This window comes from Schistocerca nitens, chromosome 9 (genome assembly GCF_023898315.1).
Source record: "Schistocerca nitens isolate TAMUIC-IGC-003100 chromosome 9, iqSchNite1.1, whole genome shotgun sequence".
NCBI lineage: Eukaryota > Metazoa > Arthropoda > Insecta > Orthoptera > Acrididae > Schistocerca > Schistocerca nitens.
This window is the reverse complement of record NC_064622.1, coordinates 400145577-400217665: the sequence shown is the minus strand read 5'-3', so window position 1 is coordinate 400217665 and position 72089 is coordinate 400145577. Positions and strand designations below refer to the sequence as shown.

The following is a 72089-nucleotide window of genomic DNA, read 5'->3' as shown; positions in this document are numbered from 1 at the left end:
AAGGCATGTAAAATAACCGAAGAAACACTGCCTGTGTCATACAAGGCATATTGTAGTAATGAACTTTAAATTCTCTTTGCTAGCTGCTTTGCTATATCTATCACATTTAACACTAAAATCGACAGAATTTGATCTCTTAATAATAGGACAAATTAACATTGAAGTGGACAGTGACATGGCATCCAATCAGAAATCACGTTCATGATTAGATAACTTAATACATAACAACGAAGAAACAGTTACAGTTGGAATACAGCGTAACGTCAATTATTGATCATTATTCTTCAATGAATATAAATTATAATAAAAAAATGGTTCATTGTTATGAAATAAGGCTTACACTATGCTGCCCTCTAAACTCAGAACTACAAAAACTGCACCAAAGATTGTCATTGCCCCAGCAGTTTACGTGAATAATCGAGGGTTACCATGGAAATGGCGTCCTGTTCCACTGTGGACGTTAGTGATGCTGTCAAAGACTGTGCTAGGTGGAGCTACATCAAATGTTACGGTTATGTGATGCCATAGAAATATGGCAATTTTTCTCTCTTATGATGTCAGTACCGTGGAAAATAACTCTACCATGGCGGAACCACACCAACATTTCAGTAATAGCAGCAGAACGAGGCAGGCATCGGATGATCAAAGATTATTGTGCACTGCGAAAGATATCGCAACGGTTGACAATTCGACCACGAAAACAGTGTTTGCATAGATATGTCGACGGTTGCCACGGAAATAGCATCTTATTCTCACTGCGACAATCTGTGGTGCTGTAATAGATATCATTGGAGGAATTTGACGCCTTTGTCAATATTAGCATAGTATACATAATTATGACAAAATTATACGTCATAAAAGGATAAAATTATAGGTTTATAATCAGCTTAAAATTATGTTTTCTAAAATCTGTTCACAAGAAATTGTCTGTGTCAGGTTTTACATAGTATAGGATCTAATATTGGCAACAGGTTGCTAATGAAAGTGTATGGTGATTGGTGGGAACCAGATGCCTGATACTGCTATGGCAAAGTACAAAGCGGACATCAAAAATAAGAGACGATTAGCATCCTTTGATGGAAAAATAGGGATAACAAAAAAATAAGAAAAGTGTGAAGTGACAGTTAACATGTTTGAGCCGTAGTTGTGTCCAGCTCTTCGAAAAGCGCGGCAGGCGGCGTGCTTTTGCTTCGCATCTAGTGTTTGTGGTGGCGCTTTTGGTTTGGCGCGCTTTTTGTATCGCTACCGCCCTCTGGCGGGAGGTGGTGCAAGTGTACGGTCGCGTGACGATCGTGGAGTACGTACTAGGCTGTGACTGAGAAAGGAGGTGGCGCGAGCGGGATCCTGTTGTTGGGGGTCGTCAACTGCTCGCCACGTGCTTTCGCCAACCTCTTGGCTGTCAGGGTCTGAGTCTGCCTTACCCGCATGTCCATGGGTTATGAAGCTTAGAAGCCGTGGTGCAGGAGATCAGCGCGTGGCACCATATGTCTTCCTATTGGCCATTGAAACTACTGGCAGCGGTTGGCTCTGATGAACATAAGGAATTGCAATGTATTCCCGGCACTGTGGTGGAGTGTGAGAAGTTGAGTACTGTTTTTATGTAACAGAGTCAGTATATATATATATATATATATATATATATATATATATATATATATATATATATAAAGGGTTTTTCAAGTTCTAGTGAAGTGTATGAGTTTCTTCACCAGTGGTTTGTTGGGGTCTTCCCACCACAGTTTTCGTTTGCCTCTCTGCGGGAATGTGGTAATTGCTTCTTGGTCGGGCCATTTCATTCACACCTTGATTGAGTGGTTTAGGGTTGGTGTCGTGTGCCTGTGTGGTTCAGAGTCTGTACAGGCACTGCCCTTGCTACATCTTCTGGTTTTGGGTGACTCAGCGAGATGGTGGCTTGTAATGCAAGTTTTGGGGCTGATCTGCTGTGGCCCTGTACACCACCAATAACTATTCTGACTATTGTGATCTGGGCCCTTTTAGACATGTCACTCCCTCACCAAGCTAACGAAAATTTTTTTGAGGAACTGCCTTTAATGTGAAGGTTTGTCTGCTGTCTTATTCACATTTATCTTGTAATAACTTACAGGTGTAATATAAGTTATTTAATTGGCAAGAGACAACTATTTTCACTTTAGTGCAAACCAGCTACTTAAAGGTTTCTTTAAGGAATTTTTCTCTTTATATATATATATATATATATATATATATATATATATATATATATATATATATATATATATGTTAAATTTAAAATCTTATTATTGGGTCGTTGTTAATGTCATACCTTGGAATATCCTTTACATGGAGAAAATTTGCCAGTTATTTAAAAGAGTTTTTTTAAATTGTTGTCTCTCTCTCTCTCTCTCTCTCTCTATATATATATATATATATATATATATATATATATATATATATGTCAAGTTTAAAATCTTATTATTGGAAAGTTGTTAATGTCATACCTTGAAATCAGAAGCAGAATATATTGTTGGTAACCATAGACAACTTAAAAAAGGTCACCTCTGAGGCATTACAAGTAAAGAATTAACAGCAAAAATTCAATAATGCTATAGAGCACATTAGGCAGGTTGTTCCAAGTGAGGCTGTGGGATGTGGAATCCTTGACAAAGCTGAATACTCATACTACAAACACAAAGACAGCTTCATACCAGATTTAAACAATGCCTTCTTTATGTATGGAAGCTAAAGAATTCTTCATTCGAAATGAATCACACAGAAAAATGGTTTAGAAAATAAATTTAGCTACCAAACTAATGGAGTACTCAAAGCAGTTTTGTCCTCAATTAAAGCCATAAAGGGTCAACATAGTCAGTTTAGTGCATTCTTGATCATGATAATACAAAAATTGATGATGATAGAGAAGTCTAAATACAGAATTTTGCAGTCAAAAAGATCATAAAGAAAAGAACCATTTCCTATTTTTCAGTTGTCTCATTATCACTGAATATATACATAAAGTCACTGGGGTATTTAGATTCCTTTTGTTAGCAGGATGTTGATGTCCAAATAGTGATAATGATATGAAGGTAAATGAAAGACAGAGTTCTGCACTTCACTTTGTTTACAAAATGGGTACTTAATAGATGAGATTAAATAATATTAAATCATGCCAACATAAGCTCATTCGTTATGCAAAACAAGAAACCAATCTCTGTGGCGGTTCCTAGATTATTTTTTTCGTACTGGCTTCACACTGTGATCCAAAGTTTACAGTCCTTTTCAAAAGCAGCTACCCCATGGACCCATTGATATTCTGACATACCACGCCACTCTGTTAGGCATCTGATTTTCAACAGTATCTTCCATTGGCTCTGCAATATTTATACACTACTGTAAAATATATGAAGGTAAGTAATCATAGAACTGAAAACCAATTAAAATCACTCATAAAGGAGAGGCTGCTGGATCTGGCAGATGCCTGACTGTTTCTAAACGACTGTTTCTAAGAGAAAACTTGTTCTGTATCGAACAGCAGTTTATTATGAGTAGCTGGAGCAATGAAATATTCCAAGTAGTTCTACAGATGAGAAGTCATTCAGGTTTCGAAAAAGTGTAGTCGGACAGATTCATGCAATATAATTGCATGTGCTTTGAAGGGTCATTTCGCGACAATAGCTGGTGTATAGAAAGTGAAGAATAATAGAAAAAATTCAAAAATACTGTAAATGTAGATGCAGATTTATGTGTGTTCAACACAACCTAACAAAACTATATTTGTTCTTACGCATAATGAATATAAGGTCCTGAATGCAAAAAAAGAAAAAAGTGATAAAAAGTCCTCACAGCCATTTGTGAATTGCTGGTTGAGCCGACATTTGAGCATTAAAACTATTTTTGTTTTTACCAGCATATGTTATTAATGCCTTTCATGCTGCCTTTGTTCTTACTAGCAAATGCTATTGATGTGATTTATACTTCCTAATTTTACACTATCCGAGATACATAAACTGAATGGGTACACAAGCAAATGAAATTACATTGAAGTGAACATTTCGAAAACATGGATAAGAGTGATTTGCTGTTGTACCTTTATGATACAGAGTGGCAATTATTGAATTATATCAAATACAACCATCATAACTTATGAACGGTTTGCATTAGGAGTTCACATTGCACGTTTGGCCGCGGGACATGATGGGAATTAATATATGCGTGTGTGGATTGATTTAGCGACGAAGCACGCTTTCATTTGGGTGGGTTCGTCAATAAGCAAAATTAGTGCATTTGAGGGGACCGAGAATCTCCATTTCGTGATCGAGAAATCTCTTCACCCTCAACAGGTGACTATGTGGTGTGAAATGTCTAGTCGCGGAATAATCGGTGCAGTATTCCTTGATGCCACAATGACTACCGAACTGTTTGTGAAGATTTTGGAAGATAATTTCGTTCAAAGGGATACGACTTTTCTTCTTTACAAGCTTTTCCACTAGCGCAATTTCTCGCCCGTCACTATGCGGCGAGCCTAACCTGGTCTTGAGGCATCCTCCACAAAAGTTACACAGCTTTCAAACTTGCCACACCACTAATACACTTGCTGCAACGATAAACACAAATCACCGTACTGCGCTGTCATTCTGCTATGAATTTCGATTGATTTGACATATTCAGTACACAAAAAACGCATCACAGATCATTGCCCAATCGTGGTGCGTGTTGACTACAGGGCGGGCATCTTGTTGTAGACGCTGCTGCCTTCTCCTGCATTGTAGCATCAATATGCCATCTGTCGGTCACTTTCTGTACCTCAAGGAACACTACAGTCACCTAACATACTATATGAGAATTCTTACTGCAAATCAGTCCAAATATAGCAAGAGTTTATAAAATCGTAGAGTTTAATAGTGTTTTCCCCAGTGTTTCAGGAAATCGCTTAACTTTAAGTTGAGCAGTAGTTGTTGGTGTAATTAGTACATAGTTTCTAGCATATTGCTTGCGCTCGCACCATGCGAGTCAAATGTTACATAGTGTATCAAGCTCTACAGTACATCAGGAAATCTCGAATCATTTCGAACGTGAGTATCGTTTGCTCAGCCGTAGGGGGAAGAACCCTTGTTGGAAACTGAGTGCAACAGGATGTAAAACTGTTGACAAATTGTACCTTGAGGCGGCTGACTTGAAGATGAATCGCAGGCCTGATCGAAACTGGAAGTCGGTAAGAAAAGAAATTGTGAGCAAGACGGCGTTCCGTCATTTATTATAACAACTTTGCCATGGGTCCTGTGATGTGGCGTCAGTTATGAAACCCCTCACGACAATTTGAGTTACTATGGTGATGATGATAAATATGAAAGTTGTAAACAGTCACTTCCACTGAGACCTCCTGACACAAACCTGTCATTGTAACGCAGCTGCACGGTGACAGATAAGCCACTATGTTCAGTGATACGCACCTGCAACAGGGTCTCCCTGGACAGCATGTAGAGTCCACCTATCTTGAGCTTGAGAGCCCTCGAGGAACCCAAGCTGAGCAGGAGGACCAGACGCCAGGAGCGGACGTCCGCCTCGGGCCAGCCGCCACTGAAGACTGACCGCGGCAACTGCTCACTCTGCAAACAAAGAAAACTGGTCTGCACTTCCCTATGGTGATGTCAAATTTGGCACAATAAGGATTGCAGTACTCAGCTATAAAACACTTTGATAATCTGGCCATTTTGAAATAAAATATTGTTTTCAAATGCAGCGTTTTCTCATTAATAGCTCGTTCTGTACCATAGAGGAATAGAGATAAGTGGTTAGTTATAAACCTTTAAACTGCATACATGCAGCTATATGATAGCTCCACGCTTCGTGGAGAGACTCGGTTTAAGAGGTGCGAAGGGAAACCTCTTCACCTTGTGTCCCGTCTGTGGCAAAATTAATTAGTGCTTCCAATGTTAGTCTTGACTGCGTAAGGCAATCTAATTTTCTTCCCTACTTGCAGATGGTTCTAAACCGATTCATATCGCCACGAATATCCTTTGCACAAGCACGGTTCCAGCCAATAATTCACTGCAGATAATCATAAGCAGAACACTGATACTTAAGGGAAACAGCCACTGTTAGTAAAATGCTAAAAAATTTGTGGATTCATAGTGGCAGACAACTCCGTTCGCCTATGATGATCATTATTACGTTAATTTTACCTCCGTTACAAATGATAAAGACAGGAGAAGTATGAAATACACTGATGTCCAAAACTAAAGCAACAAACACAAATTTTGCAAGGTTGCGTTTATTTTGCCACAAAATCGTGTAAACTATTGACAGTAAAGTAGAAACAATGTAAAGAACACAGGACGTAAACAGCTGCAACATGCACAACGGTAGACAAAAATTTTCTTCGTTTTTTTCCGGGTTACCAGATTTGAATGCACATTTCGACAACTGGTTGATGTGCTAAGCATGGGTTGTTATCGTGTCTGGCTGCAATACAGTCCTGACAACGACGGGGCGTGCTGTAAGTGATGTCATCAGTCTCCTGCTGATCCTATAACGCGCACTCTTGCTACACAGCTGCTCACAAGTGTTGAAGAGTGGTTGGTGGATGCTGACGTGATGCGACCCGTTTCCCAAGTGCATCCCAGACATGCCCTATGGGACTCAAATCGGGAGAGCGAGCAACCACAACATTCATGCAGTATCTTCCGTTTCCAAGAAAACATCAACCACACACGCTCTATGAGGTCGCGCATTATCGTCCATCAATACTAAGTCTGGCCCACAGTACCTCGCAACAACTGCACATTAAGTCTCAATATCTCGTCACAATACCTGGTAACCTCTACACCTTGCCGATTCACCCGTACAACTTCGTGAAGAGGTGTTTGCGTTGTTAACATAATCCCTGCCCACACCATTAGGAACTCTCATCGATATCGGTCTCTTTCCAAAATGTTTGGGTTCCGAAATCGAGTTCCACTTTCCCTACAGATGCGAATCCGTCGAGAATCGCGCTCCAGAGCAAATTGGGAGTGATCTGTGAAAAGAACATTGGCCCATTCTTCGGCCATCCAGGTGGCAAGTTGATGACTCCACTCTAGACGTTCCCTTCTGTGAAGACGCGTGAGAACCACACATATTGCAGCTTTCCGTCAATAAAGGCTACTCTGCCGAAACCTTCTGTACACCGTTTGCCTCGATGCAACACGCCCCGTGGACGCTGCGAGTTCATATGCCAGTTGTCGCACAACACTGAGGTGGTACCGTCGTGCCCTTTTTTACAGCCAAATAACGGTCCTCTCTTTCTGATGACAAACGTGGTCGGCTCTGCCCTGGTTCTCAAGGTGTAGCTTTGGTCTCCTTTAGTTACTGCCACATCCGAGAAACAACAGAACGATTCACATTAAGCCACTAGGTCACGTCAATTAGCGAGTGTTCTGCTCCCATTCTTCCTCTGGCCCTCCACAACAGAGTCTGGTAGGCCTCTCCCATGAGCCATACTGCACCGTCTGTGACTGCGTACACAGCGAATATGAATGTGAAACTACGCGGTTAACATTCCTCGTTTTGATAGGCACCCTGACTTCATCGTTCGCGTGGTTGTTCGTTGACCGGTCCTATGGACATCTGTAGACAGTTTGTATGATTATGTCGTGAATTAGGCACGGAAAGAGGAAACAGTGGTTTGTTTTAATTTTGGACACCAGTGCATTATTTCCAGTGTCAGTCTTGCTGCATAAGGCAATCGAATTTTCTTCGCTACTTGCAGCTGATTCTAAAACGGTTCACATCCCCACGATTATCCTTTACACAAGTTCGGTTGCAGCCAGCAATTCATTGCTCATAACCATAAGCAGAACACAGATACTTAAGGGATACAGCCATTGTTAGTAAAATGCTAAAAAAGTAGCGGTTTCATAGCTGCAGACAACTCGGTTCGCCTATGATGACTGTAATTACGTTAATTTCACCTCTGTTATAAATGATAAAGACAGGAGAATGTACGAAATATACTGCTGGGCGGCCTTACGACCCGTGTGGGTTGTCTTCCGGTAGACGCTGTGTCCCAGTCTGTTCCATCAGGCTTTTTCCGTACCAGAACATCCAAGAATGGTAGCTGTACCTTCACGCCTCCAGCTTTCATCACCCGTCACAAAGGGAAGGAGTACCAAATACATTGGTTCACAGAGCTCGTGTGATCTCCAACGAAGAAAGCTTAAAACCGGAACTAGACCACCTCAAGGATGTGTTCCAGAAGAACGGCTATAGTGACCGCCAAATTCGACGCGCCTTCAAGCAGAAGACCACACCACAGCCGACACCTGATGATGATCCACCGAAAGCGACAGCCTACATACCATACGCGGGCAACGTATCTGGAAAAATAGGCAGGATTGTAGGACGTCATAACAACAAATGCGTCTACCGCCCGCCGCCAAGGATCAAGTCCCTTGTAGGGACAGTAAAGGACGATTTAGGACTCCGGAAATCTGGAGTTTATTTCATACCGTGCGAGTGTGGGAAAGCATATGTGGGGAAAACCATTCGCACGATCGAGGAAAGGTGTACTGAACACAAACGGCACACCGATCTCCAACAGCCTATAAAATCTGCAATCGCAGAACATTGCCTCGAGACAAATCATCGTATGAAATACGAGAACACAGAAGTCCTGCATAACACATCCCGCTTTTGGGACTGTGTATACAAGGAAGCAATTGAAATCCGGCTGCAAGAGAACCTTATTAACAAGGACAACGGATTTCAACTCAGCCAAGCGTGGAATCCAGCAATAAAAGTTCTGCAGGAGCAGCGGAAACGGGGCACCACACCCGCCGAAGGCGGCATGCGTATTGACGCCCATCAATCATCTCGTCAGCGCAAGCTAGCCCCACCACCGCGGCCTGCACATCCCTCGGTCCATACACGGAGTCAGTCGAGGGGCGACAGGCATATACAGGGTGAGTCACCTAACATTACCGCTGGATATATTTCGTAAACCACATCAAATACTGACGAATCGATTCCACAGACCGAACGTGAGGAGACGGGCTAGTGAAATTGGTTAATACACACCATAAAAAAATGCACGGAAGTATGTTTTTTAACACAAACCTACGTATTTTTAAATGGAACCCCGTTAGTTTTGTTAGCACATCTGAACATATAAACAAATACGTAATCAGTGCCGTTTGTTGCATTGTAAAATGTTAATTACATCCGGAGATATTGTAACCTAAAGTTCACGCTTGAGTACCACTCCTCCGCTGTTCGATCGTGTGTTGGAGAGCACCGAATTACGTAGGGATCCAAAGGAAACGGTGATGGACCTTAGGTACAGAAGAGACTGGAACAGCACATTACGTCCACATGCTAACACCTTTTTATTGGTCTTTTTCACTGACGCACATGTACATTACCATGAGGGGTGAGGTACACGTACACACGTGGTTTCCGTTTCAATTACGGAGTGGAATAGAGTGTGTCCCGACATGTCAGGCCAATAGATGTTCAATGTGGTGGCCATCATTTGTTGCACACAATTGCAATCTATGGCGTAATGAATGTCGTACACGCCGCAGTACAACTGGTGTAATGTCGCCGCAGGCTGCCGCAATACGTTGTTTCATATCCTCTGGGGTTGTAGGCACATCACGGTACACATTCTCCTTTAACGTACCCCACAAAAAGAAGTCCAGAGGTGTAAGATCAGGAGAACGGGCTGGCCAATTTATGCATCCTCCACGTCCTATGAAACTCCCGTCGAACATCCTGTCAAGGGTCAGCCTAGTGTTAATTGCGGAATGTACAGGTGCACCATATGCTGATACCACATACGTCGAAGCGTTTCCAGTGGGACATTTTCGAGCAACGTTGGAAGATCATTCTGTAGAAACGCGATGTATGTTGCAGCTGTTTGGGCCCCTGCAATGAGGTGGTCGCCAATGATTCCGCACCATACATTTACAGTCCACGGTCGCTGTCGCTCTACCTGTCTGAGCCAGCGAGGATTGTCCACGGACCAGTAACGCATGTTCCGTAGATTCACTGCCCCGTGGTTTGTGAAACCCGCTTCATCGGTAAACAGGTAGAACTGGAACGCATTCTCTGTTAATGCCCATTGACAGAATTGCACTCGATGATTAAAGTCATAACCATGTAACTGCTGATGTAGTGACACATGAAACGGGTGAAAGCGGTGACGATGCAGTATGCGCATGACACTACTTTGACTCAGTCCACCAGCTCTCGCAATGTCCCGTGTACTCATGTGTGGGTTCATGGCAACAGCAGCTAACGCACCAACTGCACCCGCTTCTCCTGTGACGGGCCTGTTACGGACCCGTTTGCGTGCTATGACCATACCTGTTGCATACAGTTGGCGGTAGATGTTTTGCAATGTGCGGCACGTTGGATGCTCTCTGTCCGGATACCGTTCTGCATACACCCTGCAGGCTTCAGCTGCATTTCGTCGACACTCGCCATAGTTATCATCTCCGCCCTTTTCAGAGTTCGAATACACCATGGTTACAGTTCCTACAACACTACACTATCACAGACGTCTGGTAACACGGTGTACTACAGTTGGTCTGAGTGCGGAGACGAATGCAGAATAACAATAGCAGCAAGCGCTACATGCGGACACTGCGACAGCTAGACCAAACCACAACAGTGCACTACAGCCACACTCGTAAACACGGTCGTCATCGTAAACATGTCCCTGCAGATGCTGCTCGCCGACCGTGGCCCGTGTTTGTTACAACACGCAACTGACCGTCGGAGGTTTCAAGCGTCAACTTTAGGTTGCAATATCTCCGGATGTAATTAACATTTTACAATGCAACAAACGGCACTGATTACGTATTTGTTTATATGTTCAGATGTGCTAACAAAACTAACGTGGTTCCATTTAAAAAAACGTAGGTTTGTGTTAAAAAACATACTTCCGTGCACTTTTGTATGGTTTGTATTAAACAATTACACTAGCCACTCTCCTCACGTTCGGTCTGTGGAATCGATTCGTCAGTATTTGATGTGGTTCACGAAATATATCCAGCGGTAACGTTAGGTGACTCACCCTGTATATCACACCACCCGCCGGCCTAGGACGTCAGTCAACAGGAGTAACATGATGATGATGGCACGTTACGCCATCGAAAATTCGTTCTACAACGACCAGTCAACCCGGCTGCATGCCCGAGAGACCTTCAAGCATCTCATTCGCCGGGAAAATCTACGAACACACATGTTTTATCGTGACAGTCGTTACGCGCCGCTGTCAAAGGTAATCAATAGAAAAATTATAATGAGAGTCCACGTGGCAAGTAACTGAGGTCGAATGTGATAACCGTTGGTGTCATCTAACTGCAAACGGTGACGTCCGAACAAGGAGGACGGTGGTGATACGGCCATATTACGGACTTTTAGGACCGCTGAGTGACTGCTGTTCAGCGAGCCTATAAACTAAAAAAATAGGCGTTCTGCCAACTGATGACAAAAGTAGTAACCATTTTCTAACTGCCAGAACGTAGAAATCTAATAATGCCTTCATTCCTCAGATGCTTCCCATTCTGTCTAAAGGCAAACTGTTGCAAATGTCTATGTTTACTGTGTTGAGGCGCCTCTAGGAAGAAGAGGCTGTTCAGATTTTGATCGATTTCTAACAGCTGTCACCATTTTGCTGAATTCTCTCATGATGGTTGTCCCACAGATAAAATTTGACGTTACTATTCCGGAGGATGTAAGGAATCTTCTTCTTTGAGGGATAAATCGCAATCTAATGTTTTGCAGACATCGAACTAATACTAATATTAAAATGAAAGTCACCAGAGTGTCAGTTGTAACGATGGGATCAATACACCGCAGCAACAAATATTTGACTTTCACTTAAGGTAGTTGTATCCTATGTTGAGGCAAGCTGCCCCACAGTTATCTGGTCCTCGATGTCCTGGAAAATGGCACTGGGACTGTCATCCTAGCTGGTCTCACACACGTTCAGTCAAGGACAGATATGTGGATCTTTCTGGCCATGGAAGTACCTCAGCATCACTAGCAAAATTCACAGAGACATATGCTATGAATATTGTTCTGTTGAAAATTGTCACTACGATTCTGTTGCGTTAGAAGTAACATATGAGGAACCAGAAAGTCCGTGACGGACCTAAATTATAAAATGGTAGATTACAAAGTTATTACTCTTTCAATAAAAAAGTATCTACAAAAGCCTGCCAAGGATCTTCTGGAAAGTTAAATTTTCTAATTTGAATATCTTGTTAATTACAATAACATGTTGAGCAAAAATAGTGGAGAGCAGGGCACATTTACGCAGAGAAGATTTATAAGGAACCATTCTCGCGAGAGAGCTACTGACAGTGGCAGACTGGTACTGCCACCTTCTTAGGGCTCTCACAAACTTCACGGCACCAGATGACTGACAGTCTTGACGCGAAGAAGATATCTGTGTTTTTGTGCAAGGTGAGTAAATTTTGTTTCTCAGGGAGCGAGCATACGTTTCGGAATTGAGACTAGATAAATACGTGTTCGTTTACAGGAGTTAACTCTACAAGGTGCAATAGTGTAATTTGAAAGCCTGGAAATTTCTACTGTACTTTCAAAACTAGTTCAAACATGACGATGGGGCACGTTTACGCATTTATGTAGGGGCGTCTCCAGCACTAATTTGAAGGTAAGATGCTCCAGTCAAGGAAAATTTAAGGCGACAGCTGTTAGAAATAGAATCTGAAAAATGAATGGGAAGGAGAATAAAGAGTAGAAATTGCTAAAACAGCAAATGAATCTCAAGCAGAAGGAGTTAAATCTATGAGAGCAAGGACAATACAAAGGAAAAATGCGAATAGGCCTACTTCTGACGTGATCATTAGTGTTCCACCCAAAGGCAAGTTTTCATATGATAGCTCTGCATGAAAGGGGCGCCCGTACCCGAGAGCAAGAGGGACCACTCTTCCAAGAAAATGATTTAAATGTCGGTATTATGTATAATTTTAACAGGGTCTGAATTAGATTTTTTATGGCCACTAAAAAGTCATTATTCACCTTCCAAAATATTGAAAATACACCATACCCTCAGGTCTAGTAGTATGGCCCACAACAAAAACAAAAATACATTGAATCGAACAGGAATTTTTCCATGTACAAGACAGTTTTATTCTATAACCGCTGAGGTTTAAATTGCCGTTCAGTCTTTTGGCAATTTTTACAATTGTTTATAATAATGATCATATTAATAGCAAATAAAAATACTGAATAACAATATTCCTGAGGTTTCCCTAATTGGATGCAAAAGGCATCAAACTGATGTCGTTTTAAAGCTTGTAGAATGCTTTAAATTGTAGAATGTCACTGTCTGTAGATTGATTCCAGCTATGATTTAATAAATATTAAGTAAAACTTTTTTTCAAAAAACTTACTTCCCCTATTAAATTTACGGAATAATTTCTAAATTTCGATTTTTATATACGGTGAAAGGAAATCTTAAGAAACTCTTCACGTGAGTAGATCGTCAACCGCACAACCAAATGTTCATTGTGGTTTACTGGAGCACTATCACGTCTTTTCTTATAAATAGTTTTGAATTAATATGTGAGACGCCAATGCGGAAATGAGATTTTGTGCTTTAAAACAACCTAATAGTTTACTTCTTACTCTCCTCAAATCATCCCCCACGGCCTTCCCCTTAGGTAACACACAGGAACAAATTAAAATACTTGTTTAAAATTTAGAACATGTGACCCATACTCAGTTACGTACAATTAGCTTTTTTCATTGCAAACGTGCTTCCGTGGCCACCAACAGTAAGAGAAGGCGACAACTAGAAGGGGAGAAGGCTACCGTTTTATAGTGTGTGAGTTGTTTGTTTGCTGCGCGTACTCACGTTAATTTGAGTCGAAATTACTGTTTTAGGACATACTAACAGATCTTAAAAAATTAATAAGAATAGGGCGTTTCTTCAGCAGTGATGTCAGTGGATCCAACAACATCTACCACAAGGTTTATGCTGGCTGTCCAAGGACCACCTCATTCGTATAGAAAGAGTGTCTCGGAAGCACCAGCTTACGTGCTCAGTCAGGACACGCTGTATAGGCCCTGCCTCCTGGCAGGGTGTACTGATGGGGAGTCGTACTGACCTGATTGATGATCCTCTGGCCGAGCAGACAAAAGAGCGCCACCTGGTAAGCATAAAGCGTCGAACCCATCAACATCTTGAGCGTTTGCATCACCTCTCCGTCCTCCTGCAACAGCTGGAACAACACTCTTTAGATGTGCGTTGCTCTCGAAGAGATTCAGATTAACTTTTTAGTTATAGCCAGCGTACAGAATTTTCTTTTGTAATACCACATAAAACTATGTGCAATGACTCTTTAATGCTGCAACGGAAGTAATCACTCATAAACTGGATTCCTTCTTCTTGAAAGCAAGTTGTAACGTTTCGTTTTCTGGCAACAAAATATTTTCGAGGGGCTACTTCAGGTATGGTAGCTTACTTGAAAAGTTTCTCTGTTTGTTACGACTCTACATAAGTAAATTTATTAAACTCCGTTGCCTGTAAACGTTTAAATGTGTAACATTTCATAGTGCTTACAAATGGTTCAAATGGCTCTGTGCACTATGGGACTTAACATCTGTGGTCATCAGTCCCCTAGTAATTAGAACTACTTAAACCTAACTAACCTAAGGACATCACACAGATCCATGCCCGAGGCAGGATTCGAACCGGCGACCGTAGCAGCCGCACGGTTCCGGACTGCGTGCCTAGAACCGCTAGACCACCGCGGCCGGCATAGTGCTTACAACTGAAGCGTTTTCAGACATGCAATCCCCTCTTCTGTGTCGTGTTATCCACTATATTTAATTTCATGTTTTATTCTGTGTATAAATGAACTATGAAGTCTGTTGAAAATGTGAAGACATTTAACTTCACGTAATGATAAGCTGCGTGACAGCGCGCAACCAGATACTATTGCAAAAGAGCGTTGCGCTCTCTGGAAAATGGGGAACATTCACTTTTTGTAGTTTGTTCATGTAAAGATGGAGACACCTGCAATGAAGTGGAACTAATACATTCTGAGATTTTATGGAGATACTGAATACAATTGTCAGAATATGTTATTTGAGAGGACACCTTGATAAATTTGTAACTGACAGAATCACGACCGATTGTTGCCAAATTTTGAACTGCGATTGTGACTAATAAATGTCAGTAATTTGTTATACCTAATTTTAAGAATACATGGTATTAAGTTTCAGGCACGTCTCCAGAGTTTTTCTTTCAGTTGCCTGAATCTCAGTGTACATGTTTAAAGACTTATTTCTACGCAAGTTGTTGGAATGTGTGAAGGATGAAAGTTAAATAGGGACTGCAGCACGTTCGTTGGCTTTCGAGCAATTTGCCTGATTAAGCAATTTAGTTTCGTATGTACATCTAATTAATAACCCATTCATCCTCTACGCAGAGCGCCGCAGTCACACAATTGTAGGCTCCCAGCTACTTATAATCACAACACAACACGGAAGAGTGGACGCTTTTGATAATGTACTATGATTAGCGCATTTCAGCTCTGATACATTACAGCTTCAGCGAACATTTGAAATCACACACACCTTAAAAAGGTGTTCAGAAATTGGATTTCAATTGACATAACGAGGTTCCAGTCCTAATTTATTCAACTGAAGTGCTCAGACTCCTAGGACAATACTTTTATTCAGTCACAATTTTCCCACTGGTTAAAGACTTTTTAGAGTTCCAATTTCACTCACATACACAAAAAACATTTGCATCAGATTATATAAATTATTATTGTAGGAATACAATTCAGAGCAAAGTAAGTTCCAAGCATTCTTGAAAGTTCACTCTTGTTTCATGACGGCATACAGTTCTTACTTTTGAACGAAGACTGTTTCAAAGCACTCTCCGTCTTTTTATTCAGTATGTTAAATCATGTTGCACTAAAGTTAAATAATTAAAACATTCTTATTATAAACATATCTTATAAAGTACGTTAACTATGTGTGTTTATCATATTACACTTGTGAACTTAACGAGCTTCTCACGTAAGTCTAAGATAGATAATTAAAATGTGTTCTGCATAGAATCTGAATGCCTTGTAAAATATACAGAAATGTCGTTTCTGTTACTTCAGTGACGTTATTATTTCTTTAAAAAAATTATGATTTTTTGTCCTCCTATTATAATTTGTTTATCGCATGTATATGACTGACCTTTGACTTACGGCATATAAACAAAAATATTTAGGGGATAGGAGAATGTGAAGTTCTTACTTTAGGTCGGTGGATATGACTTGACACAGTAGCCACATGCAAATGTGAAACATGCGTTCTCATGCATTTAATTTTTCTTTGTATTTTAGATTACATTCCCACAGATTCTTAATAGTTGAAAAGATTTCCAACGGTCTAACGTCACGAGTGACTTATCAGAAATTCCGTTGTACAGGGAAAATTTTCTGCTTTTCCATGGAATTTATCAACTAAATGAACTTATGATTGCCAGACACAATAAAGCATCTGCCTAGTATGTTTTAAACTGTTCCTTTATTTTCAACAAATGTAGAATCCTTCTTGAAAGTAACACCGCGAAACTAAAGGATTCTTATTGTATATGACTGTGTCGTTGTTCTCGTCTTGAGTCGAAAATTTGGTTTGATGCCACTCTGTACCCTTTTCTATCCCAGGTAAGTTTCTACATCTCTGTAGAGTGACCGCAAGATGCATCCGATAGAACCAGCTTACTGTTGCAGTGAAGTCTTGGTCTTTTCTACAATCTCTACCCCCTCATCCCTCCCCCCCCCCTCCCCACACAAACACAAACTTTTCAGAATTATCAAACAGAACTCTCTCTCAATACCTCATGATGTGCCCTCCCAAAATGTTCCTTCTTTTAAAGATATAAATATGGGATCTAAAAAAATTTTATGTTAGTGATTATCAACAATTAAGCTCAAGATTTTGTATGAGGCACAAACAATGCCAACACTTAACGCCATTTGAGAATGTGTTCCGTGATTCAGGTAAACTTTTACCTTCTCTTTTGGCTAAGAGCGATACAGAAGTTTAATTTCTCGCTTCTCATTCAACACTGTGGGATGGAAAATTCTTAATTTGCTTTTTCACTTAGTCCTTAACAACTGATACTCTGTCAATAGTTTACATGGCTACCTCCATTATCTAATAGCGAGAACCTAATGACTTGCGTGTCCTAGATGAAAATAGCAGTGGCAGTCTCATATTTTTATGCAGTGGAGAGATCTCTAATGGAGTCTTACCAACCTAGTGCACCAAATGAAAATAGCTTAATAAAATACAGAGTGACACTGACACGCAAGCCGTTGACGTGGCATGTAATCTAAGTGCTCTCACAACGTGACATAGGAGACACATGACATTATCTCTTGACTCATATTTGTGTTTCCACGTCTTCGTAAATGTGTACAATACTTAGTGTTAGAACATTATAAAAATGTTTCTTTTGGACTGGTTTATTTTATATTACTTTATAGTTATCCATCTGTGGACGCTAATAACTACTCATACCTGTCCCCCAAGACTTTCTTCTATTCTCAGGCGATACAAGTATAAGAATGTTAAGCATAATCGGTTCTCTTATTGAAAAGGCAGTTAATGAAATATTTAAAAAAGTCAAACTTCCTGGCAGATTAAAACTGTGTGCCCGACCGAGACTCTAACTCGGTCGGGCATACAGTTTTAATCTGCCAGGAAGTTTCATATCAGCGCACACTCCGCTGCAGAGTGAAAATCTCATTCTTTAAAAAAGTCAATTGTTTCGAAACAAATGGATTGTCATCAAATTCTGACAAATGTCATTGCTAACAGTTCAGAACTTCTTACAGAACTCGACCAATTATAAAAATAGTCCATTTAAACAATTAAATACATATCAGAAGTAGAATATATAGCGTTTCTCGGCGTACAGATGGATAACAACCTTAATTGGTAACACATAGCGTAGAATTAACGAAGTACTTTAGTGCAGCTACACATTCAGTATACGTGATTATTGGTAAAGGTAATTTAAAAACGAGGATAGTTGTTCATTTTGCAAGTTTCCTTCGCTAATGAGTTAGAGAATCATTTTTTTCGGAACCTTAACTTCCAGCAATAGTGTTTTCGTTATACATAAGTCTGATTAAAGAATTATACCTGAAGTTACTCTTCAACATCCTGCAGGGATCAAACTAAACTTGATATTTTGACAACTGCTTCACAATACTTGTGCAACATTCGTTGTCTTGTCAATATTTCCCTTTTCCCTATAAATAGTGAAAAGCATGAATATACCAACCTCTATGAAGACTTTAAGAACTTAATATCTGTACAGAAGTGAGTCAGATGTGTCAGTAAATACTTTTTCAACAACCTGCCCAGCCGGCCGGTGTGGTTCTAGGCGCTTCAGTCTGGAACCGCGTGACCTCTACGGTCGCAGGTTCGAATCCTGCCTCGGACATGGATGTGTGTGATGTCCTTAGGTTAGTTAGGTTTAAGTAGTTCTAAGTTCTAGGGGACTGATGACCACAGATGTTAGGTCCCATAGAGCTCAGAGCCATTTTGAACAACCTGCCAGAACATATTAAATAAGTTATCTTGCTAGATAAAGTGATGGAATCTAAAATTGAATTAAAGAACTATGTGTTACACGACTCATTCTGCTAATAACAAACCAAGATTATGGGATACCTTAGTCAAACACAATTACCGATAACATCCTTAGCTTACTCACAACTGCGACCTTATCTCTTTTTTCGCCAATGGTCAATCTAATGGGAGTTTTAAAGGAAGGGATTCACGTGTGTTGGACTAACACGTTATACTAAAGTATTCAAGAAAAATTTAATACTATTCCAAAATATTCCGCAACCTATTGACACATTGTGATTCTTGAGTTTCTCCCGGCGTATTTGATAATCAAAATATCCACGGGTGTACTGCCGGTCTACAGTGTCCAACGGGCACAATATTTCGGCGATGATACATGTCGCCATCATCAGGTGAACTGACGGACTGAGCTCCTGTGAACGTGCCGGCACGGAGATCCGTACACTATGGCTGCTCAGGGGGAACTGGGTTCGGTCGCGGCGGCGGCCGATTTAAATACCCTCCGCCCGCGGCGCGCTCACTCCGCCGTCCGCGCTCCGCGCCACGGTCGCGCGGTGGAACAGATTGCGACGGCGTCTGAGATGACGTCGGTGTGATGGCTCTGTCCGCCGTGGTCGTCACAACTATACATTTGCTCGATTTACTCTTGATTAACCCAATCGCTGGTTCCCAAGCCTTGCTAAGATTATAGCCACAGTCACGGTTTATGAGGTCGTCATTGGTGCGAATTTCGATGGCCTCTCTAACAACGCTGTCCCAGTATCTCGACGTCTGTACCAGAATCCTCGTGCGTTCATACTCCATAGCGTGATTTTCCGACAAACAATGTTCAGTGACCGCCGACTTGCTCGGATACATCAGTCGAGTGTGCCTCTGGTGTTCACGGCATCGATCCTCGACGGTACGCATCGTCTGACCAATATACGACTTGCCACATTGACACGGAATCTGGTACACGCCGGCCATCCTCAAACCGAAATCATCTTTGGCGCTCCCCACCAGTGCACGAGTTTTATTCGGAGGACAAAACAGTTCCGACCCGGTGTTTCTTCAAAATGCGGGCGATTTTCCCCGAGAGTGCGCCTGTATATGGGATAAACGCAGTGCCTACCTCCTCCCTCGTGATTTCATCCATCTCCACAGGATGTGCTGTAGTGGGTGGGCGGAGAGCACGTTGAATCTGCCACTCTGAGTACCCATTTTTTCGAAATACAGTTCTCAGATGTTCCAATTCCGGGGGTAGACTCTCTGCGTCAGAGGTAGTGCGCGCCCTATGTACTAGAGATTTAAGCACCCCATTCCTCTGTGAAGGGTGGTGGCAGCTGTCTGCGTGCAAATACAGATCAGTGTGCGTTGTCTTCCGATACACCCCATGGCCATCACACCGACGTCATCTCAGACGCCGTCGCAATCTGTTCCACCGCGCGACCGTGGCGCGGGGCGCGGACGGCGGAGTGAGCGCGCCGCGGGCGGAGGGTATTTAAATCCGCCGCCGCCGCGACCGAACCCAGTTCCCCCTGAGCAGCCATAGCGTACGGATCTCCGTGCCGGCACGTTCACAGGAGCTCAGTCCGTCAGTTCACCTGATGATGGCGACATGTATGATCGCCGAAATATTGTGCCCGTTGGACACTGTAGACCGGCAGTACACCCGTGGATATTTTGATTATTGACACATTATTTGTTTATTTCAATGTAGAAGTTTTTGGTCATAAAATTTTTTAGCCTATAGATTCACTTTACATCATTTAGAACAAATGCCACATGATTCGAATATTTTTCTAAATGTAATTTGTGTAATATTTCACGGAAACTTATTGTTCATTAAACAGAAAACTATTATGTTCTAAAAATGTACTTAACTTTCTCGCAAATAATTCAGTATTTTGTAAAAGCTAAATACACACTGTCCTTTACACGTGGCACATTTTAGAATACCACAATTTTAAATTTTGCAGCTTTATAAAATAATGTTTAGCATTATTTAATGTTTTGATTAGAGATCGCAAGAAGACAAGTTTGTATAAAATTGTTAATAATACAAAAGCATATGTCATTATAATCATCAATTTGGACAATATAACTTCCAGAGCATTGGAGAAGTTCATGTTTTCATATATAGAACAGAAAACAGTTTTATTATAGACAACCTATCTGCAACTTACGAACATTTTTAACATTTAAAGTAGTAGTATGGCGATAGGAGGTTTATCCTGCATCCAGACGCTGCCATCTACTTCACACTCACCACTGCACTAGCGATGACCTGGAAGCAGATGGAGATCGTGTTGCAGATCAGAAGCACTGACGCCGCGCGACTTAACACTTCCTGCAGGATTCCTGTGCAACTGAAACAACAAAAACAAAGGAGAGGCGTTGATACAAGTTTCAGTGTGTGAACCAGTGTCAGTGGTCTGGTACGACGACGCTGAAGTGGCAGATTTATTCAGGATCTTGAATGCGTGATTTATAAAATAAGCTTGCGTAAAGCCTGTCAGACTGACTTCAGTTCCAAATAGTTTCGCCCGCCTCTGCAGCTGAGTGGTCACCGCAGCTGGCTGACATGCTTGAGACCTGGTTTCTATTCCTGGTACTGCCAGGGATTTTTCCTCGGTGGGAGGACTGGTATTGAATACACTCAGTCTCGTGAGGCTAGCGGAGGAGCTACGCCACAGATTACTAGCAGTTCCAAGGTAAAGAAACCGTGAGGCATAGCGCCTTCGCATCGCTCCTGTCACTTGTTAGGACGATATCGTTATAGGCATGAGTCATCGACAGATGTGTCACCAGCTGACATGGACTTCAGTTACAGAGCTGCACGTAGTTGTAGTTGTACTAGTAGGCGGCAGAGGTCAGCAGTTGACGGACAGTGCTAGCAGTCGTAGTCAAAACAATGTTGTAAAGTTATGTTTGATTAATATTTAATGTATTTGCATAATTATAATTGTTTTATATGTGTAGTAATTAGCAGTGTGAGTGTTGTATGAGTGAAGAAGAACAGAAGTAAATGAAAATTGTTTTGTTTATTCACGAAGTACCAGTTAAACTATACAGGGGATTTACTATAATTAAATGTGCAGTCAGTTTATGGTGCTAATAAATCGTAAGTAGAACACAAATTAATCGGTAGTTTCGGAAGGAGTAATTTTATAATTGATACTTTTCTAAATTTATTTATTTAGCAATTGCCATAGAAAGAAATGTTTTACTATGATTGGTCATTGAAATAAAGCGCGGGTTAGCGCGGGATAATACTGCAACCTGATTTGCTGTTTGTGATATCAGCCAATCAGAAAAATACAGGCCTTTGGTGTGATCTAGGGGGGTCGGCGCTGAGGGTTCGAACTAGTAACATCTCATTGAAAGCAGCTCCGACGAAAGTACTGTAAAATCGCGGAAAAATGCTAATTACGAGTTCGCGACGTAGTACAAAGTGTATTTAAGTGAATGGTATAGTGGAAGTCATGTGGAATTTCGGACGGAATATCAAAATTATTGCTTTGACTGTTAGTTAAAACCGCGTGTCGTGTTGTGCGATCTAAGACTGGAACAGGTATTACGTGTAGAGCAGAGTGCACAACATTTGAGCGAGCATTTTTCATAACTAAACGATCCGGTGAACTCTACTAACTTCGGTAACAGGTGTAAATACCATAAACTGGCTACGTGTGTGATTGTGGTGTGCGTGTGAACTTTACATTGTGTTGTCACTTAGTACGGACTTGGCAGTAGTAACTGTGATCTTTATTGTAAACATACACCTGAAAATTTACATTGCCAAGTTAAAACTTTTATTTCAGTAGCTAGCCACATCCCGTTTACCGGACAATTCTATGAATGTTGCGACCTGCAAAAGACAGTAGTGGTCTAGTATTTTCTACTACAGCTTTTAGCTAGACAAATTAACATTGCTGGACACTGGTAGGGCGGTAAAAAGTAACGTGCCGCGCCGCAACCCGACAACGATAGGGAGAGCCGTGTGCTAGCCCTCCATACTGTATCTAATGATGCCATTGGTAGACGATGATAATTTCCTCGGTAGGCCCTGAGTGGTCCGTCTAGGAATAGAATTGAACTTAGATGACTTCTGAAAGTGCCTCGATAAAGATCTTGATAACAGACAGGAATAAAGTATTTATTGCACAAAAGCGTGTAATCAGAATAATAGCTGGAGTCCACCCAATATCATCCTGTAGACATTTATTTAAGGATCTAGGGATATTCACAGTAGCTTCTCAGTATATATACTCTCTTATGAAATTTGTTATTAACAACAAAACCCAATTCAAAAGTAATAGCAGTGTGCATAACTACAAGGATGATCTTCACTATTCAAGATTAAATCTAACTTTGGCACAGAAAGGGGTGAATTATACTGCCACTAAAGTCTTTGGTCACTTACCAAATAGTATCAAAAGTCTGGCAGATAACCAACAAGTATTTAAGAAGAAATTAAAAGAATTTCTGAATGACAACTCCTTCTACTCCATAGAGGAATTTTTAGATATAAATTTAAAAAAAATATATTAAAAAAACACAAAAAAATAAAAAAAGTTGTTATATTAACTTAAGTATGTTGTTAAATTAACTTAATTATATCACGTATTGGAAAATTTGACTCGTTCCACATCATTACGAAATATCGTATTCATGATCCATGGAACTAGTATTAATCTAATCTAATCTAATCTAATCTAACCAGTGTAACATGTGTAGCCGCCAATCGCCCCATTCATGGTGCCGTACCGTGATTGACTATTGCACCAATGGTCTAGCAATAGTGTCTACGGACGACGGTTCAATCCCGCGTCCGGCCATCCTGATTTAGGTTTTCCGTGATTTCCCTAAATCACTCCAGGCAAATGCCGGGATGGTTCCTCTGAAAGGGCACGGCCGACTTCCTTCCTCATCCTTCCCTAATCCGATGAGACCGATGACCACGCTGTCTGGTCTCCTTCCCCAAAAACCAACCAATAGTGTCTACGATTAGTAACGTAAACGTCCTCGGTCCCGGGTTCGACCAGCGCCACTGCTTAAATTCTGAATAAATTCATCAGAAATGGCGGCTGAAGTCTTCCGGCATAGGAAGTCTCCCTCGTTCTATCAATAGCCTTGGCCAAGAGGGCGGACGAGCAGACGGAGTTTCGGGGCACTCTCTTGCCCTTCAGGTGATAAATTGCCCTACAAGGCCAAAGACTCAGCAATGATCAACGGCATGACGATGCAGAAGGCAATGGAAATCTCTGCAGTAAAGACACGTACTGTGTATCCACAGGACACGTTGCGTGTAATTGAAAAAGTGTCGTAATGATCTCCGCATTGGCGAAAGATTCCGGACTAGTCCCACATTCAGATCTCCGGAAGTGATCATGAGGAAAAGATTGAATAACCAACGAAAGGATGACGTTCTACTTAGGAGAATGTAAGGAGTTTAAATGTGATAGGTAAGCTAGAAAATGTAAAAAGGGAAATTCTAAGCCTCAGACCAGATATATTGTGGCTATGTGAAGTTAAACGGAAAGGAGACAAGGTTTTCTGGTCAGACGAACAAAGGGTAACATCATAAGGGGCAGAAAATGGTGAGACGGGAGCAGGATTTCTTATGAATACGAGGGTAGGACAGAGAGTGAACTAGAGTCCAGTGATAGACTTGTTATGATCAGGACCGACAGCAACCCTGTAAGGTGTACCCAAAAGCAGATATAGAATCAGAGCACAACTTAGTAATGATGAAGAGTAGGCTGAAGATTAAGAGACTGGTCAGGAAGAAAGAGTGTGCAGAGAAATGGGATACGGAAGCACTAAGGAATAGAGAGATTCGCTTGAAGGTCTCTGCAGCTATAGCTATAGTGAATATCTCAGTAGGCCTTTCAGTTGAAGAGGACATATCTAAAAAGGGAAATCACAGAATTTGGAAAGAAAACCATAGGTACTAGAAAGGTAACAGGCAATAAACCTTGGACTACAGGAGAAATACTTCAGTTTAACGACGAAAGAAGGAAGAACAAAAATGTTCATGGAATTTCAGGTATACAGAAACACAAGTCACCTAGAAATTAAGGAAACTAAGCAGAAATGGATACATGAAAAATGTTAAGAAATCAATAAAGAAATGATTGTCGGAAGGACTGTCTCAAGAGACAGAAAAGTCTAAACAACCTTCGGTGAAAGTAAAAGTAAGAATGGTAACATTAAGAGCGTAATGGGAATTCCACTTGAATGCAGAGGAGAGAGCGGATAGGTGGAAGGAAAACACTGAAGATCTTTATGAGGCGGAGGACTTGTTTAATGGCGTGATAGAAGAAGAAACAGGAGTAATGTGGAAAGAGATAGGGGATTTGGTTTTAGAACCAGAATTTAAGAGAGGTTTTGAAGACTTAAGATCAAATAAGGCAGAAGGGACAGACAACATTCCATCGGAATTTGTAAAATCTTTGGGTGAAGTGGCAACGAAACGACTATTCATGTTGGTGCGTAGACTGTGTGAGACTGGCGATACACCGTCAGACTTTCTTAGAAACATCATCCACATAGTTCCGAAGAATGCAAGTGCGAGCATTATCGCAGAATCAGCTTAAGAGCTCATGCTTCCAAGCTGATGAAAAGAATAATATGCGGAAGAATGGGAAAGAAAATGGAAGATAGATGATGATCATCAATTAGGCTTTAGTAAAGGTAAAGGCACCAGAGGGACAGTTCTGACATTGCAGCCTATAATGGAAGCAAGACTGAAGAAAAATCAAGATACGTTCATAGGTTTGTAGACCTGGAAAAATCTTTCGACACGGTCAAATGGTGCAAGAAGCTGGAACTTCTGAAAAAATTAGGGGTAAGCTACACGGAAAAATGGGTAATACGCAATATGTACGAGAACCAAGAGGAAACACTCAGACTGGAAGATCAAGAAGAAGAGCTCAGTTTAAAACGGTGTATGAGAGGGATGCAGTCTTTCGCTCCTACTGTTCAGTGAGTACATCGAAGAAACAATGAAGGAAATAAAGGAAAGATTCCAGAGTGAGATTAAGGTGAAAGGGTATCAATGATAAGATTTGCTGATGACATTGCTGTCCTCACTGAACATGAAGGAGAAGTACAGGATTTGTTGAGTGGAATGAACGGTCTAATGAGTACAGAATATACACTGAGAGAAAACCGAAGAAAGGCGAAAGTGACGAAAACTAGCAGAAATGAAAGCAGCGAGAAATTTAATATTAAAATTGATGGATGGAGCAAGGAGGATATAAAAAACAGAGCAGCACAGGCAAAGAGGGCTTTCCTGGCCAATGGAAATCTAATAGTATCAAACGTAGGCTTAGTTTGAGGAAGAAATTTCTGAGATTGTACGTTTGGAGCACAGTGTTGTATATTAGTGAAACTTAGACTGTGGGAAAACCTGAATAGAAGAGAATCGAAGCAATTTGGATGTGGTGCTACAGAAGAATGTTGAAAATTAGGTGGACTGATTAGGTAAGAAATGAGAAGGTCTCCGCAGAAAGGGCGAGGAAAACAGTATATGGAAAACATTGACAAGAAGAAGGGACAGGATGATACATCTATTAAGACATAAAAGAATAACTTTCATGATACTAGCGGGAAACTATAGAGGAAGAAAGAGACTAGAAAACATCCAGCAATTAATAGAGAACGTAGGTGGCAAGTGCTACTCTGAGATGAAAAGATTGGCGCAGGAGAAGGATTCGTGGCGGGTCGCATCAAACAATCAGAAGACTGATAACTGTAAAAAGGAATTCTAAGAGTAGTATTGAATTTTGTAACGGCTCATGGGTTGTCTGCATTTATAATAAAGTTGTAAACTGACTCCTGCATTCGTATATGGCCACGCAGGAAAATTTCCGTTTCTTTTACACTCGGCAACGAGAAGGCCACACCGAGCGAGGTGGCGCAGTGGTTAGACACTGGACTCGGATTCGGGAGGACGACGGTTCAATCCCGCGTCCGGCCATCCTGATTTAGGTTTTCCGTGATTTCCCTAAATCGCTCCAGGCAAATGCCGGGATGATTCCTCTGAAAGGGCACGGCCGACTTCCTTCCTCATCCTTCCCTAATCCGATGAGACCGATGACCTAGCTGTCTGGTCTCCTTCCCCAAACAACCCCCAACGAGAAGGCCATCTGTGATCCGGGGAGTAAACCACGTCACACAGCAAAATGAAAGTCCACAGACCATGTTTTCATAAACAATGGCCGCCATCTGAAGATAATAAATGAACAAAAGAGAGCAGCAAAGCATTTATAGCATTACCATCCATCTTTGACAAATTTTACTGTTTGTTAGAACTGATGATATACACTGTCAGACCAGATGTATCCGGACAAGTATACGTAATGCGAAATCGACCACTAGATCTCACGAAAACCTCACACACCAGCGTAGAAGGAGGCGGGCAGTCTAGTGTTGTCAGCAGATTAGCAGTAACAGCAGAATGGATCAGCCAGGGGTGCTCAGTGACTTCGAACGTCGACGGGTCATTGGAAGTAACCTAATTAATGTTTTCATCAGGGACATTTCAAAGCTCTGAAGGCTGCCCAAGTCGATTTTTGGTGATGTGACTGTGAAATGGAAACGAGAAGGGACAACCAGATTCAATCAAGACCACGTGACCTCTTACCCTTATGGACAGAGACTGTCGAGCATTACGGAGGGTGTTCGTCAATAGTAGCATGAAATCAGCCGAAGGAATCACCCGTGAGTTCCAAAGTCCTATGACTGTGCGTGGGGAGTAAAAAAAAATGGCGTACAATGGTCGAGCAACATCTCATAAACCGAAGATATATGTAGTAAAAGCGATGCCACTGGACAGTGGATGCTTGGAAACGAGTGACATGGAATTATGAATCAAATTGTGCCATGTGACAATCCAATCAAGGAGTTTGGGTTTGGCGAATGGACAGAGAGCGTTACCTGCCATTGGATGGAGTGCTACCAGTGAAGTGCGTAGGACGTGCTGTTGCACTGATGGGATGTTATTAGTAGCTATAGTGTGAACCCCTTATTGTCCTTAAGAAAACAACAAATGTGGAAGGATATGAACAGTAGCGGAACCGTTCAGAGACGATGGTTGTTTGAATCAAAGTGACAGTGCACCCTGTCATAAGGCAGCGCCCGTGATACTATAGTTGGTGGACAATAACATTCTTCAATTGGTCTGGCCTGCCCAGAGTCCCAACCTGAACCCAAAGGATGACACTTGCGATGAGTTAGAACATCCGCCAGACCCCTAGCATCGAACATCACTACCTTCTCTGGACTTAGACAGGAAGAATGGCCGGCCACTGCTCCACAGACATTCAGACACCTCATCGACAGTGTCCCCAGCTGAGTTCAGTCGTAAAGGCTAAGAGTAGACACATCCCATATTAATGTTCACTAACAGGCGTCCAGACACTTTTGATCAGATGATGTACATTCATGCCGGCCGCGGTGGTCTAGCGGTTCTAGGCGCTCAGTCCGGAACCGCGCGACTGCTTCGGTCGCAGGTTCGAATCCTGCCTCGGGCATGGGTGTGTGTGATGTCCTTAGGTTAGTTAGGTTTAAGTAGATCTAAGTTCTAGGGGACTGATGACCACAGATGTTAAGTCCCATAGTGCTCAGAGCCATTTTTTTGTACATTCAGTCTCAGTCAGTTCGTAACGAAAACAACCGACAGTAGATTTTCGAAAATGCCGGCTATAGAAAGCTTTGGAATGTATTCACTTAGAAGTTGGTGGAGTATACGTGCTCGTTAGAAATAAAAGCACAGCCCTCCTTCGATAAATTTTGAGAGCTGTTTCTGCTAGCTTTAAGGTTGCTAAATGCAGCACGCAGATGAACTCAGTGAAACAATATGACAATGTATCCGATATAATACCAGCGTGGTGGGCATCAATTAATAAAACAGTGTTACAACAAATCAGCCGAATTTCTAAGCGTATATGTATACAGGTATACATATCAAGATATTATGAATCCATAAAGGGAGGTGCAGGTAAGTTCCTGGCTATGAGGTAGCGAGACCTAGGGTTGTAGTTGTGGCCTGGAGCAGAGTTATCGACAGAGAGTCCACTCAATTCAGAGCAGCCAGTGAGTTTGCTTGTGCGCTGCCCCCCCCCCCCTCTCCCCCCGCCACGCTTTTCCCAGTTACGTCAGTAATTCCGTGGGCGCTAACAAGCTAATCGGGCGTCGACCAGAGTAAATGGCGCTATAGGACAATTGTAATTACCTAATTATTCTGAAATTATGTATGGAATATTAACTGAGTCGCCAGTTATGCTGTTATGTTGATGGGTCTCCCGTTGGGGCCAGAACAGGGGTCGGGGGGACTGTTATGCTGGCACCCACACACGTCGGTCTCTGTATCAGCTATTGTTGTTATGGTAAACTCATTGTTTGTTGATTTGCACAATATGCATATTTTGGCGTTTTGTTCTCTTTGATGCCATTCTTTTCACGGTAGTTTAATAGTCCTTTTCTTAGTTCTCATTTTTCGAGTACTCGAATGGCTGTGAACGAATTTTAAAGCAATTGCATCGCGGTTTCCAGTGATGGTTTGGACCGTTTATCGATGTCTTGTCCGTAAATGACATAAAATCATTGTACGCGTTCGTGTTCATTATCACCAGTCAGTGTAATTTTCCGCATTGATCGGTCTTGTATCTTTACTTTTCAAAAATGAACCTTAACATATTTCGGCCACTGCCATAATCAGAATCATATTAAAAATAAATAAATAAATAAATAAACTCAATTCACTGTCTCTTCTCGGTTCACATGTGCGCTCGTACTGTCAAAATTCTCTGTATCTAATCAATTCACGAAAGTGTATGTCCTGAACTGACGAGATATTGAGTTGCTGGTGCCTATGGCCGAAACCGGCTAAGGTGTATTTCTAAAAAACACTCAGGAGGGTACAACTCAGCAGGATGTTATCATCAGGAGAAACAAAACTGGTGTCCTACGGATCTGAGAGTGGAAATGGTTAGATATAGTGGGAGTTAGTGAGTTTCGGTGGCAGGAGGAACAGGACTTCGGGTCAGGTGAAAAAAGGGTTATAAATACAAAATCAAATAGGGGTAATGCAGGAGTAGGTTTAATAATGAATTAAAAAAAGGAACGCAGATAACCTATTATGAACAGTATGGTGAATGCATTATTGTAGCCAAGATAGACACGAAGCCCACACCCGCCACAGAAGTACAAGTTAATGTGCCATCTCCTTCGCAGGTGAGAAAATATTGAAGAAATGTATGAAGAGATAACGGAAATTATTTAGGTAGTTCAGGGAGGCGAAAATTTAATAGTTATGGGGGACTGAAATTCGAAAGTAGGGAAAGGGTGAGAAGGAAAAGTATGAGGTGAATATGGACTGGGGAAAAGGAATGACATTATGCACAGAGCATAATTTAATCACAGCTAACACTTTGTTTAAGAATCATGAGAGAAGGTTGTGTACGTGGAAGAGATCTGGAGACACAGAAATGTTTCAGATTAATTATGCAATGGTTAGAGAGAGATTTCGGAACCAGTTTTTAAATTGTAAGACATTTGCAGGGGCATATATGGACTTTGGCCACAATTTATTGGTTATAAATTATAGAATGAAACTGAACAAACCGCAAAAAGGTAGGAATTCAAGGAAATGGGAGCTGGATAAACTGAAAGAATCAGAGGTACTAGAGAGTTTCATAGGGAGCATTAGGGAACGATTGACAAGAACAGGTGAAAAGAATACAGTAGTAGAAAAATGGGTAGCTTTGAGAGATGAAAGAGTGAAAGCAGCAGAAGATCAAATATGGAAAAAGACGAGAATAGTAGAAATCGTTGGGTAACACGAGAGATATTGAATTTAACTGATGTAAGGAGAAAATACAAAACTGCAGTAAATGATGCAAGCGAAAGGGAATACAAACTTCTAAATAACAAGACTGACAGGAAGTGCAAAATGGCTAAGCAGGAATGGCTAGAGAGCAGAGATAAGGATTTAGAAGCATATATCATTATGGGATAGGTAGACGCCGCCTACAGGAAAATTAAAGAGACCTTTGTAGAAAAGAGAACCTCCTGTATCAAAGTCAAGAGCTTAGATGAAAAACCAGTGCTAAGCAAAGAAGGGAAAAATGGAAAGAGTATATAGAGGGTCTTTACAAGGGAGATGTACTTGAGGGCAATGTTATGGAAATGGAAGAGGACCTAGATGAAGGTGAGATGGAAGATGTCATACTGCGTAAAAAATTTAACAGGTCACTGAAAGACCTAAGCTGAAATAAGGTCCCGGGAGTAGACGACATTCCGATAGAACTACTGATAGCGTTGGAAGAGCCAGCCGTGAAAAAACTCTTCCATCCGGTGAGCATGGCCTATGAGGCAGGCGAAATACCCTCCGACTTCAAGCAGAATGTAATAATTCTAATCCCAAAGAAAGCAGGTGTTGACAGGTGTGAAAATTGCCGGACTGTCGGTTTAGTAAGTCACGGTTGCAAAATAATAACACGAACTCTTTAGAGACGAATGGAAAAACTGGTAGAAGCCGACCTCAAGGAAGAACAGCTTGGATACCGGAGAAATGTTGGAACATGCTTGGAAATACTGACCCTACGACTTGTTTAGAAGCTAGGTTGAGTAAAGGCAAACCTACGTTTCTAGCATTTGTAGACTTAGAGAAAGGACAACGTTGGATGGAATACTGTCTTTCAAACTCTAAAGATAGCAGGGATAAAACATAGGAAGCGAAAGGCTATCTACAATTTATATAAAAACCAAATAACTATTATAAGAGCTAAGCGGCATGAAAAGGAAGCAGTGGTTGAGAAGGAAGTGAGACAGGGTTGTATTATATCCCCGATGTTATTCAACCCGTAAATACGGGTAAAGGAAAGAAAAGAAAAATTTGGAGTAGAAATTAAAGTCCAGAGAGAAGAGATAAAAAATTTGAGGTTTGCCGATGAAACTGAAATTCTGTCAGTAACAGCAAAGGACTTGAAAGAGCAGTAGAGCAGTTGAGCAGTAGACCAGTATGGACAGTGTTTTGAAGGGAGGATATAAGATGAACGTCAACAAAAGCAAAAGGAGGATAATGGAATGTAGTTGAATTAAATCAGGTGATTCTGAGGTAATTATATTATGAAATCAGACACTTAAAGTAGTAGATGCATATTGATATTTGGGCAGAAAAATAGCTGATGATGGTCAAAGTAAAGAGGATATAAAATGTAGCAAGAAAAGCGTTTTGAAGAAGAGAAAGTTGTTAACATCGAGTACAGATTTAATTGTCTTTTATTTATTTACACGTCAAGTTCCGTAGGATAAAATGAGGAGTAAATCTCCAACGTCATGGAACGTGTCAGCACATGAAATAACAACATAAAAGTAATAACAGATAAAAATAAATGTTTATGAACCCGAAAAAAGTCAATCCGTGAGTTGAAGTAAACGAAATCAACAATACGACAATAATCAGCTTAATTTTTCAAGGAACACCTCGACAGAATAGAAAGAGTGACCCATGAGGAATCTCTCCAGTTTCAATTTGAAAGAGGGTGGATTACAGCTAAGATTTTTGAATTTGAGTGGTAGCTTATTGAAAATGGATGCAGCAGTATACTGCACACCTTTCTTCGCAAGAGTTAAGTAAGTCCGATCCAAATGTAGGTTTGATGTCTACCGAGTATTAACTGAGTGAAAGCTGCTTATTCTTGGGAATAAGCTAGTATTTTTCACAAGAAATGACAGTAAGGAATGTATACCCATACCCGTGAACAGTGGTCAACAAGAGATTCGTGAACTTACACCACTTATTGCCCGAAGGGCCCATTTCTGAGCGAAAATTATCCTTTTAGAATTGGAAGAGTTACCCCAAAATATAATATCATAAGACATAAGCTAGTGAAAATAAACAAAGCAGACTAATTTTCGTGTTGAACGGTCACTCACTTCAGGTACCGTTCGAATAGTGAAAATGTCAGTATTAAGTCTTTGAACAAGGTCCTGAACGTGTGCTTTCCATGACAGTTTACTATCTATCTGAACACTTAGAAACTTTAACTGTTGAGGTTCATTAATCATATGCCCATTCTGTGAAATTAAAACGTCAGATTTTGTTGAATTGTTTGTTAGAAATTGTAAAAACTGAGTCTGTGTGTGATTTAGCGTTAGTTTGTATTCTACAAACCATGAACTTAGGTCATGAACTGCACTACTTGAAAGCAAGCCAATGTGCCACATGACGTCTCTTACTACCAAGCTAGTGTCATCAGTAGACAGAAATATTTTAGAGTTACCTGTAATACTAGAGGGCATATTATTTTTGTAAATAAGGAACAGGAGTGGCCCCAACAATGATCCCTAGAGTACTCCCCACTTGAGTGTACCCCACTCAGACCCCACATCACATCCTTTCTCAACATTGTGAATAACGACATTTTGCTGTCTGTTGCTAAAGTAAGAGGTGAACCAATTGTGATCTACTCCCCGTGTTCCGTAATGGTTTAACTTCTGGAGCAATATTTTGTGATGAACATAATTAAACGCCTCAGTTAAATCAAAAAACATACCTAGCGTTCGAAATCTTTTGTTTAACCCATCCTACAGCTAACACAGAAAAGAGAATATAGCATTTTCAGTTGTTAAATGACTTCTAACGCAGAACTGTACATATGTGTGATATAAAATGATCAACTATCCTTACATACACAGCCTTGTCAGTAACTTTAGCAAACACTGATGGCATAGAAATAGGTCTAAAATTGTCTACATTATCCCTTTCTCCCTTTTTATAAAGCGGCTTTACTACTGAGTACTTTAATCTTTCAGGAAACTGACCATTCCTGGAGGAAAAATTACAAATATAGCCAAATACAAGGCTAACATGTGCTGCACAGTACTTTAATATTCTGCTAGGCTCTGCATCATATCCACGAGAGTCTTAGTCTTCAGTGATTTAATTATTGACTCAATCTCCACCTTGTCTGTATCACAGAGGAATATTTCAGACATCAATCTCGGGAAGGCATTTGCCAAGTAAATTATATTATTCCCTGTAGAAACGAAATTTTTATTCAATTCACCACCAATGCTCAGAAAATGATTGTTAAATACTGTAAATATATCTGATTTGTCAGTAGCAGAAATATTTTTACTACGAACTGACTTTATATCGTCGACGTTGTGCTGCTGACCAGACACTTCCTTCATAACTGCTCAAACGTTCAAATGTGTGTGAATTCTGAAGGGACCAAACGACTGAGGTCATCGGTCCCTAGACTTACAAGCTACTTAAACTAACTTATGCTAATAACGACACACACTCCTATGCCCGAGGGAGGACTCGAACCTCCGGCGGGTGGGGCCGCGCAATCCGTGACATGGCGCCCCAGACCGCGTGGCCACTGCGCGCGGCCCCTTCACAACTGACCATATGGTTTTAATTTTATCCTGTGAATTATCTATTCTATTTGCATACCACATATTCTGTGCCTTCCTAATAACATTTTAAGCACCTTACAATACTGTTTGTAATGGGCTACTGTGGCTTGATTGTGACAATTTCTAATATTTTGATACAATTCCCGCTTTGTTCTACATTATATCCTTATCCCACTGCTAGTACCCCGTTTAGAACGCTCTAATGGAAAACAACTCTCAAAGAGCATGAGGAATGTGTTGAAGAAACCATTATATCTGTCATCTATTTTATCGGCACTATAAACATCCTGCCACTCTTGTTCCTTGACAAGGATTAAAAAACTTTTCTAATGCTCCTGGATTAACTTTCCTACATAGTTTGTAATTGTATGTGACATTTGTTTGAGTACAAAAGCCTTTTATTGTTAAAATTTGTGCAACATGGCGTGAAAGGCTATTCACCCTTTTACTAACAGAATGCCTATCTAGTAATAAAGAATGAATAAAAATATTGTCTGTGGCTGTGCTACTGTTCCCATCCACCCTAGTGGGAAAAAACACAGTCTGCATCAGATCATATGAATTTAAGAGATCTACCAACATCCTTTTTCTTTCACCATCGTATACAAAGTTTATATTGAAGTCACCACACGTAACCAATTTTTGGTATTTCCTACGAAGTGAATCAAGAACCTCCTCTAGCTTGAGCAAAAATGCTCTGAAGTCAGAGTTAGGGGACCTATAGACAACAACAATTAAAAGTTTAGTTTCACTAAATGCAACTTCCCCTGCTCAATATTCAAATATCTGTTCAGTGCAGTGTCGTGATACGTCTATGGACTGAAATGGAATACTGTTTTTACGTACATAGCCACTCCCTCACCTCGCAAGGAACTCCTTGAAAAAGAAGTCCTTTTCTTAAAGTATTTGTATGGAGTGTATCCATGTATGGAAGTGAGGTGTGGCCGATAAACAGTTTAGACAAGAAGGGAATAGAAGCTTTTGAAATATGGTTCCACAGAACAATGCTGAAGATTAGATGGGTGGATCACGTAACTAATGAGGAGATACTGAATAGAATTGTGGAGAAAAGGATTTTATGACACAACCTGACAAGAAGAAGGGATCGTAGGTAGGACACATTCTGAGACGTCAAGGGATCACGAATTAAGTACTGGAGGGAAGCGTGGGAGGCAAAAATCGTAGAGGAAGACCAAGAGATGAATACAGTAAGCAGATTCAGAAGGATGTAGGTTGCAGTAGTTATTCGGAGATGGAAGAGGCTAGCACAGTATAGAGCAGCATGGAGAGCTGCATCTTCGGACTGACGACCACAACAATAGCAAACATATAATAGCGGTGAAGACGGACTACTACGTTCACGTTTATCATGCGTTCATCGTGTTTTTATGACTGACATTCTAAAGACTATTTTCCAGTAAGATTTCAAATTTCAGTAGCGTTCTACATCTAAATCTACATTCATATTTCACAAGCCTCCTTACAGTTGTAGCGTACCAGTGACATACGGTTTTTTTATTCCTCGCTAAAACTATGAACTCGGAAAATAAGCATTTCAGATTGTTTCTAAGTCATGGAAGAAGGGCGGTAAATGGAGGAAAGTCTTTTTATTAATGAGTTTTGGATAAATTTGTTCCACGTAGTGGGCAAAGAACTTCTGACCGACAGCTCAGCTTCGATTTCCGGGGAATGTAGTACCCTGAGAACGGATGTGTATTGCAGTGGAGGCACTGCACAGTAGTCCAAAAGGCGGGGAATCCACAACCCGCTGTTGTCGCAGAAATACAGGTACATTTTGTAGTCGTACTAGTTAGTCATTGCTTTATGTCCAAGTAGACTGACGTGTTTATATCTGCGTCAGGCTGTCAAGTAGTATCATGTGCTATTATATTGATATATGATATGATTTGGATATAATGCACTGTAGATAGCTAAACAGTAGCTGTAATCGATTTTGATCCTGCCATTCCTCCTATCGTGAATCTCATCAATACGATCGATAAGCACGTTACTCCAGATGGAAACAAACCAGTGTTAGAAGGCGGTACGACGAGTCATAATCTTTGTAAAATCGTATGGGTATCTCATTTGGTCCAAATGTCTTTCTATCACTAAGCGATTGTATTTACCTTTCTGTTCCGCGATCAATTATTCCTGTATCTGCCATTTCAACGTTTTTACGATGATTGAAAGGAGGGATGGCGTTACGGTCTTCCACACTGAAAAAATTTCGAAGGCCGAATGCACTATTTTGGCCTTCCCTCTGTTTTCTTCAGTTGCGGTACTCCGCTACGCTAGTAATCGCTTCGTTTACAAAACGAACTATAGTGAAAGTGAGATTATTTTGTTATCGACAGCTACATGACTATGCTACATTTCAAAATTAAGTGCCTAGCAGACAGTTTATCGAACTACCCTCAAACTATTTCTCTACTGGAATGAGAACGAGATTTTCACTCTGCAGCGGAGTGTGCGCTGATATGAAACTTCCTGGCAGATTAAAACTGTGTGCCCGATCGAGACTCGAACTCGTGACCTTTGCCTTTCGCGGGCAAGTGCTCCACCAACTCAGATACCGAAGCACGACTCATGCCCGGTCCCACAGCTTTACTTCTGCCAGTATCACGTCTCCTACCTTCCAAACTTTACAGAAGCTCTCCTGCGAACCTTGCAGAACTAGCACATTCCGCTGCAGAGTGAAAATCTCATTCTGGAAACATCCCCCAGGCTGTGGCTAAGCCGTGTCTCCGCAGTATCCTTTCTTTCATGAGTGCTAGTTCTGCAAGGTTCGCAGGAGAGCTTCTGTAAAGTTTGGAAGGTAGGAGACGAGATACTGGCAGAAGTACAGCTGTGAGACCGCTCGTGAGTCGTGCTTTGGTAGCTCAGTTGGTAGAGTACTTGCCCGCGAAAGGCAAAGGTCCCGAGTTCGAGTCTCGGTCGGGCACAGAGTTTTAATCTGCCAGGATGTTTTATTTCTCTACTGTTCCAGTCTCAGACAGCGAGCGGGAAAAAACTAACTCTTCAATATTTCCGTGCGACCTTTGATTTCTCCCTGTTTGGGTGGACATGAACAAAATATTTTCATATTTGGAGGAGAAATTTGGTGATTGAAGTGTCATGAAAAACCCATGCCACAATGAAAAATGGCTTTATTTTAATGATTGCCATCCCAACTCGTTGATCATTTCCGTGCCACCCTCTCCCCTATTGCGCGATAATACATAACAAACTGCTCTTCTTTCAACTTCTTTGATGTCCTCCATCGATGATCTAATGAGGATTCCACACCGCGCATCAGTACTGCAGAAGAGCACGGACAAGGGTAGTGTAAGTAGTCTCAGTAGACTTGTTGCATCTTCTAAGCGTTCTGGCAATAAAACGTAGTCTTCGGTACGCTTCCCGCACAACATTGTCTGTGTGATCGTTCCTGTTTAAGTTATTTGTAATTGTAATCTCTAAGTATTTAGTTCAATTGACTGCTTTCAGATTTGTATGATTTATCGTGTAACCGAAATTTAGTGGATTGCCACTTTTAGCACCATCCACATACAGTCTCGTTCTGTTCCTTCAAGAATTCCACAGTGCTGTAGACAATGGCGCTCAGGTTGATGCCGTGTTCCTTGACTCCAGGAAGGCGGTTGACACCGTCCCGCACTGCCCCTTAGTGAAAAAAATAGGACCTTACTGAGCATCGGACCATTAGGTAGAACACGTCGCTCCTAAAGGAACAAAATCAGCAGCTATAAACGTAATTTATGGAGCACCCCAAGAAAGTGTGACAGCACTGTTACTGTTTACAATGTATATAAATGATCTAATAGAGAGGGTCATAAGCGCTTTAAGACTGTACGGAGATGATACGGTTCTCTATAAGAAAGTAGCAACTCCAGAGGTCAGTATCGACTTGTAGAATAACCTGCAGAGGATTGGTGCAGGCTCTGGCAGCTGACCCTGAACGTAAATAAATGTAACGTATTGCGCATGCATAAGAAAGATAATGTACTACTGTACAACTACACCATTGATGACAAATTTCAGGAATCAGTATCTACAATAAAATCTCTGGGAGTAACTGTTCAGAGTGACCTTAAGTGGAATAACCACCTAAAACAAATAGTAGGAAGAGCATATACAAGACTGAGATTCATAGGAAGACTGTTACTGAAATGTAACACATCCACGAGCCCGCCCGGTTAGCCGAGCGGTCTAACGCACGGCTTTCCGGATTGCGAAGGAGTGCCTGGTCCCCAGCACGAATCCGCCCAGCGGACTTGTGTCGAGGTCCGGTGAGCCAGCCAATCTGTGGATGGTTTTTAGGCGGTTTTCCATCTGCCTCGGCGAATGCGGGCTGGTTTCCTTGATTCTGCCTCAGCTCTACTACGTCGGCGATTGCTGCGCAAACAAGTTCTCCACGTACACGTACACCATCATTACTCTACCACGCAAACATAAGGGGTTACACTCGTCTGGTGTGAGACGTTCCGACGTTCCCTGGGGGGGGGGGGGGGGGGGGGGTCCACGGTCCACCGGGGACTGAACCGCACAATAACGCTGGAAGAGTAGTTCGGTGTAGAGCGGTGGAGGAGTGAGGTGGACTGCCGTAGTCGTCGTGGGGTTGTGGACCACTGCGGCTGCGGCGGTGACGGTGCCTCTCCGTCGTTTCTAGGTCCCCGGTTAACATACAATACAATACAACACATCCACGAAGGAAGTCGCTTACAAGGTACCTGTTCGATGAATTCTTGAGTATTGTTCATCAGTGTGGAATCGTCACCAGGTAGGATTGATAAAAGAAGTAGAGAAGACCCAACGAAGAGTGGAGCGTTTCGTCACGAGTTAGTTTAGGAGGCGCGAGAGTGTTATAGAGACGCTCAACAAACTCCAATCGCAGACGTTACAAGAGCAGCTTTGTGCATTACGGAGAAGTTTACTGATGAAATTTCGAGAGAGCACTTTCGAAGAAGAGTTGGACGACGTAATTACTTTGTCTCACATACACCTCGCGAAACGATCACGATGAGAAAATTGTAGAAATTAGTTCTACTGCCGAGACTTGCCGACAATCATTCTTGTCACGCACTGTACGTGAGTGGAACAGGGAAGGGGGGGATCAGTTAGTGGTACCCATAGTATCCTCCGCCACACACCGTTAGGTGGCTTGTGGAGTATGATGTTGTAGATGTCTTCCAACGTTAAGAGCAATGCGCAACAGAAGTGACACATTGTGAGGAAAGAGTAACTGCACAACAGTTTCCAAATGGCTCAGTGACCGAGGAGTTGATTCTTACTATCGAAGAACTGAACCATTGGTAGACCGTTACGAAAATTGTTTACAGAGATGGTACCTGTGTTGAAAAGTAATGTCAAGTATCTTTCTATCGAGGAATTGAGCCATTGGTAGACCGTTCTGAAAGTTGTTTACAGAGATGGTGCCTGTGTTGAAAAGTAATGTCAAGCGTCTATGTCACTTTGAAGTGTACTGCAGCATTCGATAAAAGTTACTTGGCCTGCCATAATAGTGTACAACTTACTTCTTAAAGTGTTCTCCTAACAAACTGAGTCTGTATCTAGTGCCTAAAGGTACTTCTCATTGCAGAATCCAAATTATAAGCCTTACATGAGCATTGTAGTCGTGTAATACTGTGTATCACTTTGGAGTCACATGGCCACTTCAACTGTTTCTTAAAATCCGTACCGCTTACCCGATAATTATATGATGGTGCTGAACGTTGACCAACAGCTGTTGATACGTCTCGTCTATCGAACTGTCTGTATGAGGAGTTCTTCCCTACAGAGAGTCAGGATATGGCAGTTCCAACAACGACGGTAATTTCTTGGTAGACTGGAGCTTTGAGTCGCTGGTCTCGCACTCTGAGGCAGGTAAGAGCTGCAAGGGCGGCCCAGTTCCAGCGGTGAGGTTGTCGTTGAGGACCGCCAGCTCCGCGGAGACCTGCAGCATGAGTGCGATCAGCGAGACGTCCACGAGCACCGTGGTCTCAGACACGGCCCATCCAAAAGCGAACTGTAGGCAGTACAGGATCTCGTAGACCGGCGACGGTTGGGTGTCGAATGGCACCCACATAGGAATGGGCAGATCTCGCCTGACTGGTAAACCATCTTCAGACCTTGGAGCCGTTATGATCCTGATGATGGGAGCAACAAACCAGTACGCTGAGTTCACTCGGTAGGTCACCTGGAGAGGTAAAAAAGTAAGGCACATCAAGCAACGATTAAACAAAAAATACCAGAAATAGGAACGTTCCTATATCATTGATTTGCGTAATTCTGGATACCTTTCATTAACAAGTATTTGTAACATTTGCGTCAAAAAATGGCTACCTTCTATTCTGTAATGTACAATACAGTGCCAGCCTACTGTAGAAGACAGAGGGAAGATGGCGTTGGATGACATTGCACTTCCAGCATGGAACCTGGGTGATGTGGTTGTCAAGAGTCACGCAAGAGCTAGGCAGCGGTATATATATGTGACGCGTCGTGGCGTGGAAGAAAAGATGTCTTGGCAGGTCGCTGGAGGAAACTGGCACCACAACTACACAAACTATATATATATATATATATATATATATATATATATATATATATATATATATAGGTTAACTAAATTTATGGGGCACCGACTGGCCGGAAGAGAAGGCAGCAGACCTTGTGTCGCATGTTGCAGACCAGAGCTGGCAAATTAGTCGCGGAGGGGAGGTCACCAGGAGCAGACTATGTGCATTGTATCTCCTGCTTCTTACAGTATTTGTTGAATGTCTTGAACTAAAAGTATAATCGGTATCGGTGGCCTTGTTGATTAACAGAGCGGAAGTGGCTGTCGTTAATTACTGTCAGTCTTAATGTTTGTATCTGCATATTCGCTATATGTTATTCAGAGGTCTTGTTGAGGGTCGTTGAATGTGAATGTGATGACGACGCTACAGTATACACTGGTCAGCCAGAACGTCATGACCACCTACCCAATAGCTTGTATGTACACCCTTGCCAAGGATAACAGTGGCGACGCGTCGTGGCATGGAAGCAAAGATGTCTTGGCAGGTCGCTAGAGGAAACTGGCACCACATCTACACAAACAATTCGTCTAATTCCTGTCAATTCCGGGGAGGGGGAGCTTGAGCTCTGACACCACGTTCAATCACATCCCAGATGCGTTCGGTCGGGTTCAGATCCCGTGAGTTGGGGGGCCAGCACATCAATCCGCCACTGTTTTCCCCGAACCAATTCATCACGCTGTTGGCCTTGTGACGAGACGCATTATCTTGCTGAAAAAAGCAACTGCCGTCGGGAAACAAGATCGTCATGAAGGGGTTCATGTTGTCTGCAACCAGTGCACGATAGTGCTTGCCTTGCTCGAGCTCCGTTGCACCCGTGGATGCCATTGTGAACATTTCCTAGAGCATAATGTAGCCGCCACCAGCGAGTCTCCACCCGCGATACAGATGTCAAGGAGCTTTTCCCCTGGAAGACGACGGATCCGCACCCTCCCATCGGTATGATGAAGAAGGTATTGGAATTCATCGGACCATTCAACGCTCTTCCCCCGCGCCAACGTTCAGCGTCGATGGTCACTTGCCCATTTCACTTGTAGCTAGCTGCCAGTCTCGTGGTACACACACGTAGGACGTCGGCTGCGGAGGCCCTTCGTTAGGAGTGTTCGGTGCATTCTGTGATCAGACATACTTGTGCTCTGATGTTAGTTCCACCACAGTTCGCCGCCTTTCCTCTTTTAGCTGTCTGCCCAGCCTACGACGTGCGACATCTGTAATGAGGAATGGCCGCCCTACCCCACAACGTCTGGACGTGGTTCTACCATCATTTCTCCAAGTGTGGAAGACTTTCACCACAGCACTTCTCGAACACCCGACAAGTAGGGCAGTTTCCGAAATGCTCGTGCCGAATCTCCGTGCCATCAGAATCTGCTTTCGATCATAGATTGCGCTCCTTTCCAATGCTGCACACGGACAGCTCGATACTGCATGCACCGTGCGCGTGTCTGACTAGTTCCTCGCCAGGTGACTCTGCTATCGGCTGGACGGTTTTATATCGATAGTATGTCGGTCGTCACAATGTTTTGGCTGATCAGTGTTCAAAAATGGCTCTGAGCACTATGGGACTCAACATCTGAGGTCATCAGTCCCCTAGAACTTAGAATTACTTAAACCTAACTAACCTAAGGACATCACACGCACCCATGCCCGAGGCAGGATTCGAACCTGCGACCGTAGCGGTCGTGCGGTTCCAGACTGTAGCGCCTAAAACCGCTCGGTCACCCCTGCCGGCGCTGATCAGTGTGATTAGATAACTATACATCATCCCTTTTAAAATCGTTGTACGCTCTTTACTGTCTTATTCAATAGTTGAGGATCCCCTTCACAATTCACCATTGAAGTTATATCTCCGCCTCCAGATCGCACGAGCCCACGACCAGCACTTCCACTGCAGCGAAAGGGGCATCATCTGAAAGAAGCAGATCAGATCAACAACCGCGAGATGTGAAGGACTTGTGTGTCTTCAACGACGATCTCGTGTACAGTCTCTCTGGTACGAATAGAGACTGATACCGGTCTTGCCAAAACGGAGTACTGTATATATCTGTTAAACTCGTAGTACCGTAAGAAATATCAAGGGACTTCAAAAAGTAATTTATTCGTCATTACTAAGACAGGCCAAGTAACTTTTACTAAACGTTGCACTACACTTGAAAGTGACATAGATATGTGACGCTATTGTTTGAACATAGTCAGCAAGTCTTTGTTAACAATGGTAGAAACGCTCCACCAATCATTCAGTTCACCGACGATAGAAATCCTCTCCTTGGTCATGCAGCCATTCGAGAACCACTGTGTGAACATCCTCATCATTTCTACCCCAGATCCCGAAAGGATGGGAATCGCATGCTGCGAGACCGGGACTATCCGATCAGCCTCACCCAAGCCTGTGCGGCCTTAGTCAAACTGTTGGCACCATTTCACTCCGGCTCAACGCGACATTGCATCTAGTTCGTGTACCGCCAGAATATCATGGCGAATCTCTTTGAAGTTCACCTTTTCTCACTGCAAGAACCTTACTGTCCCATGTGCTTCAAACGTTTCCATTTGCCGCGACATCGCGGTCGGACACTGTGATGCATGTGCTATCCGTACCACAGCAAAATAGTCTCTGCAGGAAACCAGGAAAGACGTACAGTCCTCTCTGCTGACAGTGTGCCATTCTTTCGCACCAATGGTCTTAGCATGGGGCGACATATGTAACTTTCTTTGTGAAGTCCTTACGTGTCAGAGCGTTGGTCATGGGATGGTATCGGAGAAATTATAATTTTTTGTTCTTTAAAAATTGCTTATCCTAAACCGGTGCTTTTATGATAAATAAAAGTTTGGGATGACGCCGTGTAATAGCGGCACATATAGGTAATATATAATTTATATCTAGATTTATATCTTGTTTGCAATTAGAATAAATCTATCTGATTTACTGCCTACGTTTGTGTTTCATTTTCTACTCAACTTGGTTCTTGAAAGCATAGTAACACATAAAGCAGCATGTCTTCAGTGTGCCAAATAACACAGAAACTAAAAAGCGCTTAGTGTGGTCCGAAAATTCTCAATTTCGCCTCTTTTCTAATGATGCAAGGCGTCTAGTGCACTGGCGACCCAATGACACGCTCAACCCACAGTGAATGGAGTGTATAGTTCGGGTTGGAGGTCGTTTCGTGATATTATGAAGGTGTTTTTCGTACTAAGACCTAGAGTCCACTCACTCAAGCTACCGTGAACATACATCAGGGTGTTTATTTCAATATTTTCCGTGACAAAGTTTTGTTGTTTGTTTTACTTCTTCATGATGAGTCTGCTATTAAAACTCCCGCCTTCTAAGGTGACAATACCCATCTTCATAGGCTTGAACGAATATGTTCTTGGTTTGACAAACACTCAGGTACTCTCTCATACCTCTTCTCACCAGCTAAATAACCCAATCTTAAGGCCATAGAAAATGTCTCGTACTATTTGAACAACCGGTGACACCTGGCAATCAGCATCCCCGAAATTCGCTGGCTTTACGAGATCTGATCATCAATGAGTGGCTTCACCTGCTTAAAGAACTTGTTGACCTTCTTCCTCCCCTAATTAAAGCCTTTATCAAATTCAGAGGCAGCGGTACAGAGTATTGGTGTGAAAACTTCTTGGAGTGACTAAATTGCTTATTAACAGTGATCTACTATTATTGTTCCCCTTCCCTCTTTCCATTTTCCTCTTTTGCCAATCCTGCTCAAAATTTAGACAGGAACGTACCACAGAGCGGGGCTTACCTGCAGAAATCGATGCATTTTGACAGCGGTGGCGTGGTTACGGGCCCTGTGCCCTGCATGGTCAGCAAAGCGCTGACGGGACACCGCCAGCTGCCGCAACAGCTCCGTCACGCGGGTCCCGTCCAGCGAAAACGAGAACATCTGCACAGTAACACCAGGTGCGAGGCCGTTAACGAAGACAGTGAATTTCACTAACCCTCACACTCTTCCACATCTCACTACTGCTTTTGGTGGTGGAAAATATAATGGAAAATGAAACACATATTATTTATTTATCTCTGTAAACTCTCTGCCCATACATGAACTCGAGACACTGTAGCTTACGTTCCATATCCTGTTACCCACCTCTACAAGGAACATTTCAAAATATTAAAAAATTCCCCCTTACGGAACATCTACGGATTTCCATCTCTTTCGTTAAACTTGAGTTAACCACATAATCGTTTCCTCCTGACTTCCAATCATTGGAAGTTGACGTGTATCTACAGCCCCAGTCGTGCACTTATACACTTTCCACATCCTCTCCCAAAGAAACTTTAATCTGTTCCTATATCCGACCATGAAACCTTCCTGGAGTTACATCCATCCTCCCAGATTTATCAGAAACCCTATTCTCCTCTCATTGCGTGTACTGTTCTTCTTCTCATTCCTCCCATTCTTTCCAAAGACAACTCACTACTTTTCGCATTCCACGGCATCTGTAACTAACCCACATCAAATTTCACTTCAAAATTTATAAAATCCCACTTTTCATCCATCCTTATTATCTGGTAGTCCTCATAACAATCGCTTGCGTCCACAATAATCATAAACTGTGAAATGAGCGTATAACTTAAAAGTTTAGTTATTTTTCTTTTAATTACTTAGCTAAAACAGAGTAGGGGTTTGATAAAAAAATGTTATACAAATAAATAATAATAATGATGATGATTATAAAATATCCAACTTACCACATAACACCTTCACTTAGTATTCTTTCTTCTTTTTTTTTTCCTTTCTAGAAATACTTACCCCCAAGCTATGCATGGCACAATACTAACACCTCTTCCTCTTTCTGAGCTCAACATCTCACTCATTATGGAGGGATGCTGACTCAGTTTTTCAGGATAGCAAATGGGAAGTAGCGGTACAGAAAATGGCTCAGAGATCACCAGTGTATGTGTGTGTGTGTGTGTGTGTGTGTGTGTGTGTGTGTGTGTGTGTGTAGTGAGTGAAGCGTTATGAAACAATGTGGGCATAGTGAGTACAGTGACTGATAGTGAGATATGATTGAACAATGTGGCATTACATTACTTAATACGTTATTTGTAAAAAAAAAAAAAATTGTATACCAGAAGTAAATGTAATGATTGTCTCTAACTAGAAGTCTGTAAATATACGTGTATACGAATTAGCTTATTTTAAATTGATTTAAATTTCCAAATGCTTTGACATATCTTATATCCTTGTAAAAAGAGATCTGCAGATGAATAAAGCTACTACTACTACTACTACTACTACTAACATATAATCAAAAAATCGCTTTTCACTAAACTGAGAACAAACAAATCTATCTTCAGAAAATATTAAAAAATAACATATTGTCACTACAATCATCAACCTTAAACCAGCCAGCCGCTGTGGCTGAGCAGTTCTAGGCGCTTCACTCTGGAACCGCGTTTCTGCTACTGTCACAGGTTTGAATCCTGCCTCGGGCATGGATGTGTGTGATGTCCTTAGGTTAGTTAGGTTTAGGTAGTTCTAAGTCTAGGGGACTAATGACCTCAGATGTTAAGTCCCAGAGTCCTTAGAGCCACCAGCCTTAAACCAACGTGGCCACTGGCCACTCAATCTATTAAGCATCCAACATAAGGCCAACCCTAGACTGAAACAACTAAAACAAATAAATGTGCGCACGTCAGTCTTGCTTCCTTCCATTACTTCTCCACAATCACCCATTCTCTTCTCTGCAAATTCCATCTACATATCTCCTCCCAAAAAATTCTCGATATCCCTCCAAACTCTTCAACGTAATGCCATCCACCTCAATTTTTTCATCTGTCCCCACCTAAATCATTCAACGTTTCATCATACTGGGCTCCCTCTCCTCGGCCACAGCGAACACATGTACCCTACATATCTCGCAAACCAACAAAAACATTTGCCTCCCCACTTATTTCCAGTGATGATAAGCTGTCGTTCGTACACCAACGCATGGCTCTCATGCAATGCTCTCCCAATGCAACTTCAACAGACTCATTAGGCAACGGCCTTGCCAAGATGGTAACACTGGTTTCCGCTCGCTCACCAAAGTGAAGTGGGGCCAGGCTAGAGCTTGGATGGGTGACCGTCCAGAGAAAACTGGTAGTATTCAGGACACGTATGTCACCGAAATGGCGTCCAATTGAAAGACTTGCACCACGCCATGCTGCCACATCACATTTATTTATTTAACAGACTCATTCTGTCAGACGACGAAATCCTCCATGTCACTAAATTCTTTTGTTATGGGCCACACTTCCGCCCCTCCCTTCTCTTACCTTTTCGTCCCTCGCCATGACCTTTGTCCAGCCCTCTTACAAGACCCACGTACACTTATCCCACTTTTCACGCATTCCTTCCACAACCGCTGAAATTCAGCAAATCTTGTGAATTATGCCGACTCTTTAGCAAGTCAGCTACAGTTTACAATATAAATTATTCAAAAAATAAAAAATGAACTCCATCACCTACTTACCTGAAAATGAATGTGGCCGTCGGTTAAAGGAGAAGATGCAACGAAAGAATAAGGTGAATGAAGCTAAAAGAAATACAATAAGCTAATTGAAGACAACTTTTCGAAGACAGAATAATGTCACATTCAGAGGCAGCGATCATAATACTCCTTTTGCCATGAATATTTTCGGATATAGATCACAGATGCACTTTATTAAGATTGCCGATTTTGGAGTGTATATTATGAACATGAAAATTACGACACGATACTTTTTTATTGAGCAGTCGAAAAAATTAATCTGAGTCTGACGCTGAACCCGGGTACCACAATAAAGTGAATATGCAGTCAACGGCTGAAAATATGCTGCCTTACACGAAAAAAAAGGAGCACCCAAAAGATATGGTCGGACGTCACTGTAATTTTGTACACGCACACAGCATCTGTGGGTGTGTAAATGATGAGTTACTATTCTCTGAGACAGGTAGAACGGCGACCAGAGTGCAATAGTGTTATTCGTGTTTAGTGTTCTTACCTGGCCTTTTAGGGTATATGAGGGGTATGAAGAGGGTCAGATGTTGACTGAGTGCTGTGAGGGAAACAGAGATGCTGCGGACTCTTGCGAGACAGCTTCATCAGCGGTTTACAGAGTTCGAGAGGGGCGTCACTGTGGGAGGCTCAATTTGGCGGGATTATCGAATAGAGCAGTATCCAGATTTATGGGGCATTTGGATGTGACAGTGGCCCGCTCTTAGATTCTATTAGAACTTAAGGGCAGGCGTGGCATCAGTCAAGATTCTGGTCGACCACGTCTGACCACCACAAAGGAGGATCGCTTTATTGTGCACCAAGCACAACATGTCCCTTCATGTCTGCACCTACTATCCGATAACAAGAAATAGACTCCCTGCAACGTTTTGCATCCCATAGCAGTGGGCGAAGTCTAACAGCAGGCTAAGTAGAAACTTATCTTCCCATCCACAGGCTGCTGTCAACACCAAAATATAAACGACTGCGTTTGGAGTTGTGGCACGACAGAAACATGAACTACTGATATGCGGTGTCGCATTGCGTTCAGCGATGAATCGTGGTTCTGTAGCACCCAGGATGACCATCATCGGTGAGTGCATTGGCGACCTGTGAAGATGTCCCATTCTTCTAATGCTTCGGAGAGACAGTGGTGTTACTCCTGGCGTCACGGAGTCGGGAGCCATCATATATGATTAGTGGTCATGGCTGGTAGAGATTGAGTGAATTTTGATGGCACAGTGCTACACCACGAACACCTTGCGTTCTCAGGCCACAGTATTGTGGTGAATTTTTCAACACGACAACGCTCGTCCACACACGGCACATATTTCTATGATGTGTCTACGTGATGTTGATGTACTAACGCAACCTGCAAGATTCCTAGACCTCTCCCCAGTAGAAAATGTGTGGGACCACCTCGGACGTTCCAGTTGCCACTGGGGTATCAAGGACCAAGCAGCTTACTGTAGGACAGGATACAACTACAAGCGATATGCGTCTAGTGATATCTTGTTGAAAGGTTCACATAAAAGGTAGGGCTCAAACACTGGCTTTAACATATCAGGAATGTAAACGGCTTGTGCCCAGATTACCAGCTGTGCTTACGAGAAGTGTTCAAGTTGTGTACCCAATGAAACCCCGAACCATCCTACCAAGTGCTGGGCTCATATGACATGACGAATGCAGTATGTCAACGTCCATTCTCCTCCGAGTCTCCACACATGGATACATCCATTGAAATGCTGTACATAGAACGGAGACACGTCTGAAAAGACGACGTGGTGTCTTTCCCGTGTCCACAGTTGTCGCTGGACACACAGTTGTTGGCGCGCCCCTCTCTGCCGCCGTGTCAAGGGAAGACGCGACAATACTCGCCGAACTGACACTTCGTGGTGCTCTAGACGCACTGCCCAAGTGTATACCTGTGTCGCTGAAAACAAGCCTATTTTTCGACTCAACGTACAGGTACGTGACATGGCTGTGCGATCCCGCAAGACGGAGTAACAATAGACGGTGATGCAGCTAAGACAGCCCACCCCAAATACGAAGGTAGTTCGGTATGTCTGGTGCTTTTCAGTGAAAGAATGGAACGCTTTTGTTGTGCCTCCGTGGTTGGTAAGCCTGATTACTCCAAGGATCTTATAAAGAATTTCAACAATGTACAGCGTAAGTTTCATTGTTGACAGCTGTCTGAATTGGTCAGTGTGTCGACTGCGATTGAAAACGGAGAAAACTCAGTTTAGTGCCGTTATTAAACATTTTCATTTGAGGGGCTGGACTGGCGCACAGATCAAAATAGAATGGACAAAGTTCACGCGATCTCTGCACCATAATTGGAGATCATTTACTTCTGGATTAATGAATTTAAACATGGTCGGACAAAAACCGAAGACGAAGTGCATTCCCCATCCAATCGAGGTCACAACAAAGAAACCATAGACGAAATCTATGACATAGTAATGCAAGACCACCAAATAAAAATTCGTGAGGTTACTGATGCTGTAAGTATCTCAGCTGAGCGAGCAGATAATATCCTGCACGGAGAAGCGGCTATGAAGAAGTCATGTGCGAGGTGACTGCCGCAATTGCACACAGTGGACCAAAAGCGCATCCGGTGCAACATTTCACCACATTGTCTGATGATGTTTCATCGCAATCCGCAAGACTTTTTGCACCGATTAGTGATTGCTGGTGAAAAACACTAGTCAAAACAAAGGACAAAGGCTGGTGAAAGTGCACAGAAGAAGGCAAAGATTATATTGCAAGCTAGTAAGGTGGTGGGCATTGTTTTTTGGGATTCCTAATGAATAATCCTCACACATTACTTGGAAAAAGACAGGACCATAATTGGATCCTACCATGCTTCATCATCGGATCGTTTGACACTTGCATTGACTGAAAAAAAAACAAGGTTGGCACGAAAAAATGTACTCTTTCACTGGGATAATGCTCCATTCCACACTTCACCGCTACCCATGGTGAAAGTGCGTGAATTGAGTTCTGAATTGGCTCCTCATACACCCTATTCACCAGACGAGGCCCAAGTAACTTCTTCCTGTTCCCTAACTTGAAATTTTGGCTTGTTGGGAAGAAATTTTCATCAAATGAGGCAGTTATAGTTGCAGTCAACAAGTATTTTGTAGAGTTTGATATAACCTATTTTCCTGATGGAATGAAAAAGCTGGGGGATCACTGAAGCAAGTGTACATACCTCGACGGAGACTATGTCAAGAAGTGAGGTGACGTGTTTACGAAACAAACATTTTTTTTCTTACTTTTCTTTTTTTACCAGACTTATCAAATCACCCTCGTTTATCTAAATGAATAAACATACCGAGATGTAGTTTTAGCCAAGTTACAGCGGAGGATATGGCCAATTTCTTGACGTTATAAAGTAATTCTTATCGTTTATAGTAGCCGAATTACAACAACGGCTTTGTTTTTATCTAACGGAACTACATAATTTTTTCTGTGGAATATGAAAGAAGCTTGTAAGAGAACTCAACGACATAACATCTATGGGACTTGATCAAATAACATCCACGAAACAGCGCTGCAAAACACCGTCCCGCCGTCAGGAGAAGCGGTTCCACAAACAAACGTCTGCCTAATTATACGAAATGTAAGCAAATACGTTAGTCACACATGGTTCTTGTGTTTACCTGTGCACTTGAAGTCTACTGTCCTGTGTTTTGGAATCAGTCAAAACATTCTCGTAAAGCTACTGAGACATTCACACTGTATACAGACGAAAAAGTTAATATCACTTATATCAAATATCACCGAACTGTTACAGCAGCGGTGCGGTTGTATACTGAAGAGTGTCCAGATCGTGACAAACACTCACAATCTGTCTTTGATAGTGTTACAAAACAAGTTCTAGAAGCTGGGAGTGCCGAGAACGAAACACGCCAAGGAGAAAGAAGAGCAACTGATGAGAGAAAGCAAATTAACATTTTAGCAGCGGTAAAACACAATGCAGATGTCACCATGTCATTAAGAGGCAATCCGGAACTACGAGAGGGAGTGTTGTATGAACATTACACTCCATTGCATTTCATCGTCTTCATATTTCGCTACGTCTACAGTTTCCTGGCAACGACTTCCATAACTGGTTATAGTTATCCGAATATTATCTCCGAAAAGTACAATGAGATGCAGTACGTGTATAAAAATTTTGTTTAAGGAAGAAGCATCATTTACAAGCCATTGTGTACTGGTTGCCCTGCGGAGAACAACATTTACCCACATGGAACTACGGGCAGTGCAATGAATTAAGACATTTATGATTCTTGAACGACGTACCTAAAAATGTACATAAAACTCAGTTATGGTTCAACGTAATTGTATTTCAAAATAATATCGATTTATTATGTATATTATTGTTTTTCTATGTTAAAAATATTAATGGCTGTGAAACAGTCGAACGTTTTTATGTACTATTCTGGTCTTGACCTTGGAAGAGGATGGAAGTGAGAGACATTGCATGTGTATTACGTCGCAGTTTGGTTAAATATATGTGTTTATTTGCTCTTAAAACTTTTATTTATGTATTTTTGGCATCCCTGCATGTTAGGAAACTAAAATGTACTTTTTTTAGTATATCAGAACGCACAATACAGCGCTAGCCTATGAATCATTGTTGACAGCCATTTGCGCGGTCGCAACGTCTTGTTTGAAAATTACCAATATTAAAGAGCAAAGAACCGCGGCATTAGCTAACAAAACTTGAATTTTTACTATATTATTTAACTTCAATGTGATTTTGATTTACTTGCAAAGATAAATATTAATTTTAATTAAATTTCCGTGGTTGCCGCATAACGTCTATCTTTTATCTCAGCTACGTAAATTCACAAAAATTAACTTAATCCGAAATGATACCACACAATAATGTTTCTGGGCAAACCCATGCTATTAAAGCAGTCTTAATTTCAATGAAATTACAATGCAAAAAGAACCTGAGATGTTTTGTTAACATACTTATGTGTTTAATATTGCGGGAATTAAACCTTCAAATAATATTTCCATGAAAAGACTGTGTAATTTTGCCGCGATAAGTTTTGTTGCCACTTTAGTGTGTGTTGCGTCATTTGACGTGTATTTATACGAATATGTGCCTACAAATCATACAGTTTAATGAATTGCTCATGTACACACAATTAAAGCACGCCACATGTCGTACAGAATGGAACACAACAACATACATATTTAAAAAAAAACACAGTGGACAATTGAATCATCGTAATATGCACTGATTGTCAGTTAAAAAGTTCGCTGACTCAATAGATAAAATCATCGCTCTGGGTCTATCAAAGCCTCGTGCGTTTTTTTCAAGACCCGCGTAATTGGACACTATGTTATTGATGAGAACATAAATACACTCAAGTATATCGATGTGTAAGATATCATTGTGGTACCAACATGACGGCTGTCCCTCCCATTACGCACATGATGACAGATCCTCTTAAGAGCACATTTGGAGAGCAGTGGCACTACAGTTCAGGAAACACAAAATGGTCTGCACACTCACCGAGCGTAACACTTGTATAGTTTTATCTGTGGCGAAAATTTAAACAAGATTCGGAAACACCGACGACCCCCGAAGGCTTGAAATGCTGTGCTACCGTTAACTCCAAGTGAATTTCAACGTGCGGTATAGTTTCCCCAGAATCGCTTTATACCGTGTAGCAATGCTCGAGGTCAACATTCAAAACACTTAGTATGACAGCCGCGATAGTAAACACGAGAACCGTACATTAATTATATATTCGCTTATATTTGGTATGAAGCAGGCGCTTGTGCAATCTCGTCTCCTGACAGCGGGACAGTGTTTCTCGATGCTGCTATCTTGGTACTATTTGAAAAAGTTCCATAAATGTTATGTCATTAAAGTTCTCTTAAAAGCTTCTTTCAAATGCGACTGAAAAATTATAAAGCTGCAAAAAGGAAAGAAAGCCCTCGTCGTATGTTGACGACTATAAACGATAAACGTTAGTTCCGAACGTCAGATAATTCGAGATATTTTCCGCTGTAATTTGGCGAAAGCGACACATTTATTCAGTCTGGATACATTTAGGATGACCTGTCCGGGCGGCCTCATCCTGCATATCTGTCCTCACGCGCGCTGGTAGTGTGACTCCCTTGAGATTCTGCATGGGTTTGTGTATTGCCCTCCTGAGGCCATCGACTCCATATTCGCACTACAGTCGTAGGATCGCGATCAACCCGAGCAGCAACATCGACGAAGTATGAACTACAGACTCGACAGTCCACAATCCTGCCGCTATCGACCTCTGATACATGCGACCAGTCATTTCTCCTTCTTATACAACGCGTAACGCGATCTTCTCGCAAACACCCAACATTCAAATGCGATTTCTGATTGAGAAAACAGATGCTTTAATTTTCCTAATATAGGGTGTAGATCCTACATTTTTGTGCAGGTAAGCTGAAAAGTTAATGATTTGCATATCTAAGCATCTACTACACTTCATGTCGATGTGACGTCCTTTGCACTCCACTTCCTTGGCGCCGCATTTTCAATGATTATCAGTGTACATTCACGCGAAGTGTGAAACGGAAACTGACCCTGACATCTAATTACGAAACATCTACAAGGCGTAGTGCTGGGTTGTCTGACACGCCCAGCGGTTAGTTTCAACGGACTAACGGATCATTGTCAGCATCCGAAGCGATTTTAAGACATCTGTATGCGACCGTCTGACTTTCGTTCCGTTGTAATTGCCGATACTGCCGTTTTTATCTACGGCTGTCTTCGGCACTGTACAACTTTATTGATGAACTACGTGCCTCAAGGCACAATGCCTTGCCGCAGTGGTGACACCGGTTCCCGTCAGATCACCGAAGTGAAGCGCTGTCAGGCTTGGTTACCACTTGGTTACCACTGCAAAAGCAGGTGCAGTGGCAAAGGAAATTTGCGCAAGGCATTGAGTGACATACGAAGACGTTCAGGAAGAACTGTTGGTGTTCAGGACGAAAAGACTCTGGGAAGAAGAGTGACTTTGTAGAGGTGACCAGCAACTGCCATCAGTGGAGCCGAAGAGGGTGGTAGACAAAAAGGTAATTACAACGGAACAAAATGTCAGACAGTCGCATACTCAAATCTTAAAATCCATTCGGATGGTGACAGAAAACCTTCAGTCCATTGCAATTAATCTCTGGGCACCTCAGCTCCCAGAATGAAGTGGTGTGAGTTCATCTGCAACTTCTTAGCAGATAAAAATTGCGAACCGGTCTTGCACTCGAGCTTCCAGTCACTGAGGCGAGACGATACCTGGTAACACGCCCCAGGATTTGGCGCTGCTCTTCACACCTGACTTCCCTGTCAACGAGATACACCTCCCTCCCCCCCTGCCCCCTCGCCCCTCCCAGTGTACGGTGTGCCGTATTTTGGAACATTGCACCCACTTTCTACAGCTGGTGCCTCCCGTATATAAAAAGAGTAAAAGGACGAACCGTGAAATTTGCAGACCAATATTCATAACGTGTGTTGTTGCAGAACTTTGGAGCATGTTCTGAGTTATAATATAAGAAATTTCCTTGAGAGAGAAAGGTTTCTGTCCATTAATCATAGAAAGCATCACTCGCTCAGTCTGCCGTTTCCTCGCACGATGTCCTGCAACCATGGATGAAGGCCGACAGCACAACAGGCAGATTCCTAGATTTGTACGTCTGACATAGTGTCACTGATGACTGTTAACGAAGGTCCGAACATACGGAATGATTTATGGGCTCTCATATATGTGAGGGTTTCGAAGACTTTTTAAAGTAAGTTGTACGAGACGGTGAGTCTTCATCGGAGATAAAGAAAGAAGGGGTTCAAATGGCTCTGAGCAATATAGGACTTAACGTCTGAGGTCACCAGTCCCTTAGAACTTAGAACTACTTAAACCTAACTAACCTAAGGACATCACACACATCCATTCCCAAGGCAGGATTCGAACCTGCGACCGTGGCGGTCGCGCGGTTCCAGACTGAAGCGCCTAGAACGGCTCGGACACTCCGCCCAGGTCGGAGATAAAGGCATCGTCAGAAATTCCTGAGGGAAGTGTGACATAACGGCTCTTGTTCTGTACGTAGGAGAGCTATTCGGAAAGTAAGGTCAGTTCGGCCGCGAAATGGAAACCACAGTGAAAATCAGAAATGTTTTATTTGCCACAGTTCGCTACATCTTCCAGCTACTTCTATACGTGGTCATAGCTCCGACTTAGACATACACTCCTGGAAATTGAAATAAGAACACCGTGAATTCATTGTCCCAGGAAGGGGAAACTTTATTGACACATTCCTGGGGTCAGATACATCACATTATCACACTGACAGAACCACAGGCACATAGACACAGGCAACAGAGCATGCACAATGTCGGCACTAGTACAGTGTATATCCACCTTTCGCAGCAATGCAGGCTGCTATTCTCCCATGGAGACGATCGTAGAGATGCTGGATGTAGTCCTGTGGAACGGCTTGCCATGCCATTTCCACCTGGCGCCTCAGTTGGACCAGCGTTCGTGCTGGACGTGCAGACCGCGTGAGACGACGCTTCATCCAGTCCCAAACATGCTCAATGGGGGACAGATCCGGAGATCTTGCCGGCCAGGGTAGTTGACTTACACCTGCTAGAGCACGTTGGGTGGCACGGGATACATGCGGACGTGCATTGTCCTGTTGGAACAGCAAGTTCCCTTGCCGGTCTAGGAATGGTAGAACGATGGGTTCGATGACGGTTTGGATGTACCGTGCACTATTCAGTGTCCCCTCGACGATCACCAGTGGTGTACGGCCAGTGTAGGAGATCGCTCCCCACACCATGATGCCGGGTGTTGGCCCTGTGTGCCTCGGTCGTATGCAGTCCTGATTGTGGCGCTCACCTGCACGGCGCCAAACACGCATACGACCATCATTGGCACCAAGGCAGAAGCGACTCTCATCGCTGAAGACGACACGTCTCCATTCGTCCCTCCATTCACGCCTGTCGCGACACCACTGGAGGCGGGCTGCACGATGTTGGGGCGTGAGCGGAAGACGGCCTAACGGTGTGCGGGACCGTAGCCCAGCTTCATGGAGACGGTTGCGAATGGTCCTCGCCGATACCCCAGGAGCAACAGTGTCCCTAATTTGCTGGGAAGTGGCGGTGCGGTCCCATACGGCACTGCGTAGGATCCTACGGTCTTGGCGTGCATCCGTGCGTCGCTGCGGTCCGGTCCCAGGTCGACGGGCACGTGCACCTTACGCCGACCACTGGCGACAACATCGATGTACTGTGGAGACCTCACGCCCCACGTGTTGAGCAATTCGGCGGTACGTCCACCCGGCCTCCCGCATGCCCACTATACGCCCTCGCTCAAAGTCCGTCAACTGCACATACGGTTCACGTCCACGCTGTCGCGGCATGCTACCAGTGTTAAAGACTGCGATGGAGCTCCGTATGCCACGGCAAACTGGCTGACACTGACGGCGGCGGTGCACAAATGCTGCGCAGCTAGCGCCATTCGACGGCCAGCACCGCGGGTCCTGGTGTGTCCGCTGTGCCGTGCGTGTGATCATTGCTTGTACAGCCCTCTCGCAGTGTCCGGAGCAAGTATGGTGGGTCTGACACACCGGTGTCAATGGGTTCTTTTTTCCATTTCCAGGAGTGTATGTCGTAGCGTTGTACCAGCTTTCCAATATCCTTTTCATAGAAGTCTGCCGCCTGTTTTCTGCCAGATCTCTACCCTGATCTGCAGCTCATTGTCTGTGCCAAAACGCTGTCTTCATAACCAGCGATTTATGTGAGCAGAAATGAAAATCACATGGTGATCAACCACTTCCTATCGAAAACGCTGTAGGAGCGTCCTCTTTGTCCCAGCACTGTGTGACCGAGAACTGTCACGAAGAAGCAAATGCATGACAGTTACGTTGCGTGGACTCCATGAAATCAGGCGAAATCTGCCGCAGGCACTTGGCGGGAAACACGATTTTCTAGGCATTTTTACGTGACCACTATGCGCTCAGAAATGAAAAAAGCGACGGGCATACTAGAGGCACTGTCCAACACATCTCTGTAAAGTTTCATCAGATTTTTACTGTGGTTTCGATTTCTCGATTGATCTGATCTTACTTTATGAATAGCCGTCGTATACTAATGATCAGACGGACAGGGTGAGCAGAAGTCTGCATATGTTTGCTGATGGAGCTGAAGTACTAATAAAACACGAAGAGTAAACTAAAACAGCGCTATACTTCGCATTCTCCGTATTCTTTGGTCCGTTTAAATTTGTATTCTCCAGCAAATAAATGTCGATGTTTTGAACTATTTGGACGACACTTTACCTAACTTTTCAGCAGCGTGGTTTGGCTATTAACAAAATTTTACCGTCATTGCTAATTTATTTAGCTAACTGAGTCGTGATTCATTCAATCTTCTCTCCTCTATAGTTGTGTATATTCCGACTTTTTGTAATACAGCATTTCATAACTTCACTTTCTCTGTCCACTACTCAGCCAAGCGATGTGATGTCATGGTGTGTCTAGTGTGTAAACATGTCCTTCTAATGTTGCCAGATGTCACGATTTCAGCGGCACGTCCAGATTTTTGTAAGCATGTTGACCAGTCGCGCCAAATGTCCCGACGTTTGGGCAGTGTTAACAATTCGAAACATGGTGAGTATGCACTTCAGAAATGGTGAAGAAAGTTCCGAAATGAGATTCTGAATGCGTCGATGGTGGTAACGAAGCAAATCATAACCGGAGCTCTAGAACATTTTAGGGCTTATTACTGATTAGCCGGCCGAGGTGGCCGAGCGGTTCTAGACGCTTCAGTCCGGAACCGCGCGACTACTATGGTCGCAGGGTCAAATCCAGCCTGGGGCATGGATGTGTGTGATGTTCTTAGGTTAGTTAGGTTTAAGTAGTTCTAAGTTCTAGGGGACTGATGACCTCAGATGTTAAGTCCCATTGTACTCAGAGCCATTTGAACCATTTATTTTACTGATTTTTATCCATCTGTTCCGATAATTAGCAAATTTATTGTGCCAAATTCACCCGTGTTTGTTACGAACTAACAGGGGGATAGACACTCGAGGCAGAATTCGAGCCTACGGCCTTCTGTGCAGCGCCGCAGTCCATTAAAACATTCGCCACCAGAGGTCGGCGATTCCATGATTTTCTATTTATCCCGAATACATCCCCAACATTTTTGAGAGTGCACCGCCTTGTCACAATGTACAAGTTTTATTAGACATTAATATGGGGTACATCCACGGCCTGAAATTTGCTGGGGACGCTTTCAGCGAGGTGTCTGAATGACTGCGTGGGAATGACAGCCCATTCTTCCTCAAGAGCCGAAGCCTGAGAAGATATTGGTGCTGGACGGTGGGATGTGAAACGTTCTGACTCATCAAAAAGATGTTCCATCGGCTTCAGGTCAGGGCTATGGGCAAGCCAGTCCAATTCGGGAATATTATTGTCCACAAACCACTGCGTCACCGATGCTGCTTTATGACAAGGAGCGATGAAATTCTAATACAATCATCGTCCCCCAACTGTTCATGTACACAGTGCTGTTAAATGTGTTCATGTCCTTCCGCATTTACTACAAAATATATTAGCAATTGGGAGTATGGATAACCATCAGTTGCATAATGGAATGACGACAATGAAAATTTACGCCGGATCGGGAGTCGAATCCTGATTTCCCGCTTATCGCGAGTGGCTGCCTTACCATTAGGCTACCCACAAAATACTGAAGGGTCATGCAAAATCACTTGCGCACCTATACTGTTTTCGTACTAATAGCAATATTATCAGCAGCTTTATACACTGTCAGGCGCGAATGCCTTCTCCTCCTATAACAACGCGGTCTCTCTGTAAGTCGTTCAATGCTGCTGCAAGTGTGGCTGCTCGACGACTGACGCCGTCTTTCCATTTCAGATTTGTGAGGTGTACAACAGAGTAGTGGTACATCTTATCATGTGTCCACAATACCTCTGGTTCTTAGGACGAGGAATCATGGCAAAATAAATGAGTCAGAATCTGTGTCTGTATGGGTTAAAGGAGCACTTAATTGCATCAATATTAAAGTTATTTGAGATTACCTATATAGCACGACTCACGGCCAGACTTAAATTTTCATATTTTCGCAACCATTTGTCGACAACCTGTCCTCGTGCATCCATTATGTATATTCCCGCACAGGTGAGTCATTTTACATGAAAGTCGCGTGTCCGGTGTTCGTGGATAAATACTATATTGTAGTGCCTGCATTATTCTGAATTACGATGCGATATTCCTTCGGACATGCATGCATGTCCACTGCGACGACTACAGCCGTTATGAAACACATCAAATGTATTCGGAACTCACCATCTGCAGCATCGTCGATAGAATCGACTGTGGGCCTTTGGTGCAGAGCAGAGTGGAGGGTCTGAAGCAGAGGCTCAGGCGGTTCTGTGACCGTGAAGGCTGCAGATTCCTTGACTTGCGCCATCGGGTGGTGAGATTCCGGGTTTCGCTTAATAGGTCAGGAGTCCACGACACACAGGATGTGGCTACTCGGGTAGCGGCGGCTGTGTGGAAGGGACTGGGTGATTTTTTACTTAGAGGGTCTCAGGAAACCACAGAAATGGCGTCCTTCTAAAAGAGGACAGGTAAAACACAGTCAGTTGTAGAAACGATCGATATTTTAGTTGTAAATAGTCGTAGCTATGTTGGGAACGAACCAGAGCTCCAAGCCCTAATAGAAGGCACTGAAGCTCAACTAGCTAGAGGTACAGAACGTTGGCTTAAGTCGGAAATAAGTGCAGCCGAAATCTTTTCAAACGCTCTAACAGTGTTCAGAAAGGATAGATTAAATACAGTTGGTGGTGGAGTATTTATTGCTGTCGGAGGTGGTTTGCCTTGTAGCGAAATTGAAGTAGATAGCTCCTGCGAAATAGTATAGGCAGAGGTTATACTTAGGAATCGGATAAACTATTAATTGGATCGCTTTACCGACCCCCAGACTCAGAATATATAGTTGCTGAACAGTTCAAAGAAGACTTGAGTCTCATTTCAAATAGGTACCCCACCCATACAGTTATAGTCGGTGGTGACTTCAGTCTACCTTCGATATGCTGAAAAAATTATACGTTTAAAGCTGATGACAGACATAAAACGTCATCCGAAATTGTAATGAATGCTTTCTCAGAAAAGTATTGTGAATAATTAATTCATGAGCCCACTCGAAGCGCAAATGGTTGCGAAAGCATACTTGACCTCTTAGCAACAAATCCTGGACAAATAGTGGTTATCGTGACGAATACAAGGATTAGCGTCCACAAGGCAGTTGCTGATAGGCTGAATTCCGTAACACCTACAACAATCAAAAAGAAACGCAAAGTATATTTATTTAGAAAAGCTGATAAAAGTTCTCTTAACGGCTTTTTAACAGACAGTCTTCACTCCTTCCGATCTGATCATGTAAGTGTAGAAAAGTTGAGGAACGTTTTCAGAGAGATAGTATCGACAGCAATTGAGAGATATATACCACATAAATTAATAAGTGATGATACTGATCCCCCATGGTACACAAAACTGGTCAGATCGCTGTTGCAGAAGCAGCGAAAAAAAGCATGCCAAATTTTAAAGAACGCAAAATCCCCAAGATTGGCAAAGTTGTACAGAAGTTCGAAATATAGCGCGTACTTCCATGGGAGATGCTTTTAATAATTTCCACAACGAAACTCTGTCTCGAAATCTGGCCGAAAACCCAAAGAGATTCTGGTCATACACAAAGCACACCAGTGGCAAGACGAAATCAATGCCATCACTGCGCGATAACAACGGTGAAGTCACTGATGACAGTGCCACTAAAGCAGAGTTATTAAACACGGTTTTCCGAAACTCCTTCACCAAATAAGACGAAGTAAATATTCCTGAATTCCAATCAAGAACAACTGCCAAGATGAGAAACATAGAAGTAGATACCCTCTGTGTCGCAAAGCAACTTAAATCACTTAATAAAGGCAAGGCTTCTGGTCCAGATTGTATACCAGTCAGGTTCCTCTCAGAACATGCTGATACAATAGCTCCATATTTAGCAATTATATACAACCGCTCGCTCACACGAAGATCCATAACTAAAGACTGGAAAATTGCTCAAGTCACACCATTACCCAAAAAGGGAAGTAGGAGTAATCCGTTGAATTAGAGGTCTTTATCACTAACGTCGATTTTCAGTAGGGTTTTGGAACATATGAAGTACCTCGAAGAAAATGATTTATTGACACATAGTCAGCACGAATTCAGAAAATACCGTTCTCGCGAAACACAACTAGCTCTTTATATTCATGAAGTAATGAGTGCTGTGGACAGGGGATGTCAAATTAATTCAATATTTTTAGATTTCCAGAAGTCTTTCGACACCATACGTCACAAGCGTCTTCTAAGCAATCTGCGTGCCTATGGAAAATCTCCTCAGTGGCGACTGGATTCGTGATTTCCAGTCAGAAAAGTCACAGTTCGTAGTAATAGACGGAAAGTCATCGAATAAAACAGAAGTAATATCTGGCGTTCCCCAAGGAAGTGTTATAGGCTCCCTGTTGTTCCTCATCTATATTAACGACACAGGAGACAATCTGGGTAGCCCTCTTACATTATTTGCGGATGATGCTGTCAATTACCGTCCTGTAAAGTCATCATATAACCAAAACGAATTTCAAAATGATTTAGATAAGATATCTGTATGGTGCGAAAAGTGGCAATCGACCCTCAATAAAGAAAAGTGTGAAGTTATTCACTTGAGTACTATAAGAAATCCACTAAATTTCGATTACGCGATAAGTCACACAAAGCTGAAGGCTGTAAATTCAACTAAATACTTAGGGATTACTATTACAAATAACCTAAATTGGAACGATCACATAGATAATGCTGTGGGTAGAACAAACCAAAGACTGCGATTCATTGGCAGAACACTTAAAAGGTGCAACAGCTCTACTAAAGAGACTGCTTATACCACGCTTATCCGCCCTATTGTGGAGTATTGCTGTGCGGTGTGGGATCAGCATCAGGTGGGGTTGACGGATGACATCGAAAAAGTACAAAGAAGGGCGGCTCGTTTTGTATTATCGCGAAATAGGGGAGATAGCGCCACAGACATGATACGTGAATTGGAGTGGCAATCATTAAAACAAAGACGTTGTTCGTTGCGACGGGTCCTTCTCATGAAATTTCAATGACCAGTTTTCTCCTCCGATTGCGAAAACATTCTGTTGGCACCCACCCAGATAGGGAGAAATGATCATCACGATAAAATAAAAGAAATCAGTGCTCGCACAGAAAAATTTAAGCGCTTGTTTTTCCCGCGTACCATACGACAGTGGAACGGTAGAGAGACAGCTTGAAGGTGATTCATTGAACCCTCTGCCAGGCTCTTTATCGTGAATAGCAGAGTAATCAAGTAGATGTAGATGTATATGAAAAATCGGAAATTAGTTACAAACTATGGTGTGCACACATTTTATTCAACATTAAACGTCACCAGATATTCGGATCTAGGTTGCGACATGTTCGATATGCCTGCCATCACTGGCGCTGATGTGGCGCAGTCGAATAGCGAAATTTTGCATGACCAGTTAAGGCGTCGGAATATCGATGCTGTCGATGACCTCCTGAAGGCTGTTTCCAGCTCAGCAATGGTTTTGGGCTTATTGCTGTACACCTTGTCTTTAAATACAGCCCCACAAAAAGGAGTCGCATGTGTTCAGATCCGGGGAATATGAAGGCTAATCGAGGCCGACGCCAGTGGCCTCTGCCTACAACAGAGCCAGAATGCGGTCCCCAAGAGCTCCTCCAGGACGATGGGGTCGAGCTCCGTCTTGCATTAAACACATCTTGGCGAAATCAGGGTCACTTTGGAAAATGGGGATGAAATCATCTTCGAAAACCTTCACGCACCGTTCGGTAGTCACCGTGCGATCAAGGAATATCGCACCGATTATTTCGTGACTGGACAATGCACGCCCCAAAATCACCCTTTGAGGTTCAAAATGGTTCAAATGGCTCTGCGCACTATGGGACTTAAATTCTGAGGTCATCAGTCCCCTAGAACTTAGAACTGCTTAAACTTAACTAACTTAAGGACATCACACACATCCATGCCCGAGGCAGGATTCGAACCTGCGACAGTAGCAGTCACGCAGTTCCAAACTGTAGCGCCTAGAACCACTCGGCCACCCCGGCCGGCTCACCCTATGAGGGTGAAGAGACACCTCGATCGCGAAATGCGGATTCTCAGTCCCCCAAATGCGCTAGTTTTGCTTATTGACGAACCCATCCAAATGAAAGTGGACTTTGTAGCTAAACCAACAAACTAACTCGCATCATGAATGAGATTTTCACTCTGCAGCGGAGTGTGCGCTGATATGAAACTTCCTGGCAGATTAAAATTTGCCAGGAAGTTTAATTCCCATCATTCCCCGCGGCCAGCAATGCAGGTTGAACTTTCTAATGCAAACCGTTCAGACGTTATGACGATTTTATTTCATATGGTTCAATAATTGTCATCCTGTATATTATAGGCAAATTCTTATTGATGATAGAAAAACAATGCCCTCTTTTTTTTGTCCTGTTAATTTTTTAAACCAACGGTCCGTAAGTCCCAGTTTCCTGCAAATTGATCTGCGAACACTTGACCCTTTTGACGATGACTTTCGCATCTGGTCACTTTTATTTCTGAGAGAATAAAGTCACTATGTCTCTCTGGACCAGATTCGTTGAATTCAATAACCATTTTTTAGAGATATATGTTTCTGCAAGAAAAGAATTTTTTTGTTTGCTGCATTTTACTAGATGTCAATGCACTCTCATTTACTACCTTGGAAGTGAGCCCGATGTCGGTCAAGCAGTTGTAAGCGACGAAAGAGATTTGCGGGAGATCACTAGGGGTGTTCACTATGAAGCTGCCGTTGACCATAAAGAGGAGTGCGATGTGTGAGACCATGGCGAAGGCGAGCAGCAGCCGGTGGCGCAGTCGGCGGCCCGGCGGCGGCACCCACAGCCCCAGGAGTCGCAGCTCCCCCAACACCGACGACAGCGGCCACGCCAGCTCATCCTCGTCCTTCCCCATCTGCAACACCCAGCCGTAAATGTGTCGTTACATCGGCGCTAGTTGTTGCTGTAGCGCTGCACGTGGGCAACAGTGGAAGAGATGGAGGAAAGGCTACGGACTTTCCGACCGTGGTGTTTCCGATCGTTTTGTAGACGCATAGGGTGCCGTGGGACTTCCGTCGAACTGGTTTTGCACAGTGTGTGCCGGACTGCACAGTTTTGCACAATGTTGTTTGCGACCAAATCTTGCCTCACTGTTAGATTTCCCTAAAGTATCTGGCACGGTGCCACACTGCCAACTGTTAACGAAGATACAAGCATGTGGAATAGATTCCAAGGTATGTGAGTTGCTCGAAGACATCTTAAGTAACAGAATCCTCGACGGCGAGTGTTCATCACAGATAAAGGTACCGTCGGAAATGACCCACGGAAGTGTGATAGGACCGCTGTTATTTTCTGTATACATAAATGACATGGCGGCCAGGCTAAGCAACATTCTGCGGCTGTTTGCTGATGAGGCTGTGATGTATGGAACGGTGTCGTCGATGAGTGACTGAAGGAGGATATAAATGCCGTGTGACTAGGGTCTCCCGTCGGGTAGACCGTTCACCGGGTGCAAGTATTTTCATTTGACGCCACTTCGGTGACCTGTGCGTCGATGGGGATGAAATGATGGTGATTAGGACAACACAACACCCAGTCCCTGAGCGGAGAAAATCTCCGACCCAGCCGGGAATCGAACCCGGGCCCTTATGACTGACATTCTGTCCCGCTGACCACTCAGCTACCGGGGGCGTACTAAAGGAGGATACAAGGTGACTTAGACAAAATTTCTAGTTGGAGGGATGTACGGTGGCTAGTCCTAATGTAATAAATTTAGGTTTTTGCGGATGAATAGGAAAAACAAACTCATAATATTTCAGTACAGTACCAATAGTCTGCTGCTTCGCACTGTCACGTAGATTAAATATCTAGTCTTAACGTTGCAAGGCAATATGGAATGGAATGAGCGTGTAAGTACTGTGTCACGGAGCGCGAATCGTCGACTTCTGTTCATTGGGAGAATTTTAGGAAACTGTGGTTTATCTGTAAAGAAGACTGCATAAAGGTCACTAGTTCGATACACTGGTGGGGACCGTTCAAGGGTCTGAGATCCTCACCATGTAAGATTCAAGGAATATATCGAAGCAGTTCGAAGGAGGACTGCTAGATTTTTTACAGGTGGTTTCGAACAACACGCAAGTATTACGGACATGATTCAGGAACTCACTGGAGGGAAGGCGACATTCTTTTCGAGGAGAGAACTGGCATTCGAGGCTGACTGCAGAACGATTCTAAGGCCGTCACGTAAGGACCATAAAGATAAGGTTAGAGAAATTAGGTCTCGAACAGAGCCATATAGACAGTCGTTTATCCCTCCTTCCATTTGTGAGTGAAACAGAAAAGGACACAACCAGTAGCGATACAAGGTACCCTCCGCCATTCATCACACGTCGGCTTGCGGAGTACGTACGTAGATGTAGATGTAGACGCCAGTCGTTCAGCAACAGCGGATGTGTTGGCACAGTCAGCCAGTGTCCTCGCCAAAAGCCTTCGTTTCTGTATAGTGTCGTAGGCCTAAGCAGTGGCGGCCGGTGATACAGAACACTGTAAATACACACTCAAATTACGTCATTTCTCTTCGAATGAGAACTACTCAAAATGTTCGATTGCGTGTGAAATCTTATGGAACTTAACTGCTAAGGTCACCAGTCTCTAAGCTTAAACACTACTTAACCTAAAGTATCCTAAGGACACACACTACTTAATCTAAATTATCGTAAGGACAAACACACACAAAAAAATGGCTCTGAGCACTATGGGACTCAACATCTTAGGTCATAAGTCCCCTAGAACTTAGAACTACTTAAACCTAAGGACATCACACACACCCATGCCCGAGGCAGGATTCGAACCTGCGACCGTAGCAGTCCCGCGGTTCCGGACTGCAGCGCCAGAACCGCACGGCCACCGCGGCCGGCCAACAAACACACACACCCATGCCCGAGGGAGGACTCGAACCTCCGCCGGGACCAGCCGCACAAATGAGAACTGGTAATCGTACTAAGATCATACCATTGGTATGCAAATAAAATGGACGAGTACGTGTTTTGTAATAGTCTCTTCGCGATAAATGGGAACCAGTGTCGAGTGCTGAAATGACGACCAACAGCGATGCTGTCTGTTTTCGACTGTGCGTGCTCTGATGTGACGTCATCGCTGCCGGCACTGTGGGCGCTACGTTGTTCACAGCAGCCGAGCAGTATTTTTCTTTGAAAGAGCCTGTCTAGTACTGTGCAAGCAACATGGAGAGTTTTGTAGATGGTGTGCTGAAGATGCTCTTTTCCAGTAGATCTTTGTAGGAGAAAGTGAGAGTCAAAGAGACAGATAGGCCAGCTCCAAATTTAAATCTGACGAGGGCGTGGGATTGAACTTACTGATTTGGCTTAGAGAAGCGTGTAGATGCCTATTACAAGTTCGAAGAATATTTCGTCTGGGAAAAGATAAAACCCTCTCTAAGCATTTTTTTTTTTTTTTTTTGGTCATCAGTCTACTGACTAAGTATTAATAGGTAGAATATACGGAATTTTGAGCTCTATGCGACATGCCGTGGTACAGTGGTCCAGCGAAATGACTGGTGACTGTCGGTCTGGCTTCGATTGTCGTCGGTAACATTTTTCTTCATTTTATTTTATTCCTCGGAATGTAAAACTATTAATTATAAAATTTACATATATTTAAACAGTTAAATTAATGTATTAAATTTGATTACGATTAGTATCCTTGTAACTCAAAAGGCTATAGGTGGTGGTGAAAGCGAGTAAAGCAAGAAATTTAGTATGAAAGTGTACGAAAAGTGTTGGCTCGGTGGGTGTGATCTTCTTAAAGCACTATTTTTCTTCTCATGCTTCTTATTCAGGAACAGTGATGCGTGGGATACAGGGGCAGTTAAAGATTTATGACATATTAATGCATTAAAAAAACAAAGCGTAAAACATAAACATATATGCAGTTTACTTGATCGTAGCACATTGGCGGCGTGCGGTAGCCGCGCCGTCTAGGGGGGCCTTGTCACGGTGCGCGGCTCCCCCTGTCGGAGGTTCGAGTCCTCCCTCGGGCACTGGAGTGTGTATTGTCCTTAGGGTAAGTTAGTTTACGTTAGATTAAGTAGTGCGTAAGCTTAGGGACCGATGACCTCAGCAGTTTGGTCCCATAAGACCGTACCACAAATTGTGTAACGCTAATATCGTACCATTAGTAGGTCGCGCGTACCATGACGAGTTAGTGGAAAGAGAATCTACTTATTTTTGTAATATTGTAGCACATTAAAATTTTGACGAGCCGACAATGGGCCTAAGCTACTTGAGTTCTATGCGCTGCGACTAATGGAAATAACTACAAGATCGAAAAAGAAGTTGTTTCTTCTCAATGACCGTCATCACAATTGGGTACACAGAAAATATGATGAGAATAGGAACTTGTTGGGCGTGAATTCCGAACGGAGTAAGTGCCCAGGCCATTTACAATTACAGATGGGGACCACAAATATTCTTCCTCACCTGATGAAACGTGTGCCGATTAAAAAACGGATTCATAACTGCCGGACAAGAGTCCACGCAGAAAAGACAGAATCTGTTTTCCAAAGTTTTAAAGAGGAATTCCATGATTTGTAAACTAAAGGTGTAGATTTCGTAGAAATTACGCCATATTATGATAACTCCCAAGACTGGATTGCGTAGAGAAAGAATAGAAACTATTGGTATGACCCAGAGATTCGGAGATTCAACTGAGCGAAGACATTTTGACAATATCTGAAGTTAATAGCCATTTGAAACTTCACAATGGCCCTGTTCCTGACGAAAGGATCCTGATGTGAAGATTGTAAAGAACCGTAGACAATCCTGCGTGAAAATGCAACGAGAAATTTGACAGATGTTCGAAACAGTTCAAACAACTGTACACTATACATGACGACGTCGGAAACGCAGCAGAGGATACGAAGATATTTTCTGTTCCATTTACTTTCTTACCAGAAATTTTTTTAAAATACACTCGGAAGATTTTTTTCGAGAGTGCCCGACTTTGGAAAAGCAGCAATTAAAGGAATGAAAACAGGGTTTCTCGAAACATCCCTTTCCGATTGCAATTTTCACTTTGGTCAGTGTCTATCGAAAACAAAAATACATGGACTAGAACTGACGAAGGAATATAGTGATGAACAAGAAGTCAGGCTGTTTTGCAGCGATACATATTCCACTTGCTGTGGCACCTTAGACAGCAAGCACCGACGACAGCATGCAGGGTATATACAGGGTGTTTCAAACATGACCGGTATATTTGAAACGGCAATAAAAACTAAACGAGCAGCGATAGAAATACACCGTTTGTTGCAAAATGCTTGGGACAACAGTACATTTTCAGGTGGACAAACTTTAGAAATTACAGTAGTTACAATTTTCAACAACAGATGGCGCTGCAAGTGATGTGAAAGATATAGAAGACAACGCAGTCTGCGGGTGCGCCATTCTGTACGTCGTCTTTCTGCTGTAAGCGTGTGCTGTTCACAACGTGCAAGTGTGCTGTAGACAACATGGTTTATTCCTTAGAACAGAGGATTTTTCTGGTGTTGGAATTCCACCACCTAGAACACAGTGTTGTTGCAACAAGACGAAGTTTTCAACGGAGGTTTAATGTAACCAAAGAACCGAAAAGCGGTACAATAAAGGATCTGTTTGAAAAATTTCAACGGACTGGGAACGTGACGGATGAACGTGCTGGAAAGGTAGGGCGACCGCGTACGGCAACCACAGAGGGCAACGCGCAGCTAGTGCAGCAGGTGATCCAACAGCGGCCTCGGGTTTCCGTTCGCCGTGTTGCAGCTGCGGTCCAAATGACGCCAACGTCCACGTATCGTCTCATGCGCCAGAGTTTACACCTCCATCCATACAAAATTCAAACGCGGCAACCCCTCAGCGCCGCTACCATTGCTGCACGAGAGACATTCGCTAACGATATAGTGCACAGGATTGATGACGGCGATATGCATGTGGCAGCATTTGGTTTACTGACGAAGCTTATTTTTACCTGGACGGCTTCGTCAATAAACAGAACTGGCGCATATGGGGAACCGAAAAGCCCCATGTTGCAGTCCCATCGTCCCTGCATCCTCAAAAAGTACTGGTCTGGGCCGCCATTTCTTCCAAAGGAATCATTGGCCCATTTTTCAGATCCGAAACGATTACTGCATCACGCTATCTGGACATTCTTCGTGAATTTGTGGCGGTACAAACTGCCTTAGACGACACTGCGAACACCTCGTGGTTTATGCAAGATGGTGCCCGGCCACATCGCACGGCCGACGTCTTTAATTTCCTGAATGAATATTTCGATGATCGTGTGATTGCTTTGGGCTATCCGAAACATACAGGAGGCGGCGTGGATTGGCCTCCCTATTCGCCAGACATGAACCACTGTGACTTCTTTCTGTGGGGACACTTGGAAGACCACGTGTACCGCCAGAATGCAGAAACAATTAAACAGCTGAAGCAGTACATCTCATCTGCATGTGAAGCCATTCCGCCAGACACGTTGTCAAAGGTTTCGGGTAATTTCATTCAGAGACTACGCCATATTATTGCTACGCATGGTGAATATGTGGAAAATATCGTACTATAGAGTTTCCCAGACCGCAGCGCCATCTGTTGTTGAAAATCGTAACTACTGTAATTTCGAAAGTTTGTCTGCCTGAAAATGTACTGTTGTCCCAAGCATATTGCAACAAACGGTGTATTTCTATCGCTGCTCGTTTAGTTTTTATTGCCGTTTCAAATATACCGGTCATTTTTGAAACACCCTGTATATGTAGTGCGGGCTGCGGCAAGCGCAGCGCCTACAGTACAGACGACACTGGACTTCGCAACCACAGAACCCAGCGGCCAAACCAGCAAAGGCCATCAACAACATTCCAGCCAGGCCACGAGGCGGTATAAAAAGCGATGATAGAGGACTTTGACTGAACGCATCTCTTCATGCATTCGTCATTTCAAGTGCCGAAAATAGGCCCGCAAGTATCCGTATGCGAGGTGACTATTTAGGCCGGCCTACGACCTCTGAACACGCATGCACACCAACATCAGACGCTTCAAAATAGAACCTTCTGCACTATCGCAGGAGCAGACCGATACACCCAAAACACACATATTAATGACCTCTTAGGCGAAAGATCGATCCCTACACAATTCAAAGGGAAGTCGGAATGTCTGAACGAGGAAGCTTCCACTTCGACCCACCATCTTATTTATCAGTTATACACCCCGACGCTTCGGGTAACAGACTAATCCCTACGTTAACCAAACAATTCAGGGCATAACAGATTACGGACACATAGTCATACATACAACAAATGTCATTTTCAAACATCATTCTGCCATGCTAAAGGGTCTGACGAGCAAAGAGGCTAGCAAGCAAGCGCATAGCAGTTCCCTTGCAGCCAGCAGCCGGAAGATCTTCACTACGCCGCACCTAAGACTCAGCCAACGCCCTGGACAGCATGATACCTCCACGGTCCTGAGACTCGACCAGTTATAAGCCTGAATAAATTGTGAGGGGATGTTCTTATGACTAAAACATTGGGAAAATCCGCGGCTGAAATATTTGTGATCGAAAACACCACGTTGATGTCAAGGGTCGCAAAGCGCACGGTCGGAAACCTACCGCTGGAGTAGTGTTTCCAGGTGTCCCGATTATCGTGAGATGCTTCGATTTTTAGTAATGTCGTGATCCGTCCCCAATAAGCCTTATGCGGGACTCAAAACGTCTCGGCTTTGGGCCAATGCTAACGATACGAAATACTATGTAGACTCACTTCAGAAATGGTCGAATCAGTAGAAGACATTCCCTCAGAATTGCTGATATGCTTGGGGCAGAAACTATTCCATCTGGTGTGGAAGACATATGAGACAGGGGAAATACCCCCAGACTTCAAAAGGAATACTTCAATTCCAATTCCAAAGAGAGCAGCTGCTAACAGTGCGAATATTACAGAATTATCAGTTTAAAAAGTCCTGGTTGCAAAATACTGACACGAAATGTTTACGGAAGAGTGGAAAAACTACTTAGAGCCGAACTAAGAGAAGATGAGTTTGGGTTCTGGAGAAATGTTGGAAATCGCGAGGCAATACTGACCCTACAACTTACATTAGGAAACAAGTTGAAGAAAGGCGATCCTACGTATACAACTTCTGTAGACTCTGAAAGAGCTTTTGAGAATATTGACTCACATTCGAAATTCTGAAGATAGCAGTGGTAAAATATAGGAAGCGAAAGGTTATTTACAACTTGCACAGAAACCAGACTGCAGTTATGAGTCGAATGGCACGAACGGGAAGCAGTAGTTGAGAAGGAAGTAAGATATGGATGTAGCCTATCGCCGTTGATATTCAATCTGTACGTTGAACAAGAAGTATAGGAAACCAAAAAAAATTTTTGAAGAAGTAATTAAAGTTTAGGGAAGAGAAATAAGAACTTTGGGGTCTTCCGGTGACATAGTAATTCTGTCAAGTACGTCAAAGCATTAGGAAATACAGCTGAACGGAGAGGACAGTGTTTTAAAGGAGGATATAAGATGAACATTAACAAAAGTAAAGCAAGGGTAATGGAATGTAGTTAAATTGAATCAGGCGATGCTGAAGGAATTATATTAGGAAATGAGACACTAAAAGTAGTAGAGGAGTTTGTTTGGCAGTAAAATAAATGATGATGGGCAAAGTAGAGAGGATATTAAATGTAGACTGGCAATGGGAAAAAGGCATTTCTGAAGAAGGGAAATTTATTAACAATGAATATAAATTTAAGTATTAGGAAGTCATTTCTGAAATCACTTTTCTGGAGTGT

The 72089-nt window shown here is 42.8% G+C and overlaps 1 protein-coding gene across 1 annotated transcript; it reads right to left on the bottom strand.

The window, feature by feature from the left end:
• Positions 1-39808: 39808 nt before the first annotated feature.
• On the bottom strand, positions 39809-64176 carry LOC126204269 (uncharacterized). The gene is made up of 3 exons (XM_049938658.1): positions 63925-64176; positions 44345-44485; positions 39809-40213 (listed from the first exon to the last, which is right to left on the bottom strand). Exons 1-3 carry the CDS (start codon positions 64174-64176, stop codon positions 39809-39811), a joined length of 798 nt encoding a protein of 265 aa, XP_049794615.1.
• Positions 64177-72089: the final 7913 nt, after the last annotated feature.

Coding starts and splice junctions, on each gene's coding strand:
- LOC126204269 (XM_049938658.1), bottom strand. CDS start 64,176: ATGGGGAAGGACGAGGATGAGCTGGCGTGGCCGCTGTCGTCGGTGTTG. Junction 44,486..63,924: donor ACATCGGGCTCACTTCCAAG/GTAGTAAATGAG, acceptor GTTACTGTGCAG/ATGTTCTCGTTTTCGCTGGA. Junction 40,214..44,344: donor AAATGCATCGATTTCTGCAG/GTAAGCCCCGCT, acceptor TTACCTCTCCAG/GTGACCTACCGAGTGAACTC.